This window comes from Salvelinus namaycush, chromosome 10 (genome assembly GCF_016432855.1).
Source record: "Salvelinus namaycush isolate Seneca chromosome 10, SaNama_1.0, whole genome shotgun sequence".
In the NCBI taxonomy this organism is placed as follows: Eukaryota; Metazoa; Chordata; class Actinopteri; order Salmoniformes; family Salmonidae; genus Salvelinus; species Salvelinus namaycush.
The window spans coordinates 18,665,437-18,725,522 of record NC_052316.1 but is presented as its reverse complement, the minus strand read 5'-3'; the positions used below and the strand labels follow the sequence as shown (position 1 = coordinate 18,725,522).

The 60,086-nt window shown below is 42.7% G+C and overlaps 2 protein-coding genes across 5 annotated transcripts; both read left to right on the top strand.

Annotated features, from left to right (window-relative positions):
- Positions 1-19,585: 19,585 nt before the first annotated feature.
- LOC120054796 (hepatoma-derived growth factor-related protein 2-like) lies at positions 19,586-27,372 on the top strand. Of its 2 annotated transcripts, none has more exons than XM_039002427.1 (16): positions 19,586-19,833; positions 20,551-20,627; positions 22,055-22,193; positions 22,454-22,624; positions 22,743-22,859; positions 22,948-23,025; positions 23,156-23,342; positions 23,434-23,518; positions 23,627-23,903; positions 23,989-24,125; positions 24,234-24,301; positions 24,461-24,531; positions 24,689-24,790; positions 25,658-25,814; positions 26,030-26,150; positions 26,317-27,372. In XM_039002427.1, the coding sequence occupies exons 1-16, from the start codon at positions 19,762-19,764 to the stop codon at positions 26,411-26,413; spliced, it is 1,956 nt and encodes a 651-aa protein (XP_038858355.1). In that variant the 5' UTR covers positions 19,586-19,761; the 3' UTR covers positions 26,414-27,372. The 2 variants fall into 2 exon arrangements, with proteins under 2 accessions (XP_038858355.1, XP_038858354.1); XM_039002426.1 differs by having other exon boundaries at positions 22,740-22,859.
- Positions 27,373-27,728: 356 nt separating this feature from the next.
- On the top strand, positions 27,729-59,696 carry LOC120054795 (AP-3 complex subunit delta-1-like). 3 transcript variants are annotated; one of them, XM_039002423.1, is made up of 33 exons: positions 27,729-28,044; positions 31,474-31,569; positions 31,840-31,920; positions 32,028-32,108; positions 32,259-32,366; positions 32,446-32,575; positions 32,812-32,951; positions 33,058-33,131; positions 33,263-33,312; positions 33,671-33,720; positions 34,091-34,139; positions 35,388-35,533; positions 40,131-40,279; positions 40,597-40,827; positions 40,974-41,208; positions 41,321-41,466; positions 41,772-41,925; positions 42,138-42,209; positions 42,415-42,490; positions 42,783-42,967; positions 44,087-44,160; positions 45,210-45,360; positions 45,470-45,595; positions 53,227-53,280; positions 54,264-54,374; positions 54,575-54,706; positions 54,972-55,019; positions 55,612-55,801; positions 55,912-56,000; positions 56,178-56,263; positions 56,432-56,553; positions 57,024-57,103; positions 57,246-59,696. In XM_039002423.1, the coding sequence occupies exons 1-33, from the start codon at positions 27,949-27,951 to the stop codon at positions 57,339-57,341; spliced, it is 3,708 nt and encodes a 1,235-aa protein (XP_038858351.1). In that variant the 5' UTR covers positions 27,729-27,948; the 3' UTR covers positions 57,342-59,696. The 3 variants fall into 3 exon arrangements, with proteins under 3 accessions (XP_038858351.1, XP_038858350.1, XP_038858353.1); XM_039002422.1 differs by having other exon boundaries at positions 42,768-42,967; XM_039002425.1 differs by lacking the exon at positions 53,227-53,280 and having other exon boundaries at positions 42,768-42,967.
- Positions 59,697-60,086: the final 390 nt, after the last annotated feature.

The window sequence follows — 60,086 nt, the reverse complement described above, 5'->3', positions numbered from 1 at the left end:
TATTGGAATGAGAAACTAATTAAAGATATACTGTATTTATGGCTAGAATTGCAACAGATCTGCCAGGGCAAACCCTAATTGCCGGTTGTGGAAAGGCAAAAACTTTGCAGGATCTCTACAGGCAGAAGAGCTAAATAAAAACATCAGATATCAGAATACAAATAACAACAAAGGATATTCAACATGGCAAGGAAGGTAAATAGAATTAGTGATCTTTGCCAAGTTGGTTTGGCGCTGGGCTGCCGTCAATGACTGATGCCTGTAGTGGGAGGCAGTTGCCTGTAGGAAGCCTTTCACCATGGGATCCCGATTGTGGAGCACAAAAAGGGAATGCCTGGGTGTGTCACAATCGGCACTGAAGAAGGGACACGGAAGGTCTCCACAGCACACGACAGCTGGGTTGGTACCGCACTGTTGACATCTGGGTGATGAGGTGATGAGATATGGTCTTGCCTCCCTCAGCCTTTCTGAAGACATTTGCTCTCTGGTAGTCCAGTCTGATGAGACTGTGAGTGGTGGTGTATGAGCACCCTAACCAACAATTATAATCTAAGTTTGACAAGACAATTTGTAAAGACAGTAAAAGTTATATAGTACATACCAACTGTCTTGGGAACATTGGTCCAGTCGGTGGTGTCACGATCGTCATAGTGAGGAGACCAAGGCGCAGCGGGATGTGAATACATTCTTCTTTAATAAAACGAAGAACACTTAAACAAACCCTCGTAGCGGGCCCCGGACTGGAGGGCGCCTCTGGAAGCTCCGGACTGGAGGGCGCCTCTGGAAGCTCCGGGCTGGAGGCCGTCCCTGGAGGCTCCGGGCTGGAGACCCCCGTTGGAGGCTTCGTGCCATGTCTCACCCCTGGAGGCTTCTTGCCATGGATCATCACTGGAGGCTTCGTGCCATGTCTCACCCCTGGAGGCTTCGTGCCATGGATCATCACTGGAGTGGAGAGACACACAGGAGGCCTGGCTCTGGGAGCAGGCACAGGACTCACCAGGCTGGGGAGACATGCAGGAAGCCTTGTCCTTGGCCGAGGCACCGGATACACTGGGTCGTGGAGGTGCACTGGAGGTCTCGAGCTAAGAGCCTGCACAACCCGTCCTGGCTGGATGGTGACTTTGGCCCTGCACGTGCGGGGCGCAGGCACAGGACGCACTGGGCTGTGCAGACGCACTGGAGACACAGTGCGCAGAGCCGGCGCAGGATATCCTGGGCCGTAGAGATGTACTGGAGGTCTGGAGAGCAGGGCTGGCACAATCCTTCCTGGCTGGATGCTCACCCTAGCCCTGCAGATGCGGGAGCTGGGATGTAGCGCACCGGGCTAAGAACGTGTACTGGAGACACCGTGCGCTCCACCGCATAACACGGTGCCTGACCAGTACGACGCCCGCCACGGTAAGCACGGGGAGTTGGCTCAGGTCTCCAACCTGACTCAGCCACACTCCCCGTGTGCCCCTCGGGCTTCCTTGCCAGCCGTGTTCACTCATAACGCCGGTTCCCTTTTCCTGCTGCCTCCGCTCTCCTGACTGCCTCCACCTGTTCCCATGGGAGGCGATCCCTTCCAGCCAGGATCTCCTCCCATGTGTAGGATCCCTTGCCGTCCAGGATGTCCTCCCATGTCCAGTCCTTTCTTCCACGCTGCTTGGTCCTTTGGTGGTGGGTAGTTCTGTCACGATCGTCGTAGTGAGGAGACCAAGGCGCAGCGTGATGTGAATACATTCTTCTTTAATAAAACGAAGAACACTTAAACAAACTAACAAAACGAACGTGACGCTATAATAACAGAGTGCTGACATGCAACTACACATAGACAACTACCCACAAAACCTAAATGGAAAATGACAACCTAAATAGGATCCCCAATCAGAGACAACGATAAACAGCTGCCTCTGATTGGGAACCAATTCAGGCCACCATAAACATACATTACCTAAACATACAAAATCCCCATAGATAAACAAAAACCCTAGACAAGACAAAAACACACATACCCACCCTCGTCACACCTTGACCTGACCAAAATAATACAGAAAATATAGAAAACTAAGGTCAGGGCGTGACAGGTGGTGGTATTGCAAGGATCTGTAATTAAAACAAGACAAACACGTTTTAATAGATGTTTCAGAATTTAACCACATTAAAAAGTCAAATTGATCCATTTTACTAGGTTGCATCCAGATTGCATCATAATTGGCTGAAAGTGAGTCTGTTCAAATGTACACTAGAGGACCAAAGTACTGCTAGCTCTCATTTTCTCTGTCTAATCAGGGAAATGAGATACAAGGTGTGTGGACTCTGGCCAATCAGTGAGCTTTACAGCCAGGCAGATTTAATAGCTGGACTAGGAGTTGTTCCTGGATCCAGCCTGTCTCTAAAGCCTTGCTCACAAAGCATACCTTAATGCTCAGTTTTGGTTTTCAAATTAATTTAGGGATACTGATTCTCCAAACAACAAGTTACAAGTGACCAAATCGGATTGGTGTGTGTTCAGAGAGCAGTCATTTGCTGACATGGCTATGATGGCTATGCTAGTTGTCATAGAAATGACAGGTGTGGTGCGCAGTGGTGTAGGCTGGTGGAGGTGCTTGTGGTTCCTATCACTCAGAAGTTATGCAGCAAGCTAAGGTGACAACAATTCCTGTAACGGACATTTCCCAGTTGCTTTGAATGTTCAAAAACATAGTGTAAGAACACTTTTAAAGCCTCAATGGATAAGATGATCCAACCTTCAAAACAAGTCCTTTTTGACTAGCCACAGCAGTCAACTAGCTCAGGGTTTCTCAGGGGCCCCCCTGGGTGCACGTTTTGTTTTTTGCCCTAGCACGACACAGCTGATTCAAATAACCAACTAATAATCAAACTTTGATTATTTGAATCAGCTGTGTAAGTAATGCTAGGTCAAAAAACTAAACGTGCACCCAGGGGAGGGAGGGAAACAATTAATAAGGATTGGACCCTTTTTTCCCCAATTTGCGCTTCAAATGACATACCCAAATCTAACTGCCTGTAGCAACAGCAGGGGTTCAAACTGTAGAACCCAGTTCCTACATTTGAACATAAACATGGATTTTATCAAACAAAACTATGCTACATTTTATCTCTGGGACCCTCAGGGTGATAAGTACATCATTTACCTTCAGAGGTGAATGTATCAAACCAGTTGCCATGATAAAAGTTTTGTTGTTGCGCACTCTCCTCAAACAATAGCATGATATTTTTTGACTGTAATAACTACTGTAAATTGGCCACTTCAGTTAGATTAACAATAATTTAAGCTTTCTGCCCATATAAGACATGTCTTTGTCGTGGAAAGTTGGCTGTGACTTACAACATCATTCTAGTCACATTAGCGTACGTTAGCAACAACCGTCCCGGTATAGGAACACCGATCCCATAGAGGATCACAAGCTAGTTAGCAACCACATGTTCTTGTCAACCTGTTAACAGAGTAGCTAGCAAGCAACAAGATATGCCAAATAACAGTATTAAAACCACTTCAAGGAAAATAAATCAGATTTGACTGTTCAGACACAAGTCGCATGGCCAGAAATTAGATTTGTTTTCAAGGCTTAAGTAAGGGGTTGAGGGTGGAAGTCCTGCATGTTTGTTTGGAGTAGATAGGATTATAGTATCATCACTGTAGGGATATCGATTTGGAAAGGTTGGCTGCTAATTCAGTAATAGGATAGGTCATGTACTGGAGCAAATTCCATTGTAAAACAAGACTGAGGGATAGGGCTGGTGATGAAATGTAACCCTGACAGTGCTCTAATGCTAGATTTACATTTAAGCCATTTAGCAGATTCTCTTATGTGGGACAACCACATATCACAGGCATAGAACGTAAATTTTTCCTCAGTAGCAACGGGGGGGGGGATAGCAACCTCTGTCCAGTGAATTCCACAAAGCACATTGCATGTATAGTAACAGACAGTTACATGACAGCATGGTCAAGCAAGTAATGTTTCCGACATTTTCGTACCACTAAACAACTATTGATTTACGCTTCGAACACACCGACTGCGTCTTTCATCACTGCTGCATTTGCATCACTGCTGCATAACATTTTACGCAGCTAGGCAACTATACTGATGCAGGTATCTTTTGCAGATGGTCGCATGCGGATGGACACATGGAGGAGAGAATCATTTTCGCAGTATTCTCAAAACCGTGTCTTTTTGACACAACTGCTGACAGCTACAGGGACATAAACACAAAAAATGCTGCTTGAAGACAACTGTCCACGATAGTAGGATTGCCAGGTCAGTTTAGTAGTGAGCTTGTGCTTGATGTGGCTAGTTAACGTTAGCTAGCTAGCTAACCTAGCTTGCTAACCTAGCCAATGAGGTGTGTGTGTGTGTGTGTGTGTGTGAAAGAAATAGTCATAAATTATGCTAGTTACTACCCCTGATAACTTTCCCAAATAATCATGTTTGAAAGAGTGTGAGTGTGTATGCTAGATAAATAGTAATAGAAATGGTAGATACTACTGTACCCCTGATCATTTGGTCAGATAACCGTGTGTGTGTGTACAGTATGTGACATGTTCATGATAGCTATCTAATAACTATAGTTATGCTAGTGTAAAGGATGGTTTTGTTCTCTTTTTAACAAAAATATATGCCTTATAGAAATAGGACATGTTAATCACAAAACATAGCGTGACTGCAGAAAAGCTGTTGTTAATCTAGGGTGTCGACTGTGCAAACCACAAGGTTGAGACAAGATGGAAAAATGCTGAATAACAAGAAAATAGGAAATGAGGAATGTGTAGCCACCGACAACTCAGCTCAAACTTCAAAACAAACACTTCCGGATATCTGGATCCTGTGTGCTGTGAGGCTGGGACCAGCCTGGGCACCACCGATAGGCTAGCAAGTTTAAACCACGCTAAGCCTCTACTGTGACAGGCCAACTCTAAAGTTGGAACTACCTCTGTCACAGTATAAAAGAAGATGTCTGTACTATTTCAGTCAGTTCTCTGCTTTACCCTGCGTGGTGATACAGTGAACCCGTATATACGAAAATTGCATTTACCATTTATTGCTTATGTTAAATAAAAATACTTAAAGTATATTCAGTGACTCTGAATCACATTTTATCCTGATACCAGATTCGATTGACGCAACCCTTTACACTAGGTAATGGTTTGACTTATCATGTCTATGTCGAAGAAGACTGTAGGAGGAAGTGGAGAGGACTCAGGGACAGGTATCAGAGAGAGAGAAGGGCAGAGAAAGAGAAGAAGTAGTCTGGGTCAGCAGCTTCAGGCCAGCAGCCTTGGCGCTTCTGCCACATTCTTTTCTGGATCCATTTATTGTGCCTATGGCAACGAGTGGCAATTTTACAGCCAGACCCTCTACTACGTCATCCACAAGTGTTGTCGCCACCGGTGCATCAAGACCCTCAACGTAATCTACAAGTGCGACCATCGCCTCCACCGGTGCAGCGAGACCCTCTACAACATCGACATCATCCACAAGTATGACCATCACCGATGCAGCCATGGAAGATGATGAAATGGAGGAAGCACCTCTGGATCTAGGACCACCTGAGATTATTATGAACCTCACGGAAGCGACCACTGAGGACATCGTTGAACAGGATGTGGCCGTGGAGACAAACAAGGAGAGAAACAGAGAGAAACAAAAAGAGGAGCAACGTCCCACCAGGCGTCATCGGAGGTACCAGCCCCCAGATCCACTCAACTCATTTCAGCAGAGGCTCCTCCAAGCCGTCGAGAGGGATGGTCGAGAGGGATGCAGCCCAACCTGATGCTCACAGGAAGGAGGATGAAGAGACCCTCTTTGCCATGAGCCTGGTGCCAACCCTGAAGAGGCTGCCTCAGCAAAGAAAAGCAGCAGTCAAGGATAAAATGTATCAGCTGCTTTTCGAAGCCGAGTTCAATGGTACGTTTGTTTTTCTCTCCACATCACAGGTAGTGTCATAAGTGTTGCGACAGTGAAGTAAAGTAGGTCATTTTTACAGTATAGTCATGTAGGATAATTGGTATTTCAGATCAAAGTATTAATGAGGCAAATGTATAGCTGTTTCTAGGTTAGAAAATATCCCAAAACAACAGTTTGCTGTCTAAATATTTGCCTGTCATATTCATCTTTTGATCTGAAATACAAATTCCATGAGTAAACAGCAAGTAATACCAACTTTACCGCACTGTTCCAATATTTATGCTTCTAACTACACTATACAAGCAGTATTTAGTTAACATAAATCTCACCTTTTATGGTGTTCTATTATGTTAAGCTTGTATGTGTTGTTTTTCTCTTTCCTTCCAGAGATGGAGTCCATTTAGCCGAGCAGCTCACAGGAAGGACAGGAAGAGGACAGGAAGGACAGGAAGAGGAGAGGAAGAGGACAGGAAGAGGAGTTGTCTGGTTGTTGTTTTGACCTCCCTCATTGTACCTTTCTTTTCACACACGTCAGTTCCCTTTAAATTCAGTCAATTCATAAAGTCATTTGTTTATAAAGTCTTAGGATACCATTCATTATTAGTGTTACATAGATTTCTGAATTGAAACTCATACACCGGAGAATTCACAGATGCTCTTGTTGGTCTCTTACGAGACTAAAGGTCAATATTTCTTTCATTTAAAACCACTTGAAAACCAGGGTGTTGAAACTGTTTGTGAAGTTATGTTCCATCGACTGGTCCATGACGTCCAGGGGCCATTTGTTTGTTTAGCTGTGTTACGGCTACCTATTATAAAAAAAAATTCAGGACAGAGACACACACACACCTCTCCTCTCTGTACCTCAGATCTCCAGTGCCCTGCCCTCTCTCTTTATGGCCATGTCTGAAGTTCCCCATACTACGTCTAGGCTTTATGAGTAGTCCTTGTATCTGTCTGCAGTTGTGCCAAAAATACATTCTCTTGTTGTTCTCTTACAGATTACAGGCTCCACATTCATTTAAAAATAAAATGTACACGCACACACACACCTGTCATGTTCTTTCCTGTATTTGAATACTTAATAAATTATAATGTTTTCATAGTCAGTTGTTTCAGTTGTTTATTAATATCTAATTTAGACTTAATCTGCTTATTTCTTCCCTACACATTTGCAGATCTAAGACAAGATGAAAGTAAAAACACATTCTCTTCCTAATTAGTTTTTTTTCCACCTGTATTTTGTCAGGCCAGTGAACATGGTGGTAAACTGTACTATTTGTATGGACCCTAGGTTACCCTTTCCCTTTGTTATAACCTTAATTAGTGCTCCTGCTCACCTGATGTACCATGCCAGGTGTGTATAATACTGACGTAAACGGAGTTAAGGAAGGGGTTAAGGTGTGGTCTTTACTCCCAAATGTCACTTAAATATAGCTTCCAAATGAAGAGAGACAATGATACATAAAGTAATCTGGGGAAAAAATGCAATTTTATGGACAACGGTGGATGGTTCTTAAAATAACCTTTGTGTTATGGGGCTCTTTAAAGAGCTGTTTCACTCCACGGCATACTGCTATGGGACTTCACCTGCTGACGATGAGAAGTAGGTGGTCAGCTTCTCCCTCACCTGGAGTGCCTGTCTGGGGGCGTTGTTGACACCTGCCCTGGTGACATCAGGTAGGTGACCATTTGGCGTGCCCATCTCCATCCGGAGCGGCTCCTGGAATGACCTCTGCAGGTAGTTGTGGAGAACACATGTGGCCTTCACGCAGGCATCGACATTTGAGGGGCTGAGACCAAGCACTCTCCGATACATTCTCCACCGGGCTGCCAGAATCCCAAAGGCGCATTGCCCTGGACAGTCATTTGTTAAAGATCCTTACAGGCTTTGGCAATGGCAGCTGGCGTCCAGCGCAGGGCCTCATGAGGTTGGGTCTTAAAGGGAAGGCCTCGTTGCCGATGAAGACGTGGGGAACAGGTCCCAGGTCTTCAGCCCCAGTGAGTGATGCAGGTGGTGGAATCTCCAGGGTGCCCTCCTGAAGTGCCTGGCCGAAGGCAGAGTCCCGGAGGGACCATCACTTCCCTTGCCGTAAGCACCAACATCGACAACACGGAAACAGTAGATGGCATCTACTACAGCCAAGAGTACAACTGAACATGTACCCTTGTAGCTGTAGAATTGTGAACCTGAGCATGGTGGATTACTACATGTTTCCCGTCAATGGAGCCAAGACAGTTGGGGAAATTCCACCTTTCCAGGAACTCGGCAGCAATGGCCCTCCAGTCTTCCTCCTTGGGGACAGGCATGTATTCACCAACCAGACAGTCCCAAATGGCTTGTGCCACAGAGGGAACAATGCCTGCCTGTCACGATCGTTATGAGACGAATGAGTGGACCAAGGCGCAGCGTGGAAAAAAAGACATCTTCTTTTAATGAAGAAAAAACAAACACTTATTAAATGAACAAAAACAAACGTGAAGCTAAAACGAACTAAGTGCACACATGCAACATAGAACATAGACAATAACCCACAATCACCTAAAGCCTATGGCTGCCTTAAATATGGCTCCCAATCAGAGACAACAATAAACAGCTGTCTCTGATTGAGAACCAAACCAGGCAACCATAGACTTTCCTAAACCTCTCTACTGAACACAATCCCATACACTATACACAAACCCCTAAACAATACACACACCCTAAACTAGACAAAACACACAAACATCCCATGTCACACCCTGACCTAACTAAACTAATAAAGAAAATCAATATAACAGAGGCCAGGGTGTGACACTGCCACCGTGGACCGTCCAACCCGGAAGCTGAATCCGATGGTCCTGTAGGAGTCCCCTGTCGCCAAGAATCTGAAATATAATTCAAAATAATGATCAATATTGTGTGTAACTTGAATTCCACCCACATATTATATCTACTGATATAGCTACCTCATTACTGTTTATTATGCTCTACTAATTATATTGTAATACTCCTCAACCATCATTAACAATGCCTTGAAACAGTACAATTCAGTCTATGACTATATCAATAAACTGTAGCCCAGGCCAACTCTACTCTTAGAAAGAATGGTACTATCTACTTAAAAGGGTTCTCCGGCTGTCCCCATAGGAGATCCCTTTTTGGTTCCAGGTAGTACCCCTATTGGGTTCCATGTATAACATTTTCCCCAAAGGGTTATACCTGGAACCAAAAATGGTTATCCTATGGGGAAAGCAGAAGGACACTTTCGGAACCTTTTTCTCTAAGAGTGTATGTGAGTCCAATAAGAATGTAATGAATGACTAACTGTCTTGAACAAAAATGGGTCCTAGAGAAGACTAGCCTACCTTCATCAGGGCAGAAGGCACCTTTCTTTTCATTTGGTAACATTGCATAATTAAAAAAGGATTATAAATCAACTTTGGGAAAAGTTATAGTCCTAATAAACATTCTGTAAAAGTACATCTGATGTCAAATAGGGACTATTAACTAGAGAGCCCTTTAGCTAGCTAGGTTGCACATAAAAACAATGTATCAAATATCAATCAATTATGGTATCAAAGGCTTTAAAAATGTACTAGAATGTAGCTTACCGGAGACAAATCGCCAGGCGTTCAACTGGGCTGATGGACTCCAGGTAGTTGGTATCCATCCGGGCGATCCTGGCTCCAACCATCTGCAGCAGGTGATCGAACTGGCTTCGGTTCAGACGAAAGTAACTTCGGAATTCCTCTCCAAACACTCGAAGCTCTTGAATGAGACTGTGGAACTCCCCTGCCTGCTTTCGGGACTCTAACCATCTCTGGACCCACACAGACCTGCGCTTTCGGCGGGGCTGGTCCCGGCCCAACAGCGCGATCAAGACCACCTTCCTCAACGTTGGTCTCATTGTTGAAAGAGCCTACTCTGCTATCTTGAGTATTTATTATTGCATTTCGCTCCACTGATTTTGAGGGAAATTATATTATAGGCTCTCACAATTAATTTGTGGATGTCATCGAATAAATAATATACTTGGCAAATAAATGAATAAAAAATGTAAATAAATTCTCCAGTCAAACTGTTTTTACTATGTAATCCCAAATTTTGTTTTACTGGATATGTGTGCAACAAACATTCACATTTTGCTACTTTCTGTCCACACAGAACGCACTGCAACTGCCTCTGCAACGCAATGCTGCAAGGCAAACGCAGGGTTACATTGGAAATGAACGTACTTCTGGTGAATCGAAACGTAAACACAGTCGGTGTGTTCGAAGCGTTAGAACCACAGAGAGTTACCGCAAGTCGCAAGAAAACATCATCATCAAATCATCTCTGCTTAGTCTAATACAGTGACAACTAAAGGATACCAAAAACAATTTAGTAAAATCAACGTAAGCTAAACATTATGTGGCTGTCCATGGTTCGGATTTCTGTGTGTGTGCGTTTGTGCAAGTAGAAAAACATGTTGACTCACCGTGCTTATAGAGAAACGTCAATACCATCCTCCTCTCTCTCATGTTGACGAAACGGTCTATCACTCGGTTATACAGTACACACTTTTATTTTTTGTTGTTCTAGATTACCTGGCTAAAATGCTTGCTCGCGAGTCTAACTTCCATTCATGGGCAACGTTGGCAAGTTAACATTACATTTCTACATCTAGCTACATATTGAACTTCCATCCTCTCAGACCAGTGGCACAACAATGTATGAATTAATGGTTGGATCAGAATTGCCATTATAATCCTTGGCCAGTATGGAGAATTAAGTTAAACCTCAAGTCCAAATCCCTATCTCCATCCATGGCTAATTTAGGAAAGGGACCATTTTAGCTCGCTGGCTAGCTAGCCACCGGAGGACAACAACACAATGATATGCAACATTTCAAGTTTTTCTGTCAATGAGATATGTTCTCAATGGGATTTGATGGGAGTGATGCCAAATCCATGATAGCTTCCCTTGGCACTTTTTTTTGGTACGCCAGGACCATTCACAGTTGAGCTCGCTCAGTTTAACTCAATGCTGATTGGCTAATCTTTTATACTTTTTTGTCAAGGGAGGCCAGATGCTTGCTGGCTTCCCTTGTCTTCAATGCTACGGGCGGCACCAATGTCAAACTCGTTTGGATCAGATGGCATCACATAGATGTTCTACACGTAGAGAGACAGAGGGGCGCTGTTTCGTTCGTTCAGATGATTTCTCCTGTGAGATACATTCAGCATCTTGCGAATTTAAAGAAAATTATGAAACACAGAGACGAAAGAAACATTTATTTGTTTTTTTATTTGTACATTTTTGGGGGAAGCCTGGCTTCCCTTGGCATCCATGAATACACACCACTGCATGATTGGATGGTCTCTTGGGTCTCCAATATTAGTGTAACATTTGCTATATGTAATTTCAGTTCAATTAAACAAATCAATATGTGTGTGTGTTTAGTACAGGGGTGAAAGTATAATTCATTTCTTCCTGGTACGTGACCAACATTTTTTATGTACCTAATCATAGAATTACATATAGAATCCCTATTAATTCAATAGGATCTCTGTGGCCCTAGTCGTAAATATTTGTCATTTAACTTTTACAATTTATTACATTTTATTGTGGCATAAACACAAGCAGTCATGTTTTCATATGTTGTCAAACAATCACTTCAATGGGCGGGGCTACCGGCGCACGTTCATCCACTCGCAGCATATCTCCAGCCTCCAAACTAGAGGTCGACCGATTATGATTTTTCAACGCCGATACCGATACCGATTATTGGAAGACCAAAAAAAGCCGATACCGATTAATCAGCCAATTTTTAAAATTTATTTGTAATAATGACAATTACAACAACACTGAATGAACACTTATTTTAACTTAATATAATACCTCAATAAAATCAATTTAGCCTCAAATAAATAATAAAACATGTTCAATTTGGTTTAAATAATGCAAAAACAAAGTGTTGGAGAAGAAAGTAAAAGTGCAATATGTGCCATGTAAGAAAGCTAACGTTTAAGTTCCTTGCTCAGAACATGAGAACATATGAAAGCTGGTGGTTCCTTTTAACATGAGTCTTCAATATTCCCAGGTAAGAAGTTTTAGGTTGTAGTTATTATAGGAATTCTAGGACTATTTCTCTCTATACGATTTGTATTTCATATACCTTTGACTATTGGATGTTCTTATAGGCACTTTAGTATTGCCAGTGTAACAGTATAGCTTCCGTCCCTCTCCTCGCTCCTACCTGGGCTCGAACAAGGAACACATCGACAACAGCCACCCTCGAAGCAGCGTTACCCATGCAGAGCAAGGGGAACAACTACTCCAAGTCTCAGAGCGAGTGACGTTTGAAACGCTATTAGCGCGCACCCCGCTAACTAGCTAGCCATTTCACATCGGTTACACCAGCCTAATCCCGGGAGTTGATAGGCTTGAAGTCATAAACAGCGCAATGAAGAGCTGCTGGCAAAACGCACGAAAGTGCTGTTTGAATGAATGCTTACGAGCCTGCTGGTGCCTACCATCACTCAGTCAGACTGCTCTATCAAATCATAGACTTAATTATAACATAACACACAGAAATACTAGCCTTAGGTCATTAATATGGTCGAATCCGGAAACTATCATCTCGAAAACAAAACGTTTATTCTTTCAGTGAAATACGGAACCGTTCCGTATTTTTTCTAATGGGTGGCATCCATAAGTCGAAATATTCCTGTTACATTGCACAAGCTTCAATGTTATGTCATAATTACGTAAAATTCTGGCAAATTAGTTTGCAATGAGCCAGGCGGCTCAAACTGTTGCATATACCCTGACTCTGCGTGCAATGAACGCAAGAGAAGTGACACAATTTCACCTGGTTAATATTGCCTGCTGACCTGGATTTCTTTTAGCTAAATATGCAGGTTTAAAAATATATACTTCTGTGTATTGATTTTAAGAAAGGCATTGATGTTTATGGTTAGGTACAGTCATGCAACGGTTGTGCTTTTTTCGCAAATGCGCTTTTGTTAAATCATCCCCCGTTTGGCGAAGTTGGCTGTCTTTGTTAGGAAGAAATAGTCTTCACACAGTTCGCAACAGGCCAGGCGGCCCAAACTGCTGCATATACCCTGACTCTGTTGCAAGAGAAGTGACACATTTTCCCTAGTTAAAAGAAATTCATGTTAGCAGGCAATATTAACTAAATATGCAAGTTTAAAAATATATACTTGTGTATTGATTTTAAGAAAGGCATTGATGTTTATGGTGAGGTACACGTTGGAGCAACGACAGTCCTTTTTCGCGAATGCGCAACACATCGATTATATGCAACGCAGGACACGCTAGATAAACTAGTAATATCATCACCCATGTGTAGTTAACTAGTGATTATGATTGATTGATTGATTGTTTTTTATAAGATAAGTTTAATGCTAGCTAGCAACTTACCTTGGCTTCTGACTGCATTCGCGTAACAGGCAGGCTCCTCGTGGAGTGCAATGTAAGGCAGGTGGTTAGAGCGTTGGACTAGTTAACAGTAAGGATGCAAGATTGAATCCCCGAGCTGACAAGGTAAAAATCTGTCGTTCTGCCCCTGAACAAGGCAGTTAACCCACCGTTCCTAGGCCGTCATTGAAAATAAGAATGTGTTCTTAACTGACTTGCCTAGTTAAATAAAGGTGTAAAAAAATAAAAACGGCCAAATCGGTGTCCAAAAATACCGATTTCCGATTGTTATGAAAACTTGAAATCGGCCCTAATTAATCGGCCATTCCGACTAATCGGTCGACCTCTACTCCAAACAGTGGTGGATGGAAAGAGACATCTGTTACACAAAACACAAAAAGTGTAATGATATTTGCCGATTGTCATTAGGTCAGAATGTACGGCCCAGTGTTGCCAACTAATTTTCAGGGGAAGTTGCTCGAGGCAGGTCAATTTGTTGCTAAAAGTTGGTAAATGAAGATGTGATGTCTCTACGTGATGACGCCATTACGTAATAACGTAAACCCGCGTCATTACGTAGAATACGTAATCATGCAATAATGTTACTCAAATTGACTGGCCATCTCTGCAAAAAATATGATTTGACATTTGTTAGTTTAGATTTGTTTGTTTATTATCACATTTTTATTTGTAAAAGTAATACAAAAACTACACATTTTATATGATCAGATATTTTTATTTTATTGAACAATTACACATGACACATTCTGAACAATTATAAACTCAGCAAAATAAGAAACGTTCCTTTTTCAGGACCCTGTCTTTCAAAGATAATTCGTAAAAATCCAAATAACTTCACAGATCTTCATTGTTAAGAGTTTCAATACTGATTCCCATGCTTGTTCAATGAACCATAAACAATTCATAAACATGCACCTGTGGAACGGTCATTAAGACACTAACAGCTTACAGACGGTAGGCAATTAAGGTCACAGTTATGAAAACTTAGGACACTAAAGAGGCCATTCTACTGACTCTGAAAGACACCAAAAGAAAGATGCCCAGGTTGCGTGAACGTGCCTTAGGCATGCTGCAAGGAGGCATGAGGACTGCAATGTCCGTACTGTAAGACGCCTAAGACAGCGCTACAGGGAGACAGGACAGACAGCTGATTGTTCCAACACTTGCACAGGATCAATACATCCGAACATCACACCTGCGGGACAGGTACAGGATGGCAACAACAACTGTACGAGTTACACCAGGAACTCACAATCCCTCCATCAGTGCTCAGACTGTACGCAATAGGCTGAGAGAGGCTGGACTGAGGGCTTGTAGGCCTGTTGTAAGGTAGGTCCTCACCAGACATCACCGGCAACAACGTTGTCTATGGGCTCAAACCCACTGTCGATGGACCAGACAGGATTGGCAAAAAGTGCTCTTCACTGACAAGTCGCGGTTTTGTCTCACCAGGGGTGATGGACGGATTCGCGTTTATCGTGGAAGGAATGAGCGTTACACCGATGCCTGTACTCTGGAGCGGGATCGATTTGGAGGTGGAGGGTCCATCATGATCTGGGGCGGTGTATCACAGCATCATCGGACTGAGCTTGTTGTCATTGCAGGCAATCTCAACGCTGTGTGTTACAGGGAAGACATCCTCCTCCCTCATGTGGTACCCTTCCTGCAGGCTCATCCTGACATGACCCTACAGCTTGACAATGCCACCAGCCATACTGCTCATTCTGTGCATGATTTCCTGCAAGACAGGAATGTCAGTGTTCTGCCATGGCCAGCGGAGAGCCCGGATCTCAATATCATTGAGCACGCCTGGGACCTGTTGGATCGGAGGGTGAGGGCTAGGGCCATTCCCCAAGAAATGTCTGGGAACTTGCAGGTGCCTTGGTGGAATAGTGGGGTAACATCTCACAGCAAGAACTGGCAAATCTGGTGCAGTCCATGAGGAGGAGATGCACTGCAGTACTTAATGCAGCTGGTGGCCACACCAGATAGTGACTGTGACTTTTGATTTTGTCCCCCCCTTTGTTCAGGGACACATTATTCCATTTCTGTTAGTCACATGTCTGTGGAACTTGTTTAGTTTATGTCTCAGTTGTTGAATCCTGTTATGTTCATACAAATATTTACACATGTTAAGTTTGCTGAAAATAAACGTAGTTGACAGTGAGAGGACATTTCTTTTTTGCTGAGTTTAGTTTTAAGCAGTGTATTGGTAGTCAGTTAATATGCTACCTAACTGATCAACAGTTCTAGGTACAAGCTAATAACAAGGCATATATGCTATCGTATTGAACAAGCAACTTAACTCAAATAATGATGTGTGCGCTAGGCATCTCTCTCAAGCTCACTCCAGGTTGTTGTGCTGCTTGGCTGGCTAGCTGCTCAATGTGTTCCTCCAGATATTGCCACTGTTCTCCCCTACACTGCAGTGCACACTGCCATCATCAGCTGTGTGACTCCGCCAGTTCCAGAAAGTCCACTCCTTGCATGCATACTGTAAATATCATGAATCATAGATTCAAGAAAATTCTCTTCATCTTCACTGTCCAACTGCATTGTCACGGAGCTGTAACCAGCAGAAGAGGATGGAGTGGCCTTAAAACTGTATGCTGCTGTGGTGCCAAACTGCTGCAGAACTTCACTCAGTTTATACTGGTAACAGGTATCACCAGCCAGCTTTAGTCCATACCGCACCAGGAGTATGGAGTTGAGAGTGTGCAGTGACATTCTATTTCTTAACTTTGACACACTCATTTGGCTGAACAGCTGTTCAACCTCCGCATTTGAGTGTGGCAAGGAGAGGGCAGTGAATGCAGCTTTGCACAGTTCTTCAAATGGATTTGACCCGGAAGAGTCCGTGTAGTTATTCACTTCACTCCAAAAGAGTGAAGTGAATAAAACAGATGGATGTTTCTCCATTGGGAAACAATTTTATCAACTGTTTGGGGCTGGTATCCCAGTAGCTCAGCTACTTTAATAATTTCAGTGGTGCCTTTATTGTGCTTTACCATTTCCTTAACACTGAACAAGGCCATGTTTCGCAAGGCGTCTAGGTTGTCTGGGAGCCTTGTTTGCAGCTCCTAATGTAGTTGATGCACTGTCTCCGAATGACCTTTTCGTCACCCGGTGCAAAACTGAGTTGGTACACCGTGCTCTCGAAAAGGTACCCAAGGTACGGTGATGTACTGAGATGTCCATCAATGGCATCCTTCAGGACATACATTTTTGCCATAGGGTTGACTACTCTGCTGCAAATTTATGTTAAGAGGTGTACCAGATTGTCCAAAAGCTTGACAGGATCTGTTTGCTCTCCCTCAAATGACTTCACTGCAATTTGTACGTCGGACAGGATTGATTTCAAGAATATCAGGTAGACGTAGATGATCTTGTCCATGTACATGGAGTGGAGCACATCTGCCATGTAGCAATTATCACTGCCGTTGGTCAACTCAAAGTGGAGTTTCAGTTCTTCCCACTGGCTCAATTTACGAGTTACCGCAGGCTCAATCGATAGCCAACATGTGGGACACACTTTGGTGATCTGCAGGAGTTTCTGGCCACAATTAATGGTGGCAAATACTGCTTTGTACGCCTCGCACCATTTTGGGGAAATCGAAAACCAGTTGTAGGTTTCTTTGATTAAGTACTCAACACTCCTAGGGATGCTTTCTTTGGATGTTGCACTGACAGCCAATTGTAAAGAATGGCACACACAGCAGATGAGTACCAAATTGGGCAATGCACATTCTTCCTTTAAAATCTTGTGCACCCCGTTGTGCACCCCAGTCATCACTGATGCATTATCTGGTTTCCGAGCTGGTCATGGGTGCACCTCAGCCCCGCTCAAGGTCCTAAACGATATCATAACCGCCATCGATAAAAGACAATACTGTACAGCCGTCTTCATCGACCTGGCCAAGGCTTTTGACTCTGTCAATCACAGCATTCTTATCGGCAGACTCAACAACCTTGGTTTCTCTAATGACTGCCTCGCCTGGTTCACCAACTACTTCTCGGATAGAGTTCAGTGTGTCAAATAGGAGGGCCTCTTGTTCGGACCTCTGGCAGTCTCTATGGGGGTGCCACAGGGTTCAATTCTCGGGCCGACTCTTTTCTCTGTATACATCAATGATGTCGCTCTTGCTGCTGGTGATTCTTTGATCCACCTCTACGCCGACGACACCATTCTGTATACTTCTGGCACTTCTTTGAACACTGTGTTAACAAACCTCCAGACGAGCTTCAATGCCATACAACTCTCCTTCCGTGGCCTCCAACTGCTCTTAAATGCAAGTAAAACTAAATGCATGCTCTTCAACCGATTGCTGCCCGCACCCGCCCGCCCGTCTAGCATCACTACCATGGACGGTTCTGATTTAGAATATGTGAACAACTACAAATACCTAGATGTCTGGCTACACTGTAAACTCTCCTTCCAGACTCACATTCAGCATCTCCAATCTAAAATTAAATCTAGAATCGGCTTCCTATTTCGCAAACAAAGCACCCTTCACTCATGCTGCCAAACATACCCTCGTAAAACTGACTATCCTACCAATCCTTGACTTCGGCAATGTCATTTACAAAATAGCCTCCAACACTCTACTCAGCAAACTGGATGTAGGCTATCACAGTGCCATCCATTTTGTCACCAAAGCCCCATATACTACCCAGCACTGCGATCTGTATGCTCTCGTTGGATGGCCCTCGCTTCATATTCGTCACCAAACCCACTGGCTCCAGGTCATCTATAAGTCTTTGCTAGGTAAAGCCCCACCTGGTCACCATAGCAGCACCCACCTGTAGCACGCGCTCCAGCAGGTATATTTCACTGGTCACCCCAAAGCCAACTCCGCCTTTGGCCGCCTTTCCTTCCAGTTCTCTGCTGCCAATGACTGGAACGAATAGCAAAAATCACTGAAGCTGGAGTCTTATATCTCCCTCACTAACTTCAAGCATCAGCTGTCAGACAAGCTTACCGATCACTGCACCTGTACACAGCCCATCTGTAAATAGCCCACCCAACTACCTTATCCCCATATTGTCATTTTTTTTGCTTCTTTGCACCCCAGTATTTCTACTTGCACATTCATCTTCTGCACATCTATCACTCCAGTGTTAATGCTAAATTGTAATTATTTCACCAATATGGCATATTTATTGCCTTACCTCTCTCATCTTACTACATTTGCACACACTGTATATAGATTTTTCTATTGTGTTGTTGACTGTACGTTTGTCTACCCCATGTGTAACTCTGTGTTGTTTGTGTCGCACTGCTTTGCTTTATCTTGGCCAGGTTGCAGTTGTAAATGAGAACTTGTTCTCAACTGGCCTACCTGGTTAAATAAAGGTGATTTTATTTTTATTTTTATCAGTGCCAATACCCTGAAGATGTTCTTTTTTAAGGTTACACTTCTCAAGAAACTCAATGACCGCCTTTGCTATTGATCTGGCATCGCCCCCCTCCAATTCAACCAGCCCGAGAAATGTGGACACAACGGTTATTTTCTTAGCACTGAAATACCGATTCACCACACCCAGGTATTTGGACACAACTGACATCAGTGGACTCATCCAAAAGGAGACTGAACTTCTCACCCCCCACATCTGATGTTACCCTTTGGAGAAAATAAGGAGCCAATACTCCCCTAATAATTTCTGTGCACTTGGTGCGGTGCATTTGGAAGTTTGTTGCTGCCACGGATTCTGAAAAGGCAGCTTTGCATGCCATACCTAAATGGTCGCATGCTAGCAGCGAACAATGCTCCGCAATGGCCATTGCCATAGTAGCTTCTGCGCTTTTGCAGTTATCCACTTTCTTAACGAAATGTGGTAATGTAGTCCAGCAGGGGGGAGATTTTCGGCAAAACACCTGAACGTACCCTCTTACTTTCACCCCCATATTTTTACTCTATGACTGCGGTCGATTACCTGTTATTTTTATTTGTCAAGACAACATTCATACTAAAAAACATAAAAGAATCACAAACAACAAGTTATATGTTGTGGAAGACAGATATTTATGAAATCAATGTTTTTACTTCTGCGCTAAAGCTTTTGATTTGATGTTACTATGCATTTTTTAATTAGTGGTCAGATTCAAATTAGGAAAACGATATCGAATTTACAGTGTACACATTGTAGAATATGATTGGTTTGAAGAATGGAGTGAAAAGAAATTAAACCAATTATAGTGGCCAGTAGGAGGGATTTCCGCTCCGATAATCAAAGTTAGCGGAAGCTATTCTTATGAAGCTAACCGCCTCAGCTCGCGCTATTGAGAAACTAGCTTTCTAGCTAGTAAACTTAATCGTTTTGCAGGTTTCGTGTCGACCTGAAAACGGTAAAGAAGCGACACATAAAGACACCCAGAGTTCGCTAAAGAAGAAAGAAAAGGCTGCACAGAAGAGCAGGACAATGCCGCACAATTTCCAACCCGGAGACCTGGTCTTCGCTAAAATGAAGGGGTACCCCCACTGGCCAGCCAGGGTAAGCTAGTAGCAGCCAGAGTGAAGGGGGGTAGGCGAAGGGGACGCTGGAGTTTCGCTGTGCATCCTTGTCAATGACTGACATAGCTAATATTATATAGCCAGCTAGCCTTGCCTCGTACTTGGAACTGTATAACAGTTTTTTTTTAATCCTAGCAATCTGTTTGTAAGATGTTTGCGGGACCATCTATGGAAAAGTATAACCAGACTACTTTGTGAATGGCGTTCATGTTTGTCTTTTGTGCACGTATTTTGTCCAACCAGGCATCGCTAAGTAGCTACAGTACCTGTACTTTACTTTTGGTGTGTGTTGATTGATTGAAGATGAAGCCTTCTTGATTTACAGCTTTTTAGACTTGCTGTCCTATAAAATAAGATCCGAGCTATAGTTAACTAACCAGATGAGTTTTAGGTACAGTGTAAACATATTTTATTTTCTGGAAATGCATGACTTTCATGTGACGTGTTCACTTGTCCCCAGGATGTTTTTGGCAGTGATTAGAACATTCTACAGATTCTTCCAATCAAGGTGTCTGTCTGGAGTGAGGGGTCCAGACAAGGCCAAAATATTAATTACCTACTTCCAGCCTTACTTTCATCAGTTGCCCAACCTGACTTAAGGATCAGACTACAAAGAGCAGTGAATATATTCTCTCCTGTACCTAATTTGGATATCTCTCACAATGTGTTTTTGGTTGTGTGGTTCTCATTCTCCTAGATTGAGGATGTGGCAGACGGAGCAGTAAAACCCCCTCCAAATAAAATCCCCATCTTCTTCTTTGGGACCCATGAAACGTAAGTGCTGTGTCTCTTTGATTTGCAATAGCAGGAATTTCTTTGGATGGACTTGGTATACTACATCATCATTAAGGTCCTTTTATTGCAGGGGTTCTCAAGATTTTTGTGATTGCAAATTCATTAGGGACCCCATCATAATCAGAACACCGCTCGAGTGAGATAAAATAGCATACAAGGAGTTGTACTAAGACTTTGGCAGTGCATTTTCCCCGCTATCCAGAACCCTTGCTCCGGCCAAACGCTACGCCACCCCCACAGACTAAGTATGTAGCGAACGACAGAGCAACAGAATAATTTAGTGTGAGTCGTCAGGCTAGCAGTGCATGGCCATACTAACCAAGTCTTGAGCCCTGGGAAGGAACATATTAAAGGCCCATCTCTTGGCATCAGAGAGAAGATTTTGCAGTTTTAAAGGTAATATCCTGCAGTTCTACACATTTTGTCATGGGGCAGAGATTTTTGTTGTTGTAGCTTTAAAGCTAATATTGTGCTTTTATACATGTTTTACCATGAGGCAGAGATAACTTTGCTGTTTGAAAGCTTACATTACAGTGCATTATGTAAAACATTTTTAAATTTTTTAAATTATATATTTATTTTAATTAATTAGGGGGGAATATAAGAAGTATTGAGTTGAAAAATGTACAACTAGGGGAGTACTGTGAATACCTTCCAGGCCCATGTTGCCCAGAGTTTAGAACATCAATTGTTGATTGATAACATTTTATTGTATTACACTTATTCCGTGAATCCCTTGGCCAACATTTGTTTAATCTGTTAGTAATATTCATAAAAATATATATTTTGAGATCTGGCCATGGTCCTCCTGCAGTATCTCGGGTCTGCGGGCCCCACTTTGAGAACCCCTGCTTTATTGGATCAGCAGTTAAAAAAAATTATTGAGACAGTGATGCAAACAGGAATGTTGTTGATTTGTATTTCTATTCCAGTTGGTTTTGTTTTTGTTGTCCCCAGCTACCTAATGTGTTGTATGTTGTTTTTAATTTAAGTATCATAACTCATATTTCTGTGGAGATATATCCTCCCTGTTTGTTGGTGCACTGTATCTTCTTTAACTTACTTTAACCTTTTGAAACTCATTCATGTGTTTTTCATTACTGGTTTATGTCTGAAGTGATCTAGGTCAATTGTGTGTTGAAGTTCATTCTTTCATTTTGATCATACAGCACTTGTTTTACAAGATGGCAGATAAACTATTCTTAAACCACCACTAGGTGGCAAAATATCCCTTTCAGTATTGTAGTTCATTACCAGTACATGGCATTTACATCATGCAGAAACCTGGTGTGTCAGTTACCCTGAAAGCAGGGAGTGTGGCTGTCTCAAGTATCATCTTTTTAATTCAGTGAATTAGAATTACAGTCTCGTATATAGCATTGTCTTAAATCATGCTCTCTCTTCAGAGCATTCCTTGCACCGAAGGACCTTTTTGCATATGACAAGTACAGCGAGCGCTATGGGAAACCTAATAAAAGGAAGGGCTTCAATGAGGGCTTGTGTGAAATCCAGAACAACCCTCACGCCTCATACAGTGCTCCTGCAGTAAGTACATCATATCCTCAGAAGTCCCTCTTGATACTGTTTCTGTAATACTGACCAACTACAACTGAGTGCTGTTATCCCTGGTTTATTATTATTTTTCTGTACACTTAGGATCCGTTTAGGTCAGAGACTCGTTGCCAAAGTTACCGTACTATACAGCTCCCTGTTGGTGGTATTATCTGTTTGGTCAGCATTCTATCACATCTGTGTTTATCAACAAACACTTACGTTGGGGCATTATCTCTTCATTCACTCCCCAGCCTGTCAGCTCGTCTGACAGTGAACCCAATGACGGTGCAGCAGGAAGTGAGGCAGAGGATGACGAGGAAGCAGTGGTGCCCAGGAAAGCATGTTCAGGAAGTGAAGTAAATTCTGACTCAGGAAGTGAGGATCAAGGAAGAGGGGTGAAGAGGAAGGCACCTGCTGCCAAGGTGGTTGCGAAATTATATTTTCTGTGTTTTTGGATGTTAATTCCAACCAGACAACTGCTGTTGCTTAGATGTGCATCTGTTATAATATTACATCTCTGTTCTATCTCTCATTCAGCAGCCCCCTGTGAAGAAGACCCGGGGTTCGTCCAGTGACCGGGATGGAGAGGAGAGTGGCTCACCCTCGGAACCAGACCCATCCCCTTCTGACTCGGACTCTGGGAAGAACAGTGACCAGGTCAGTTGACACATACAAACAGTATGTTATACACTAGCATGATAACTTGGTGTTAATTTGATGGTGTCTTGTTTGTTTTCCCCTGTAGGACTTCACCCCAGAGAAGAAGGCAGCAGCAGGCCGTGGCGGCGCCGGGAAGAAGGCTGGAGGTGGCAAAGGGAAGAAGGTGAGGAAAGGATGCCCTTCAGGTGTCAAACAGCCCTGGGTAGCTGAATAGATAAGCACCGTTTATGGTTTCGCAGTGATTACTGGCTCTCTCTCTCATTATGGTTTTCTCTCTTTCTGGGATGCTGTAGAAGGTGTTGTCGGACTCCGACTCCGACTCTGGGTCTCAGTCAGACAAGAAGAAAGGGGGCAGTGATTCAGAGGATCAGAAGCCACGGCCTGCTCTGTCTGGATCAGAATCCCAGTCTGGCTCCAAATCCGACTCTGACTCAGAGCCACAGCCACCTCCACGGAAGGCTCCTCAAGCGCGCAAGAAAGGTGAGGGCTATTATGTCTGGTATCCCAGACAGTGAATGATAACTGTATTTGTCACTGCATAACCCTCTTCTCTGCCATTTGTCTCACTCAGAGAAGCCTCCGCCAAAGCCTCGGGGTGGACGGAAACCCAAAGCTGCCCCGGTCAGAGCACCGGCGTCTTCCTCTGACAGTGATAGGTCAGCACGGCTCTAGTCTGTTCCACATTGGTTGTGCTCTCCGTTAATACATTATAAATGACTTTTGTCAATAAATAAGTACATTATGAATGGTCTCCTGTACTACAGCGACAGTGAGCCGGACCGAGTCAGCGACTGGAAAAAGAGAGATGAAGAGCGTAGGAAAGAGCTGGAGGAACGGCGGAAGAAGGAGCAGGCAGAGGAGATCCTCAAGTATCGGGAGAGGGAGAAGGAAGAAGATGAGCAGAGAAAGAAGGACAAGGAGAAAGGAAAGAGCAGTGGTGAAAACAGTTCAGATGAGGGTGTAGATCACCCACTGAAGAAGTCCAAGAAACCCCCACCGCCCCCCATCCCCGCCCCCTCCGACTCTGACTCTGGACCTGAGGTAACTAGCATGGAAGACTGTAAAGAGGGGACATTTGCTTGTTTTAGAATAGATTTGTTGAACATTGTGTTTTTCCCCCATTCAGGTGAAAGCATCTGCAAAGCGTTCAGACAACCAGAAGAAAGGGAGAACAAAGAAAGAGAGGGATCATGGTAAAGGCAAAAAGGAGAAAGATGTGAAGGAAAAGCGAACCCAGCGGTCAGAGGAGAGGCCCCGAGTGAGGTAAATTGCACATGGCTGAACAAGACAAAAGACCAGAGCACAGATCTCATTAGATGTTATCTTCCATTAAATATAAATGCACACAGGTCACTGAGCTCTCTCCCTCAGGTCCAAGCCTGACAAGCCCAAACGTAAACCAGAGAGACCTCCAGAGAGGAAAGCAGAGAAGAAAAAAGGTCAGAGCTCAATGTTACTCCCAGTCCACCAATCCACTGTGTCCATTTGGAAACCCTGCATATGGAAAACTAATTGTGACCAATGGTTGGTCAGATACAGTGCCAGGTAATATAAACTTTTCGTGTCCTCACTCCTTGTCTTTTTGTGTCTGTACACAGAGCCAACTCCAGACGAAAAGCTGCAGAAGCTCCACACTGACATCAAGTTTGCACTGAAAGTGGACAACCCAGTGAGTAACCATATAAGGGGCTCTCTTCATTGTCAACAGAGAAGTTATTGTCACATAGTTGGGATTTTACAAGCAGCATGAGGAACCACCTTTTTTATTTGACCAATTAGATGTTCCTTGCACATAGAATACTGCAATGGTGTTGTCTGTTCTGCAGGACATAGAGCGCTGTCTACAGGCCCTGGCAGAGCTGGAGGCTGTGCCGGTCACCAGCCACATCCTACAGAAGAACTCTGATGTTATTGCCACGCTTAAAAAGGTGCCTTTCCCTCTGAACCTCTTCATAAAAGTTAACCTTGTGTACTGAACAAAAATATAAATGCAACAATTTCAAAGATTTTACTGAGTTACAGTTCATATAAGGAAATCATTCAATTGAAAGGCCCTAATCTATGGATTTAATAGATCTATGGATCTATTAGGCCATAATTTGACCCTAATCATGTGGGAATACAGATATGCATCTGTTGGTCACAGACACTTTAAAAAAAGAAATGGGCCTCACAATCAGGATCTCGTCACGGTATCTCTGTGTATTCAAATTGCCATCGATAAAATGCAGTTGTGTTCGTTGTCCGTAGGTTATGCCTGCCCGTACCATCACCCCACTGCCGCCATGCGGCACTCTGTTCACAACATTGACATCACAACATTGACAGACCACATACACGTGGTCTGTGGTTGAGGCCGGTTGGACATACTCCCAAATTTTCTAAAACAATATTGATGGTGGCTTATGGTAGAGAAATTAACATTAAATTCTTTGGCAACAGTGCTGGTGGACTGGTGTTGTGACAACTGTGCATTTCAGTGGCCTTTTATCGTCCCCAGCACAAGTTGCACCTGTGTAATGATCATGCTGTTTAATCAGCTTCTTGATATGCCACACCTGTCAGGTGGATGGATTGTCTGGTTTAAGAATAAATACTCACTCACTAATAGGGATGTAAGCAAATTTCAGATCTTTCTGGAATCTTTTATTTCAGCTCATGAAATCTGGGACATACTTTACATGTTGCGTTTATATTTTTGTTCAGTATAGATCCTCTGTGTATATCTCATCCCCTGTTTTTGGCCCCTTTGAACTCCGCTGAAGTTGTTCTGATTGATGTTTGTGTTACTGTAGATCCGTCGATACAAAGCAAGCAGTGACGTAATGGAAAAGGCCAGCCAGGTCTACAACAAATTAAAGGGGCAGTTTGTGGTCAAGTCTGAAATGCCAAGTAAACACAAAGCTGAGGGAAAGGAGCAGGAAGAGAATGGGAAGGAGACACAAAACACAGGTAATTCTCTCAGCCCAAACTTGACTTATTTACTGTATTTACTGATGGACTTATTTACATTTTCTGTATTTTTCCTCCTATGGATATTACCCCTCTTAAAGGAGAAGTTCACTATGGCATTAATTCATAGACTTTATTTTTCAATGTGTGTAACAACGAAATTAAAGGTCCTTCATTTGTAGCCAATCAATTGATTTTGCATAACTTGTCATCAGATGTAATACCTGTGAATGGGGAATCAGAAGTCCAGAAAAAGGAATGCACTGAGTTGGAGGATACCCCAAAGTCACCGGTCCAGGAAGTGAATGATGAGCATGTGGCTTCAAGCCCCAACAGGTAAACGGCCTCCTCCTATGTCACATCTTTGTGTACTTCCTTTATTTCTGCTAATATTTGTTCAAAGTATCCATGGTAATATATTGCTCTACTCATTGGTACTTTGCTACCATCACAACGGTATATGTGGCTCTAGTTCTGAAGTCTTGTCTCTTCTCCATGGTAGGCGAAGTCCTGATAGTCCTGCTGAGCAGCAGACGCACACTGATGAAACACACCACGCTCTCTCTACAGAAACAGAACTGACAGCGATGGAGAGCTGAAGAACTCTGAAGAAAATGGAATACAACTGTTTACCACCGCTAAAAGGAAAGCTCACTAGTCTCGTGCCAGATACATGGTGCTCTGCATACCACTTTGATGTTCGCCATTGTATTTTTCAATTTTTATAGGACACCTTGGACAATCCCCAATTCCTCCCCCTCAAGCTACCATGCTTTTTTTTCTCCCACATGAACTATAACTTTGGTCTTTCATACTGTATTTATGAGAGATTCAATTTTTAGCACTTCTAACAGGAAATCGAAGGGGGAGAGGAGTCTTGTTCTGCTTTGAAGTAACTGTACTGTCACGTTAGTCAAGGCATCTGTTGGCTTTGCTTTGAGAATGATATTGAAGCCTACAGAACCTAGAAAAGGCTAATGTGTGGTGGATAAGTATGAGTCTGGTACTTTTTGTGAGTTTTTTTTTTTTTTTTTTTATCTGGTCAGTTCTTATTAATCCAGTCGCACCATATAAATATTAAGCCAGTGAATGGAACCACATCACATGTTTTCCAATTAAGTTCCACCTACTTTTAATTTTTATAACAAGTATGTTTTCTGATATTGCATCTGCTTTTGATTTACTGAATGCTGTGGAATTATTCATAGTCATCTGGTTTTTCCCTCAATACCATCTGCTTTCAATAATTAGCCTAATGAACGGGATAATACACATTGTGTACAGACTAAATGATATGATCCTGATCCAAGTTGTCCAGATCCCATGCAGCTGGAGCCCATTTGACGTTTGCTTGTCATACATGTGTTTTTAGTGCTATGTAAAATATTTTGTTTAATTTAGTTGAGTTAAATCAATATCTCAGCATTGTGGTCATAATCTGAACACTTCTGTCATTGAAGGCTTCAAGGAAGTCTCATATTCTCATAAATGTAGTTGGATTGGGGTGTAATAAATGTATACATACAAGTTGTAATTTACAACCTGTGTAACCAATCTAGTGAAGAGGAATTGCAGTGAATAATGTGGACCTATGCATGTGGTCAGCGGTGTAAAATTGTTTACAAATAACCCATTATACATTTATGCAAGTTAAATAGCAGATTATTTGCCATCCTTTTACATGAAAATGTTCATGCAGTCATTAATGCTCATTGGGTTGGCTGTGGCAAAGAAAGATCTACTGTGCACAATTTTGTAGACATGGTGATGAATTGCATTCTGTATAAAGAATACAACTTGAAAATGATCATGCATTAACATTGCAAACCGAGTACTAGGCATATATCTTTAATTGCATTTGATTATCATAATGAGAATCCCACATATTAATACAGTCAGCTGACGTTAGACGCCATTTTGTCAGCCATTTCCTATATGGATCCACTGCCAGTGTTTGCACAGTTATAGTACACCCCATCTAGCTTCTCCTTCTCTGCCCGGGATTAGTAAACAATTACGAATCCCGAAAAAACGGTATCCGGGTGGATGAGAGACTGTCTAGCGGGCCGGTTAGCATCCAAAAGACCTCTACCAGGCGCTTTGTCCCCGAGGACAGAAGCGACAAAAGTCAGCCATGGCTTTGAAGATTGTTAAAGGGAGCATCGATCGGATGTTCGATAAAAATCTTCAAGATTTAGTACGTGGAATTAGGAATCACAAGGAAGATGAGGTAAAACGATTAGCTGTGTTTTCGGAAATGTCTGATTACCACTGTCAGTAAGTCAATGTTTGTAACATATCTCATTGCTAAATATTCTGGTTAGCCAGCTACAATAGCTCACCTATTAGATAGCCATTCCAACCTTATGCTAGCTGTCTACCCGGTATGCTATCCACATAGCTAAATAACTAAGGCGTCTTGTCATGAAGTTAATCAGGACTGAGTAGGCAACCGAATATCAACTCTGGTAGCATTAGTTAACTCGGTAACTGTCAATGTGCCATTGCGCGATAATCGTAATTTGGCTAGCAAGCTAACATTAGCAGTTTATCGCCACTACATAGCTAGCTACTGATTTAGCAGATGGGTTTTATCCAAAGCGCACTTTATTTTGTTTCGTACTGGTCCTCTGTGGGACTCGAACCCACAACCCTGGCGTCGCAAGCACTTATTCTACAAACTGAGCCACACGGGACCCTTCAAATATTATGGTTCTTGCACGAAATACTACTTATAACCAGTTGTGAAACGCTACCTTTTTACTGCTCATGGCAACTGCTTTCAGGTGAAGCTAATTAGCTAGCAAGTGACAACTAAGAGGCTAACTAGCAGTAACGTTAGCTAAGTTTATCCACCTCAGCTGATGTGATCAGGATGATGCGTGTAATAATACTTTTCCTTCAGCACTATTTTTCTCTTATTTGCTAATTGACAGTAGCTAGATAAAAATTGTGAGTTCCCTTTGTGTATATTCATCTCATATTGCATTAATAAAAACAGTGACATGCAAACAAAGTCTAGACGATTTTGTAGGCCTCGCTCTACAGCGTCATGTCAGTGACAACGTTGCATAGGTAGACGAAAGGATGCTTCCTCCACAACTCTTCTGACTGGAAAAACAGAGGTCCTTTTATCCAAACTACTATACTTTCGCCACCTTTTTTAATTCATTTTGTTTGTACATTTGTGGGAAATAGGTGAAGTGACACCTCCGAAGAGTCAGACAGCAGATTACCGGATGCTAGGTTTATGCAAATTGTAGATTTCATAATCATGCTTTATTAATATGGCTGTAGACTATACTAGCTATGTATACTGTGTTAGCAACATCAGAGGACATCCAATGTGGTGTGGAAAAAAGTAGTATTAAGTATTGCCATAACAGGGAACAGCCTCATAACGTTTGATTATAGTTCCCTGTGATATGACAGCTTTTATGGTAGGAAATGCTCCTGTCTTCATGGGTGTCACACCAGTGTTTTCAGGATGATGCTGTGTTCTGCAAATTAGATCATCAAAGAATCAGCATCATCACAGAGGGTGACAGTGGGTTGGCCTATAGTCTGTCCAATAGAGGGCACTGTTTGAATGAGATATGGAGGTGGAAGTTGCTCCAGAATGAATTCCTTCGTTTTAAACCGATTTTAAGTTTAGGAAATTATGTCACTTAGTGGAGACCATTATGCTGTTAGGGTGGATGTATTGCTACCATTCAAAAAATTATGCCAGTCAGTAGCTAGGACATAGGGAGTCTCTTATTGCAGAACTTTCTTGAGCAGAAGAGTGAGCTGGACCAATGTTGAATTGGGAAACACTCAAACGGGACAGTTTTATCTCCATCTCTTCATTCAAAGACTCAATCATGGACACTCTTACTGACAGTTGTGGCTGCTTTGTGTGATGTATTGTTGTCTCTACCTTGCCCTTTGTGCTGTTGTCTGTGCCCAACAATGTTTGTATCCTGTTTTGTGCTGCTACCATGTTGGGCTGCTGCCATGTTGCTACCATGTTGTTGTGTTGCTACAATGCTGTGTTGTCATGTGTTGCTGCCATGCTATGTTGTCTTAGGTTTCTCTTTATGTAGTGTTGTTTCTCGTTGTGATGTGTGTTTTGTCCTGTCCTATATTTTTATTTAATTTATTTGTATATTTAATTCCAGCCCCCATCCCCGCAGGGGGCCTTTTTCCTTTTGGTAGGCCGTCATTGTAAATAAGAATTTGTTCTTAACTGACTTGCCTTGTTAAATAAAAAATGGATAGCTGCTGCTGGATTCCACAGAGCTATGGTGGCCACTGAAGAATCATTTGCCCAGTCAGTTATCTGGCAAAAGAAAGTAAATGTTTTGTCATGTGCTTTTTCATTGCTTAGCCAGACTGACAAAGCATGATATCTTTGACCACTGTACTAAACCAGGATCTTTTGATTCAGGTCCTAATGTGGTCCCCTTTGTGTAACTTAACCCTGCTTACTAAGTTAAGGTGTTGGTTACCCAGCCAACAGTGGACAGCTCACTGAAATATTAATGCCTTGTGTGTGTTCTCTCCAGACCTGGACTCTATTTGCTTTATGCATGTAGGGATATAATACAGCTACACCTATTATACTTAGGCACTCCCTCATTTAAAAGGGAAGCAAATCTAAAAAGGTGTTAAGGCACACAATGCAACTGATATTAAATTGTAGAAGACAATAATATGTAACACTAACAGGGATGTTATGGGCTCCTGAGTAGCGCAGCGGTCTAAGACACTGCATCTCATTGCTAGAGGTGTCACTACAGACCCTGGTTCGATTCCAGGCTGTATCACAACTGGCCGTGATTGGAAGTTCTATAGGGCGGCGCACAATTGGCCCAGCATTTGTTAGGGTTTGGCCGGGGTAGGCTGTCATTGTAAATACGAATTGGTTCTTATCTGACTTGCCTAGTTAAATAAAGGTAAAAATATATAATTATTATCCTGTCCCTGGAAGAAGAACAGTGTCTGAGAAGGTCCCTCCACTGTCTCCCTGTACCTCCTGGAGAACCTGCTGTGCTAGCACAATGTAGGCCTTGGCTGTAGAACAGCTATTTCAATAGGATCTGAATTGGTCGTTGAGTCAGAATGTGATAGGAGAGCACTCTGGTGATTTCAGGTGTCCATGCTCTGCAGCCTGGTTGCAAGTATAATGTGCAGAGTACAAACCCCCCCCCCCCTCTTCCCCCTGTCACTGTCTCATGACTGCAGACACATGACCAGCACACTTGTATTATAGAGCTCTCTGTGTGTGTGTGTTCCAAGGTTCTGTTGCACCAATGTTTTACTCTGCTCTATCAGAAAGTCTAACCAGGCTAAACAATCTCTGTGTAGCAGATAAATGTAGCATTAAACCTTGAATTAAAGGTTACTCACTACTTATTCTTTTAATTCCAAGTTCAGAATAAAACCCATTCAACCGTATACTGAAAACCCTAACAAGCCTAAAACATTTCTGATCAGAAGCTCTGTTTGATTATCCTTTTATTTTATAGATTTATAAAATTAATGACATTTCAAATGCCCTTACGATTTCTCCCCTTAGACTATTTGTAAACTGGTTAACTGAGGTCAACCAGGAGAGGAAAGTAAAGTATCATGTGGAGGTTGTCATTGCTCTGTCTGTTCCTCTGTCTCTTCTCAGGCTAAGTACATCTCCACCTGCATTGATGAGATCAAGCAGGAGCTCAAGCAGGACAACATTGCTGTCAAAGCCAATGCTGTGTGCAAACTCACCTACGTAAGACCACAGACCAGCACCCCTCACTAAAACTGCCGTTACTGAATTTGCCCTCACTGAAACTGCCCTCACAGTGAACAACACAGAGATGCGCAACCAAAAACACTAGCTATATATCCTTGGCCTACTATGCATACTTTTTCACTTGATAGCATGTACTTTGAATACTGCCGTACTCAGGAAAAGCTCTTTGATAATGGATTTAGCTCTCACTGTCCACAGGGACAGCATAGTGGATGTTCAATGCCCTCTCCCCTTGTGTGTTAACAGTTACAGATGCTGGGCTATGATGTCAGCTGGGCTGCATTCAACATCGTGGAAGTCATGAGTTCCTCCAAATTCACATACAAGGTGAAAAAGTGAAATAATGTGCTTTTATAATGTTGGTATTTGAGAATGTTCTAATCGAGATATAATTAGCCTTAGGTCAGAGGTTTAACATGTGCTCTCTCCTCCAGAGAATTGGTTACCTGGCTGCCTCCCAGTGCTTTCATGAGAGCACTGATGTCATCATGCTGACAACCAATCAGATCCGAAAGGTCAGTGTTGCTTTTTTCCCCTTACTTTTGGCCTGCTGGTCTCTGATTAAAGACCAGTTCTGATACCTGCTATTTCCTCCCCTCTCCTTCTATTTTTCTCTCCTCTTTCGCTTTCTCTCTTCCTCTTTTTCATATTTTTTTCTCTCTCAGGATCTGAGTAGTCCTAACCAGTACGACACTGGTGTGGCTCTCACTGGCCTCTCCTGCTTCGTGACCCCTGACCTGGCTCGGGACCTGGCCAATGACATCATGACTCTTGTGAGTCACATTCTCAAGTTCTTTCTACACATTTTTGTCTGTTTCATGCTTCTCTGACCTATCTCTGTTTGTGCTGCAGATGTCCCACACAAAGCCGTACATCAGGAAGAAGGCAGTCCTGATTATGTACAAGGTGTTCCTGAAGTACCCAGAGTCTCTGCGTCCTGCTTTCCCCAGGCTGAAGGAGAAACTGGAAGACCCTGACCCTGGTGAGATAGACTACCTAGTACCTACCTACTTCTCTGTTGGTTGGGGCCAGACAGATTTTTTTTTTATCACCTTGAATCATAAATTATGCAATAACTAAGGAATATAGTGTCTTAACTGGTGGAAGCTTTTTCAAATTATTTGAATGCATTTCACCTCATTCGTATCATAATGTCCTTCAGCATGGATTTTGTTGATCTCATCTCAACACTCCCTGTGTGATGCCTCTGTCCTGTAGGGGTCCAGTCAGCGGCTGTTAATGTCATCTGTGAGCTGGCCAGGAGAAATCCTAAGAACTACCTGTCTCTTGCCCCACTCTTCTTCAAGCTCATGACCTCCTCCACCAACAATTGGGTCCTCATCAAGATCATCAAGCTGGTGAGTGAACAGGGAGCTGTGGGAATGAATGTGTGTCAGTAACAAATTATTGCCAAGTATCACAACATGGAGAGGTGTTGCTCCATTAGTGTGTTATGTGTTTCAGTTTGGTGCCCTCACACCTCTGGAGCCTCGCTTGGGGAAGAAGCTGATTGAGCCCCTAACAAACCTCATCCACAGGTAAAACACACACACAGAGATCCAACCAATAGGTGTTTTGTTCAATCCCTATAACAAAATGTTGTCTGATGAAAATAATGACCTTCTGTTTATCCCTACTCCTTTTCTTACTCCTTCTTCCTCTCTCACAGTACCTCGGCTATGTCACTTCTATATGAATGTGTCAACACTGTAATAGCAGGTCAGTATTCGTCTTCTCACTTCTTCTTTTTGTAGGTACATTTTAGTCTGTGCCGGGTGTAGGCATCCCTCTTTGTGAAGCTTGCGTATTAACTGAAGATGTGGGCAAGCCCAGTTATTTCTGACTCGTAATAAAAACACAATATTCTCTGTGCTATGTTTATAATCTTCAGTGTGGGCAGTTGTTTTTTTTGTGTCTGTGATGTGCCACTGAGGAGGTTGTGTTGACTATGCGTTTTGTTTTATGTGAAGTTAAAAACATCACTGTGCTTTTAAGATTGCAGCTCGTGATAAGTTGTTTTTGACAAGTTTGTAGAGTTGTCACAGCAGGATCTGATTGTCGTTGTCCTCTGTTACAGTGTTGATTTCCCTGTCCTCTGGGATGCCAAATCACAGTGCTAGTATTCAGGTAAGTTTCAGCCGTCATGCCCACACTTTCTCTTCTAGCTAATGATGTTAACCCTTTCCACTCCAATTTTATGACGATGCATGTTTAAACCATGAATCTTTTTTAATTCTTTGTTTTTACCATACACAAGTCTTTTTCAAAAGATGAACAACAACAGATCAAACAGGCTAGTGCAACTGAATAAAATGTGTGATTTTATAGCTCCTAAAATGTCTAGATGCATGTATTTGATGTACAAAGACATCAGCTGGAATATACGGTCACTTTTTCCCCAAAACAGTTGCAGTGCCCAAATTATATTACTAACACTGGACCTGAATTGATTTTAATGGCACTTTCCCTTCCCTTCCTCCCTTCTCTCTATCCTTAGCTCTGTGTCCAGAAACTGCGAATCCTGATTGAAGACTCGGACCAGAACTGTGAGCCCTCTGTCAATGCCTGCAGTGTGTCATTCTCTCATTGTCTGTGTGTTTCTGAGTAGCCACCCATCTAGCTCCAACAACCTAGATCCCAAACTCTGGATAACTCGACATTTTGATCATGGTCCCACACAGGGGGCTGTTTTACATTTCACTGCACATAGTTGCAGTTGTGACTGTATCAAATGGTAGGGTTTTGTCTTCATCCATTTATACATCTCTACTTCATCAGGCTATTTAGTTTTTAAACTTTCAGTATATTTGATGTCATTCATAGGTCTAACAGGTTACGGCTAACAGTAAGTTAAACCATCTACGATCATTATGTTGATGCAGCTGGTGATTCGAGTTATCTGGGCCCCTTAGTAGGTTGTGTGTAGATTAGATATATACGTTGGCAGCTATGTCTTGTTTTTCATTTGAGTTCCCGACTGTTTCGCTAGTTAGGCTCATAACATCAACAGGCTCTAACCCCCCTTGCTCACATTTGACACCACTTTAGTCTCAAACATCATAGAGTTTACAGGGCTTCTCCTGACCTTTTCTGATGAAACCAAACCTGTATCTGCACAACAGCACTTCACCTCAAGGTCACATTCACACACATTGATCCATAAACCTGATATGCAGCTATCTGTGCCTGAGATATCAACAGCCCAGATAATAATTGGATGTTATAATATGCCTGATTCAGCAACAACAAAAATCTTATTGGATTATTTCACAATGGCTACATATACCTAGGACTCAAGTTGGTGGCAAAAAACGAAACGTCCATGTGTATATGTTGTCTCGTGTCTGTGTTCTCCATCGTTTTGTGTTTCTTTGTATTTTCCTTTTCTTTGTTTTAATATATGTGAAAATATCAGGTAGTCAGTCAGACAGCACGTTTTGTATACTATACTGTGTAGACAGTCATATTATATAAGAGAGGCATTTAGAATAGGGATAACGGCCTACAGTAATGTAATCAGTGAGGTTTCAGCGGCTGAGAGGGGATAGTGAAGACAGCCAAAGAGACCTAGATTGTTCAAGATATTTTGGGTGACCAATAGACCTCTTGTGCTCTAAGACAGGGCGGTAGGCTATAGCCATAAGGTAATGTCTACTGCGGAGTGTAAAGGCATGCTGTATGGCTCGTAGTACAGTCTCCATAGTGCACAGCCTCTAGTCTAGTGCATAGGGAAGTAGAGTAGAAGGCCCAGTGTATAGTGCCCTGGCCACTGAGTGTGTTGTCTTTGTCCATAGTGAAGTACCTGGGCCTGCTGGCCATGTCCAAGATACTGAAGACTCATCCCAAGTCTGTCCAGTCCCACAAGGACCTCATCCTGCAGTGTCTGGATGACAAGGACGAGTCCATCCGCCTGAGGGCTCTAGACCTGCTCTACGGCATGGTGCGGATAAGGGAAAGGGGGATACCTAGTCAGTTGTCCAACTGAATGTATTCAACTGAAATGTGTCTTCCGCATTTAACCCAACCCCTCTGAATCAGAGAGGTGCGGGGGGCCTTAATCGACATCCACGTCTTCGGCGCCTGGGGAACTGCCTTGCTCAGGGGCAGAACAACAGATTTTTACCCTGTCAGCTCTGGGAGTCGATCCAGCAACCTTCTGGTTACTGGCCCAATGCAATAATCACTAGGCTACCTGTCATAGCACATGGTGATTGAAAACACACTTACCCTAACCCCATGTCTTCACCACACCTATACCTAGCCTAGCGATTAGAGTGATGGGCCAGTAACCGAGAAGGTTGCTGGTTTGAATACCTGAGCTGACAAGTTGAAGAAATCTGTCGGTGCACTTGAGCAAGGCACTTAACCCTAATTTGCTCCACCTATTAAGACTGACCCTGTAAAACAACACATTTCACTGCACCTATCCGGACAATACAAAATTTTTCCATCTACTCATGGGGAAATGTCTTTAGCTCAATAACCTCCCTGATTCTATTGATAGCCTAATGCCTCCAGGGGGGTACACTACCTACCTGGTTTGAGGAGGTAACTTTGGACAACTCTGAGTTCACCTCGGGATAACCTCTAACATGAAATTGGCTCACCTTTTAGCCAGGTGAATTTATATGGCAACGAATGCTTCAGAACTAACCTGCGCCGGTGAAGGCTAACTCCATTTATCCTGAGTGAAGTCTGAGCTGTGAGTTGAGGACCAGTGAAATCAAATTCCCTCCCTCTCACAAATGTTTATTTATTTGAGGAAGAGACCGATTTTAAAATATAAAAAAAATACCTTTCACATGACATATTTGGTAATGACAGGATGTATTTGAAAGTAAACGCAGAGTAAAACTGATGTTCTAAATAATTTTATTGATAGGAGTGGGTAAGAAGGTGCTGTGTGCATAAGCACAAAGATGGCATTCACTATACGTAATAAAAGCAAGACAGAACTTCTAAAAGCTTATTTCACATCATAGCCTGCTGAATTTGCAAGATGGATTTTCTTTCATGTTGATTTGGTCAAAAATGTAAAAGTGGCACTGACTCGCCCATAGATTGACGTTTCAGCATTGTTCCAATGTGTGGAGTTTGGCGTGTGACGTGCACTCAGTTTCAAGCCTGCTAGAGTTAGCAGTTAACAGTTCACCAAACCCACAGTTCGGGACGTTTTGGGGTCAAGGTTAAATTAATTACATTTTAAATGCCATTCATTTTGTAAAGCATTCACAATGTTCCTGGCATTGTCTGTTGGGCCAGGATTATTATGTTGGGCCTCAAGTTTCCACTCTGATGCTGCGTATGTAACCATGTGGGTCGTGGGAATTGACCAGTTGTGAAGTCGTAAAAACCAATTGGATGCATTTATGTGATTTTTAACTTGTTGTGAAATTTTGAATAACTAATGGCCAGCAAGCTGCGTCAACCATAAACTAAAAGTACAGCTATCATGCTTGTCAGTGGTGGAAAAAGTACCCATTTGTCATACTTCAGTAAAAGTAAAGATACCTTAATAGAAAAGGACAAGTGAAAGTCACCCAGTAAAATCCTACTTAAGTAAAAGTATTAGATTTTAAATATAAAAATAATAATTTCACATTCCTTATATTAAGCAAACCAGATGGCACAATTTTTTAATTTACGGATAGCCAGGCGCATACTCCAAATGAAGCGTTTGTGTTTTGTGAGTCCGCCAGATCAGAGGCAGTAGGGACGACCAGGGATGTTCTTGTGATAAGTGTGTGAATTGGACCATTTTCCTGTCCTGCTAAGCATTTGAAATATAACGAGTAATTTTGCCTGTCAGGGAAAATGTATGGAGTAAAAAGGACATTTTCTTTAGGAATGTATTGGAGTAAAAGTTGTCAAATGTAAATAGTGAAGTACAGTTACCCCAAAAACTACTGAAGTACTTTACACCACTTATGCTTCAACTTATGACTCAAATTATAAAGTTAGCTTTTAAAAAATGTTTTGTTGCATTTTTAACTGGCCCAAAATTCTGTTATAGAGGCCATTTCCTTAGCAGTTAATGTCAGAGGTCACCATGTGGGAGAAGTAGGTGCTCAGGATGATAGATGAGTTTCCCACTAGTAATTGCCAGTTGGAGGGCCGTTCAAGTGGATTTTCCCCAGTTGTTGTATGTGGTAAATGTCCACTTCCATCTTGCTTATGAGCGCACCATGGCACTGCCTCCTTCAGTGCCAGATGTGCGCTTGTGACTCTCAAAGGGGGAGTATCTGTAGCACGGTACATCTCCCACTCCGGGTTAATGTGATGGGCGGTCACTGTTAAGTAAGCGCAACACAGGGTGCACTGGCCACTTAATTGAAAACTTTAACTTTGGCTTGCTTATATAGAGCGAGTACTACCTGTTTGCTGAAGTAGGTGCAAGAGGGAAGTTCGTAATGTGGCTCGAGCACTTTTCACGAGGTGCTGAAACCCCCTATTCTCAATCACTGAGAAGGGGTGCATATCCAACTGTAAAAAATCTAAACATAGCCTACCTAGCACGCTTGTAATTTCTTTAGCCCGGTCAGAATCAGCTGCCAAGTTCTGGTTTAATGCAGAGGGGCGACGATGTTTCTTTGAGTTTGTCTTGCTCCGGTATACCAGGGTGATGTCGGTATAAATGTGTCAAAATACAATACAAATACAATGTTTTCAGACCCCTTGACTTTTTCCACATTTTGTTATTTTACAGCCTTATTCTAAAATTGATTAAATCATTCCTCCCCTAAATCTGCCCACAATACCCCATAATGACAAAGAAAAACCAGGATTTTAGAAATTTGCAAATTTTATTAAAAATAAACTGATATTACATTTACATTAGAATTCAGACCTGTTACTCAGTACTTTGAAGCACCTTTGGCAGCAATTACAGCCCAGAGTCTTCTTGGGTGTGACGCTACAAGATTGGCACACCTGTATCTGGGGAGTTTCTCCCTTTTTTTTTTTCTCTGCAGATCCTCTCAAGCTGTGTCAGGTTGGATGGGGAGCGTCGCTGTACAACCATTTTCAGGTCTCCGGAGATGTTCGATCGGGTTCAAGTCCGGGCTCTGGCTGGGCCACTCGAGGACATTCAGAGACTTGTCCTGAAGCCACTCCTGTGTTGTCTTGGCTGTGTGCTTAGGGTCATTGTCCTGTTGGAAGGTGAACCTTCGCCCCAGTCTGAGGCCCTGATCGCTCTGGAGCAGGTTTTCATCAAGAATCTCTGTACTTTGTACTTTTCTCTGAGTCCATTATGTGCCTTTTGGCACATTCTTGGTCACCTCCCTGACCAAGGCCCTTCTCCCCCGATTGTTTAGTTTGGCCGGGCGGACAGCTCTAGGAAGAGTCTTGGTGGTTCCAAACTTCTTCCATTTAAGAATGATGGAGGCCACTGTGTTCTTGGGTACCTTCAATGCTGCAGACATTTTTTTTTTGTACACTTCCCCAGATCTGTGCCTCAGCACAATCCTGTCTCTGAGCTCTATGGACAATTCCTTCGACTTCATGGCTTGGTTTTTGCTCTGACATGCACTGCCAACTGTGGAACCTTATACAGACAGGTGTGTGCCTTTCCAAATCATGTCCAATCAATTGCATTTACCACAGGTGGACTCCAATCAAGTTGTAGAAACATCTCAAGGATGATCAATGGGAACAGAATGCACCTGAGCTCAATTTTGAGTCTCATAGCAAAGGTCTGAATACTTATGTAAATAAGGTATTTCTGTTTTTTATAAAACCTGTGTTCGCTTTGTCATTATGGGGTATTGTGTGTAGATGAGGATTTAGAATAAGGCTGTAACTTAACAATGTGGAAAAAGTAAAGGTGTCTGAATTCTTTCAGAATGCACTATATTTGAGGAGTCTGCAGACTGCTGCATAGGTGATTCTCGTTGAGCGTGGAGACATAATGGTAACGTTTTGTCCATAACTCTGTCCATCGCTGTTGTAATCTAATGTTCCCAAACTGGAGATTTTAAACAATGATTCCTCCTGCATCCTCGAAATCTGGTTTATCGACTCCCTACACTCGCCTATGCTATTATTTTTATTAAGTGAAGTTTTAATTATTACATTATTATTTGTACAGAACTCGTTTCTGGCTGCACCTCACAAAAGGACAATTTCAAATGCGCCAATTTAAGATTTTAATTATGATTACAACGTACGCATAGGCTCTAGTTGTTATAAGAGAATATCCTGAAATGTTTTTTCAGATTTAGTTGAGGCATAGGCCTACAACGCAGTAGGCATAGCTTATAGGCCTAGTGTTTATATATTTTTAGCCATTTTTTTAATTGTTTCGGATTCACATTGCAGACCGAATTGAAGTCCCTGGTACGAATGTGAACCGTTACACCCCTAGTTAGCGGCAGGCGGACGAGCAATATCCACCATTGTAGTACGGATGAACCCTGAGCTGGAATGTGAAGCTAGCTAATTTCAGAAACGCCTGGGTACATCTAGCTACGTACTGGTAACAGTACCGTTTCTGATTGCCCCATGCCTCTGTTTCTCATTGACTATTTGTGTCCTCCCAGGTGTCCAAGAAGAACTTGATGGAGATAGTGAAGAAGCTGATGTTGCACGTCGACAAGGCTGAGGGAACCACTTACCGAGATGAGCTGCTCACCAAGATCATCGACATCTGCAGTCAGAGCAATTACCAGTACATCACCAACTTTGAATGGTCAGTACAACTTACTGGAGGGGCCTATAATTGTCTCCGGTTCTTTACACACTTTTAAACTCATACTTTCTGTGATCATGAGTCTCTGTGTGTCAGGTAGCGTTGAAAGACTCAGTTAACGCTTTGCAGTAATGTGTCCTGCTGTATTGTACTCTATATGCTGATCGGCTCTTACCTATACGTATTTTTAAGTTATTTGTAAATAGTTCAAGGTTTTTGTCTTCTTTTTTGGAATTACCTGCCATTTAGGGGCCTACCTTCCACTCACCTGTCTCTGAAGTACATCCGTCTGACTCTGTCCTGTGTCCATCTCTCAGGTACATCAGTATCCTGGTGGAGCTGACCCGTCTGGAGGGCACGCGGCATGGCCACCTCATTGCCTCCCAGATGCTGGACGTGGCCATTCGGGTCAAGGCCATCCGAGCCTTTGCTGTGGCCCAGATGGCTACTCTACTGGACAACGCCCACCTGCTTACCGGCAACACACAGCGCAACGGCATCTGTGAGGTTCTCTATGCCGCCGCCTGGATCTGTGGAGAGTTCTCAGAGTATGTATTCATATCTATTCCTCTTCATATCTATTCCACACGCTTTCTAGCGAGACTGTTTTCCACTAACTAGCTAATATCAGGCCAGTTCAGCCCTATATCATTGGCTTATCCCTCATCCAGTACCATCCTCCATCTCCCCACAGACACCTGGAGGAACCCATGGCAACTCTGGAGGCCATGCTGCGGCCCAAGGTGGCCACCCTGCCGGGCCACATCCAGGCCGTGTACGTGCAGAACGCTGCCAAGCTGTTTGCCACGGTGTTGCGTGGCCAGGAGGGGGCACCAGCGGACAGCACGGTGGCCCAGGAGACCAGTCAGCTGCTCATTGACAGGCTGCCTCTGTTTGTCCAGAGTTCCAACCTGGAGGTGCAGGAGAGGGTGAGTCACACATCTAACCTCCGGGGGCTATTGGCCATTTGAAAGGCGAATACCTTTTTCACTATGCATCTCTCTTTGCCCCCCCCCCCCCTCATTCCTCTCCCCTCCCCAGGCTTCATGCATCCTGCAGCTGGTGAAGTACATCCAGAAGCTGCAGCAGAAGGATGTGGAGGTAGCTGAGGAGGTGACAGCTCTGTTTGCTGGGGAGCTCAACCCTGTGGCCCCCAAGGCACAGAAGAAAGTACCTGTTCCTGAAGGGTCAGTCTGCCTGCTGCTCTCTCTTACTCACAATGCTGTTAAATGAAGCTTATAGTGATGCACAACATAATACATATATTTTTTTATAGTACTACTTTATGCAGCACATTACACAATTTTAGATATTGCAAAGTAGCTTTGTTTTTTAGTCTGTCTTGCAGACTATTGAATGTCAGTCTGTCTGAGTCGTATATAAAGTGCATACACAACATCAACAGAGACTTACTGATTCCATTTAAGCACTAAACACATCCCTATTGGACAGTACAGCTGGTGAGAACGTGTTATCTTGGTTTTGTCCCCAGTCTGGACCTGGATGTGTGGATCAACGAGCCTCCGTCTGGGAGTGAGTCTGAAGATGAGGGCAGGAAGTCCAAGGGCAAGGCTGTGTTTGCCAAGGAGGAGTCCAGACACACCAAGCCACGCTACACTGAGGTGGACGAGAAGGAACTGGCCAAGGTAAGATGGCAATGTATAAGACAATCACTGCTGTAGACCTAGTGATATACAAGCTCCTCAGTTCTTTCATCAGTTGATCTGGTGTTAAATGTTTGCTGACCCTAAAACAATCAGACACCGAAGAGGTACACTGGTACACACCACTCAACCATAATATAAACACAATAGAGTTTTCATATGACTGACTTTATGCTGTTTCTCCCTCCCTCCAGAGGAGAGAAGTAAGGAAGGCAGAGCAGGCCAACAACCCATTCTACATCAAGGCCTCCCCCTCCTCTCAGAAGGTACGCAGAGCATCATTACCCAATTGGCAGCTAGTCTTGTGTGTTATCCTGACTCTTGCTGAAATGTAATTAATTACACATTTCAAACTACTCCCATCTAAATATGATCGTTTTAATGGACTAGGAGCCTTTGTTATGTTCTTCACATTCGTGTGTTATAGTTCCTGTGTGTAACACTCGTTTCTGTGTGTGTGTGTGTGTGCAGGTGTACCAGGATGGTGTTGGTGTGGAGCACATTCCAGTGGTGCAGATTGACCTCAGTGTGCCTCTTAAGGTCCCAGGTCAGTCTCCTCTGGCCACTAGATTATAAACTACTGATTTCAATGTACAATGTATCAGTGAGTGGTTTGCACACAGCACTCTGTATCAAAACCTAACCCATCTCCCTTTTTCTCTCTTCGCCTCTGTCATAACTTATCCCCTCTACTGTACCCCTCTCTCACCTCTCTCTGTCGTAACTTAACCCCTCTACTGTACTTCTCGCTCTGTAACATAACTTAACCCCTCTTTCTCCTTCCTTCGCGCTCTCTCTTTCTTTCTCCCTCCCGTTTGGTTTAGGGATGCCAATGTCAGATCAGTATGTGAAGCTGGAAGAGGAGCGTCGGGAGAAAAACAAGGCAGACAAGAAGAAGAAGGACAAGAAGAAGAGGGAGAAGGGCGAGAAGGGCCGCCGGAGGAGGGGGGACTCTGGCCCAGAGAGCGAGGAGGACATCACCCCCGCACACATGGTGGACATCGTCACTGAGGAGATGCCAGAGGTAGGGGTTTACACATGGTGTTCAGAGTAGAGGTCTTCACGGATCCAAAAGTTGACCTATTCCGAAATGGACATGGGACTTTCCCACCCGGACTCGAAATGCATCAATATTTATTTTTTTAAATATAGAGACCAGTTCCGTATAGATCTGGTCAGATCCAGACCTGGTCCGATCTGAGTGATGGAAGCAGCTGAAAATGTACTTTTTCCCCCCTAAGCGACTATTAACCAGAGCTGATAAAGCGCGAGAGGATTGGAGGTGCCGCTCTAGCAGGCGGCGGAGTGAGCGAGTGACACGGGGAGCAGGGAGGGAGAGAAGCCAACCAACAAGCTGACTCACTATAGTAGACTAATAGCTGCCATAGCTAGGTTATTTATCATCAAATATGATTACATAGCACCTGTCTTGACAGCATCAAACCGGGAGAAGCTAGTTATGCTAACTAACTTTAGCTAGCTAGGCTAACTGAGGCTGCAGTGCATGCACTTTCTCATTCTACAGTTACAAATACCAACAACTCCATTCAGAATATTAAGCATCAGCCTACCTGTTGGCTCTTGGTTGTTGTAGCCTATCCTTCTCCTTTTAATTCTATCTTCCATTCATTTGTTATCCTCTGACTTTTTCCACACGGGGGCTCTGACTGTAGCCTATTGCTGCTTTGACTTATGATTGGCCAGCAACAACAACAAGCTACACGCACCACACTCCACTCTCGTGAAAAGAAAGAGCAGCAGCATAAATTATTACATTTCTCTCTACTGCAGCAGTCACGTTCGGATCTGTATGGGCCCTTCTGAACACGTCAGTTAAAATTACACCTCCCCAAGAGCTGTGACAATCATATCAGATCTGACCCAGACCTGTGACATTATTTAGAATTCTGGATTGGGTCTCGGATATTCGGGTACAGGTGGATCCGTGAAGACCTCTAGTTCAGAACGTTTCATATAGGAATTTAAGGGGGAAAAAGAGAGCCCAAAACCTCATGAAAGTGGCTCAGGCCAAGAAGCCATAAAACATTTGTTATATTGAGTGGTAATTCACATTTTTAATTTCATATTAAATGCAAGGATGTTATTTTGCACTGTCACTAACTCAACTCTCTTCCTGTCTCAGAATGCCTTACCCAGTGATGACGACGACAAAGATCCCAACGACCCCCACAAAGCTCTGAACATCGACCTGGACAAGTGAGTTCACTCATCACTGACCTCTGTATTACAGCTGTCCACTAATGGATTAGTATGAAAGCGCAGGCTATATAAACAGGCTGTGCTATTATATACTCTGCGGGGGTGTATAATCTCTTCCTGGCACCAATGATGAGAGATTGGTGCTAGTGCTGCCCTGGCCAGGCCCTTCCCATCCACACACACTCTCTCTCACTGTGCTTTGCTCTGTGGTTCTCTCCCTCTGTCTCTCTCATGCACACACACCTCTCTGTCCCCTTGCCCGAGCAGTTTGCTGGCAGCATCTCGCAGGTGAGTACATTCTCAGTGTCAAGAGGCCACGTCTGGGCCTGCATACTAAACTGACTGATCTGCTGTCTGTCTCAGTCTCACGCCTGCCCCCTCCCACTAACATAGCATTGCTCTCTCTCTTCATCTGATTCTCTCGCTCTCCGTTTGGGCATGACGTGACTTTACAGTTTAAAGTTTGATCCCAGTGTTCAACTACTCGATTTTCTCCCTCTCAGCCCTACTCCATTTGAAACCTTCTACAAGCTCCCTTCAGAATATCAGCATTCCCTCCTTCCAAAACTGTTATTGTGGCAGGAGCTGAAGAAAAGCGCTCTTCTCACTAACTTAAACTCTCATCACATCAATCTGTTTTATAGATGGAGGTAATTGATTTCTCAGTGGAACTGCTGATTTTCTGAAGTCCTAACTCAATCGCCAGTACTACTCCTGGACGGCTACAGTGCTGCTCTTATTTTAATCCTCACCCTCATCCTCATCCTCCTTCATTGGTCTTCAACATAATGTTAATTGCTAATTATTTGATTAACCTGTTAATGGGAGTGTTCCTCCTGACCCCCCCCCTCTTTTGAAGGTTTGTGTTTGAGATGTCGTGCACCTGAGTGGAGGGCTTTGTCTCAACTAGCTTCCTTTCCTAAAAGGAGACAAGGAAAATAGGCTAGTTAACACTTGATGCAGCCAATGGCTGTGGTTTGACCAGAATCCTCATGCACACGCAGGGCTGTGGTTTTAAGTGTGTCTACTTCTCTTTGTGCTCTCAGGCCTCTGGCAGACAGCGAGAAGAAACTGCCAGTCAGGTCACACCGTCCCGACGAGGTCCTCAAGAGCCCCATGGAAGACAGGCAGGTGGTGGAGGTTGCACCAGAGCCCAAGAAAAAGACAGGAAAGGAGAAGAAGGAGAAGGACAGGAAGGTTTGGCTCCATCTTTATTTCTTAAGAATATTTTTCATATTTTTGACGTCTGTTTCCGTAGTATTTGAGACCTTATTGACTTGAGGATTGTGTTTTTTTGTAATTGTAGAAGAGTAAAGAGAAGAAGAAAAAACACAAACAAGAGGAGGATCTTATGGGTGCTGGGTCAGAGGAGCCTGTCCAACCAGAAGAGACCAAGGAGGTGGCAGCCCCGCCTCCTGCCTCTACACCAGAGGTATGACGTCACAAAGGGAGGGACTACCTTTTATACAGGGACTATATATATATATATATATATATTATATATGTGTATATATATATATATATATATGTATGTATGTATGTATATGTGTGTGTGTGTGTGTGTGTGTGTATATATGTGTATATATATATATATATATATATATATATATTATATATGTGTCTGTCTTCGGAAAGTATTCTGAATTTTTCCACATTTTGTTAGGTTACAGCCTTATTCTAAAATGGATTAAATATTTTTTTCCCCTCATCAATCTAGAAACAATACCCCAAAATGATAAAGCAAAAACAGGTTTTTAGAACTGTTGGCTAATTTATAAAATACAAAAAAATTGAAATATCACATTTACTTAAGTATTCAGACCCTTTACTCAGTACTTCGTGGATGCACCTTAGGCAGTGATTATAGCCTCGAGTCTTCTTGCGTATGACGCTACAAGCTTGGCATACCTGTATTTGGGGAGTTTCTCCCATTCTTCTGCAGATTCTCTCAAGCTGTGTCAGGTTGGATGGGGAGTGTCACTGTACAGCTATTTTCAGGTCTCTCCAGAGATGTTCGATCGGGTTCAAGTCCAGGCTCTGGCTAGGCCACTCAAGGACGTTCAGAGTCTTGTCCCGAAGCCACTGCTGCGTTGTCTTGGATGTGTGCTTAGGGTCGTTGTCCTGTTGGAAGGTGATCCTTCATCCCAGTCTGAGGTCCTGGGCGCTCTGGGAAAGGTTTTCATCAAGGATCTCTCTGTACTTTGCTCTGTTCAGCTTTCCCTAGATCCTGACTACTCTCCCATTCCCTGCCACTGAAAAACATCCCCACAGCATGATGCTGCCACCATGCTTCACCATAGGGATGGTGCCAGGTTTCCTCCAGACGTGACGCTTGGCATTCAGGCCAAAGAGTTCAATCTTGGTTTCATCAGACCAGAGAATCGTATTTCTCATGGTCTGAGAGTCTTTAGGTGCCTTTTGGCAAAATCCAATCGGGCTGTCATGCATTTCTCTGAGGAGACTGCTTCTGTCTGGCCACTCTACTATAAAGGCCTGATTGGTGGAGTGCTGCAGAGATGGGAGAACCTTCCAGAATGACAACCATCTCCACAGAGGAACTCTATAGCTCTGTCAGAGTGACTCCAATAAAGTTGTAGAAACATCTCAAGGATGATCAATGGAAACAGGATGCATCTGAGCTCAATTTCGAGTCTCATAGCAAAGGGTCTGAATACTTACAGTACCAGTCAAAAGTTTAGACACACTTACTCATTCAAGGGGTTTTCTTTATTTTGACAATTTTTTACCTTGTAGAATAATAGTGACGAGATCACAACTATGAAATAACACATATGGAATCATGTAGTAACCAAAAAAGTGTTAAAGAAATCTAAATATATTTTTTTATTTTCGAGATTATTCTAACCCTTTGCCCTGATGACAGTTTGCACACTATTGGCATTCTCTCAACCAGCTTCATGAAGTAGTCACCTGGAATGCATTTCAATTAACTTTTTAGGGATAGGGGGCAGCATTTTCACTTTTGGATGAATTGGTGGCCAAATTTAACGGTCTCCTACTCTGTCCCAGATGATAATGTATGCATATTATTATTACTATTGGATAGAAAACACTCAGAAGTTTCTAAAACTGTTTGAATTATGTCTGTGAGTATAACAGAACTCATATGGCAGGCAAACTTCCAAACAGGAAGTGAAAATTCTGAAAAGGGTCGATGTGAAAGTCATCGCCTATTCAAATCCCTGTAATTTATGGATCTGTTTGCACTTCATACGCCTTCCACTAGATGTCAGTAGAATGTGGAATGAAGCCTCTAGTGTGATGTGGGACCGGATGGGAGGGGAATGAGTCAGTGGTCTGGCAGAATGGTAGTTTCTAGTCACGCACGCTAGTCATGGAATGCAATGTGTGCCATTACTTTTACAGACATGAAGAAATGCTCCGGTTGGGACGTTATTAGATATATATGATAACAACATCCTGAAGATTGATTCTCAACTAAGTTTGACCAGTTTATTCGACTTGTAATATAACTTTTTGAAGTTTTCGTCCGACGTTTGCCTTCACATGCGCCAGTGTTTGGACACGTGTACTACACATGCTAGCTAAAGTTACTAATTTGACATAAGTGATGGACATTATCGGAAAAAAAAAAAGATTTATTGTGGAAATAGGATTGGCATTGCATTCTGATGAAGATAATCAAAGGTAAGGGAATATTTATGTTGTTGGAGTCAACAGAAATATTTAATATTTCTGTTGACTCCAACATGGCGGAGAAATTGTATTTATATTTGAGCGCCATCTCAGATTATTGCATGGTGTGCTTTTTACAAAAGTTAAAAAAAAATCTGACACAGCGGTTGCATTAAGAACCAGTGTATCTTTAATTATATGTAAAACATGTATCTTTCATCAGTTTATGATGAGTATTTCTGTTATATGACGTGGCTCTCTGTAATTACTCCGGATATTTTGGAGGCATTTCTGAACATGGCGCCAATGTAAACCGAGATTTGTGGATATAATTATGCACATTATCGAACAAAACATAAATGTATTGTGTAACATGATGTCATATGAGTGTCATCTGATGATGTTCAAAGGTTAGTGATTAATTCTATCTCTATTTCTGGGTTTTGTGAAAGCTATCTTTGGCTGGGAAAAATGGCTGTGTTTTTTGGATTTGGTGGTGATCTAACATAAATATATGTTGTGTTTTCACTGTAAAACATTTTAAAAATCGGACACGATGGGTAGATTAACAAGATGTTTATCTTTCATTTGCTGTATTAGACTTGTTAATGTGTGAAAGTTACATATTTCTAAAAAATATTTTTGAATTTCGCGCGCTGCCTTTTCAGCGGAATGTTACGGGGGGGGTTCTGCTAGCGGAACGCGTGTCCTAGAAAGGTTAACAGGTGTGCTTTGTTAAGTAGTGGAATTTTTTTCCTTCTTAATGTGTTTGAGCCAATCAGTTGTGTTGTGACAAGGTAGGGTTGGTATACAGAAGATAGCCCTATTTGGTCAAAGACCATGTCCATATTATGGCAAGAACAGCTCGAATAAGTAAAAGAGAAATGACAGCCCATCATTACTTTACGACATGAAAGTTACTCAATCTGGATTTTTGTGCAGTCGCAAAACACCAAGCGCTATGATGAAACTGGCTCTCATGAGGACTGCCACATAAAATGAAGACCCAGAGTTACCTCTGCTGCTGAGTACAAGTTCATTAGTTACCAGCCTCAGAAATTGCAGCCCAAATAAATGCTTCAGAGTTCAAGTAACAGACACATCTCCACATCAACTGTTCAGAGGAGACTGCGTGAATCAGGCTTTCATGGTCAAATTGCTGCAAAGAAACCACTACAAAAGGACACCAACAAGAAGAAGATACTTGCTTGGGCCAAGAAACACGAGCAATGGACATTAGACCTGTGGAAATCTGTCCACATTTTTGACAATTGGTTCCAACTGCCGTGTCTTTCAGACGCAGAGTAGGTGAACGGATGATCTCTGCTTGGGTGGTTCCCACTGTGAAGCATGGAGGAGGTGTGATGGTGTGGGGGTGCTTTGCTTGTGACACTGTCAGTGTTTAATTTAGAATTCAAGGCACACTTAACCAGCATGGCTTCCACAGAATTCTGCAACGCAATATGCCATCCCATCTGGTTTGGTGTTAGTGGGACTATCATTTGTTTTCCAACAGGACAATAACCCAACACCTCCAGGCTGTGTAAGGGCTATTTGATCAAGATGGAGAGTGATGGAGTGCTGTATCAGATGACCTGGCCTCCACAATCACCCGACCTCAACCCAATTGAGATGGTTGGATGAGTTGGACCGCAGAGTGAAGGAATAGCAGCCAACAAGTGCTCAGCATATGTGGGAACTCCATCAAGACTGTTGGAAAAGCATTCCAGGTGAAGCTGGTTGAGAGAATGCCAAGAGTGTGCAAAGCTGTCAAAGGCAAAGGGTGGCTACTTTGAAGAATCTCAAATATAAAATACATTTTGATTTGTTAACACTTTTTTTGGTTACTACATGATTCCATATGTGTTCATAGTTTATGTCTTCACTATTATTCTACAATGTAGAAAATAGTAAGGAACTGTAAGTATTCACACCTGAGTCAATAATTTGTAGAAACACATTTGGCAGCGATTTACAGCTTTTTGGCTTCAAGTCTCTAAACTTTGCACACCTGGACTGTGCAACATTTGCCCGTTTTTATTATTTTCTAAATTCCTTAAGCTTTGTCATTGGTTGTTGATCACTGCTAGACAACCATTTTTAGGTCTTTCCATAGTTTTTCAAGTAGATTTAAGTCAACTGTAACTCGGCCCCTCAGGAACCTATTCACTGTCTTCTTGGTAAGCAACTCCAGTGTAGATTTGGCCTTGTGTTTTAGGTTATTGTCCTGCTGAAGAGTGAATTCATCTCCCAGTGTCTGGTGGAAAGCAGATTGAACCAGGTTTTCCTCTAGGATTTTGGCTGTGCTTAGCTCCATTCCATTTAATTTATAGCCTGAAAAACCCACCAGTGCTTAACGATTACAAGCATACCCATAACAGGATGCAGCCACCATTATGCTTGAAAATATGGAGAGTGGTACTCAGTAATGTTTGGGGGCAAATTCAATACATAACACTTTGAATTCAGGACAAAAATGTCATTGCTTTGCCAATTTTTTTTGCAGTATTACTTTAGTACCTTGTTGCAAACAGGATAGTTGTCTTGGAATATTATTATTCTGTACAGGCTTCCTCCTTTTCACTCTTGTCAATTCAGTTAGTATTTTGTAGAGTAATTACAATGTTCCATCCTCCATCCTTTTTTCTTATCACAGCCATTAAACTTTAATTGCTTTAGATCCCTGATAGGTTTCATTCTCCCACAACTGAGTTAGGAAGGACACCTTTTATCTTTGTAGTGACTGGGTGTATTGATAAACCATCCAAAGTGTAATTAATAATTTCACCATACTCAAAGAGATATTCAATATCAGCTTATTTTTTATTTTATTTTTACCAATAGTTACCCTTCTTAGCGAGGCATTAGAAAACCTCCTTGGTCTTTGTGGGTGAATCTGTGTTTGGAATTCACTGCTTGAATGAGGGACCTTACAATGATCTGTATGTGTGGGGTACAGAGATGAGGTAGTCATTAAAAAAATCATGTTTGTATGTTAATCTACCTGCGGTGAAACCGCTCAACTTTTACATTGCGTTCAATCATCTAGCAGACCACAGAGCGACCCACAGGAGCAACCAGAGTCAAGTGCTGCGACCAAGGGCATGTCTATAGATCTACCACCAAGTCAAATCGGGGACCTGAACCAGCGACCTACTGGCCCAAACTCCCAACCATCCAAGACCCCCCCACCCCCCACCCTCAGTTCCCCGAGAGCTGCCCCTCAACCTCTCCCTCCACTCCGCACCCCCAAACCCTACGCCATTTTTTTAATACATTTGTTTATTTTGAAAAACATAATTCCACTTTGACATTTATGGGATATTGTGTGTAGCCAGTGACAAATCTATGTTTAATCGTTTTTAAATTCAGGCTGCAACTCACTGTGGAAAAAGTCTAGGTGTGAATACTTTCTGAAGGCACTGTTTACTTAATTGAACCTGCATTTAATTCTAATTTCAGGTCAAGGTTTTTCTGTAATACAATGAAGGCAGACTGTAGGTCAGATAGACCCTGGTCAACTGTGGGGGCAATAGCATACACAACAGTGTTAACAGCATACAAGTCCAGGTTAATTTGGCAATGTAAACAATAAAAAGTACAGGACCCAGAAATGACCCCTGCAGGACACCTTTCGTTATGCTCAGAAAATCTGATTTAACACCATGAGTAGATGCACATTGAGTTTTCTGTCCAAGTAATTTTGAAACCATTTACATTCAGCCTGGTGTAGGCCAATTTGAGGAAATCCTCTGAATTAGCAGTGAGTGATCAACAGGCCTTTGACAGATCAATGAAGAGGGCAGCACAATGTTCTTTTATCCATACGGTTAACCACATCATTTATAGCTAGGGATGCAGCAAAGATAGGTTTTAGACCAGGTCATAGCACTGACTGGTGTAAATTTAGGATACAGTTCAAAGATAAGATCTTAGCTGAGAATTAATAAAGTATTCTAATATTTTAGCTAGGCAAGAGTTTTTATAAATAGGGCGATTTTTTTTTTAAATTTTTTTTTATTCATATTTTATTCATTAAAAAAAATATGTGTGTATATATATATATATTATTTAGTTCATAATGGTCTCCACCTTTTTGTGAAGGGGGAGTACATGGACCGCCTTCCAAACATTGGGGATAGTGCCAGATATAGTCATTGGGTTAATGATTCCACAATCTGGGGGGCAGAGAGCTGCAGCAAAAATGCATATCAGCCCCAGTGGATTCCTATTTTATTTTTGTTACATCAATCTTAAGCATGGCATCTAGTACATCACAGATAGTAAATTGTTTAAATGAAAACAAAGATTCACTAGAAGTTGACAGTTAACTGTCGAGTCAGCTGGAGGCGGGCAGAGGGAAGAGCAGTTGATTGACAGACCAGGGTCAATTAAACCACAGTTTCTCTCAAATAAAAAGCCTGCTGAGATGATAAAAGCATCACTTATCCCATTCTTCTCCGTTAGGATACCAGAGTCAGACAGAACTTGCTAAGGCAGGGAAGAAGATGAATTTGTACGCTTCAGTGCATTTACTGTTTTCCAAAATGTAGAAGGATCCCCAGCAGTCAGAGATGGCGCTTAAAAAGTAGCTTGATTTATCTTTCTTAATCGAGATAGTACATCTGTTTCTCAGTTGTCTGAAAGATTGCCAGTCCACTAGTCAGTTTTCCTTGCTTTGGCCCAGGCAGGATTTCTCATCTGAATGAGCGCTGAAGGTCTAACCCTTGGTTTTCTCTTTGACTCTGAATTGTTTAAAAGGGGCGTGTTTATCAGCCAGAGGAATGAATATGGAGGATACATTTTCTAGAGCGAACTCTAAGAATACAGGAGGTAGGGGCTTAATCAGAGTAGAACATGTCATGTAAAAACCATTGAGGATAACTTTAGAATGAGTATTTTGCTGTCTGGTATCTCTAATACATACTATAGGACAATGATCACTGAGATCATATTCCACTAGACAAATATTTATGGGGGTTATTAGAAAGAATTAAATCAATCAATGAGGAGTTAATCAATGCACAATTATATTCTGTGTAGGGTATTTTGTCACTCCTGTAATTCATCTACATCTATTGTAACTCTGACACTAAATAATTTGCAGCTAAACTAAGAATTTGATTTTAATTAAAATAGTTCATATAATCTGTCACGCAAACAATTTTCTTTGATCATTTTCATTCATCAAACATTGTCACTGCTGCTTTCAAGCCCCCTCCCTTCCTATCAGCAATAAAGATTAAATCAAGTATCAGTATGAGTTCTTAGATTTCAGTGCTGCTAGTCTCTCTTTTGAAATACTTGATTTATTCATGAAAAGAACAGTGTAATCTCTGTATCCATTTTCATGAAGAGGTAGCACTAAAATGTTTAACCTCTCTGGCCCCTCCCTCCCTGTTCTAGGCTTCGGATCTGGATTTCTGGCTCTCAAATGCTCCAGTGCCCTCTAACCCTCAGGTTGAGTTCCTCTCTCTCTTAGTCATTCCTTGTTGTCATTTGTGTCATATCTAACAGCACCTCTCATGCGTGCTTCTTTCTTTCCTTCTTCCATTCACGCTTCTCTTCTTTCATGCTTACATTACTTCCTGTCTCTCACAGGGCACATAACCCTACTCGTTCTTGGGCTGTGGTTTTCTGTTCTTTGCAATTGTGTTGGTTGTTTTTGTTTTGCTCAGTGTGTGTCTGTTTCTCGTCAGTGGTGGGTTCACAGTTGTCAAGTTCAGGAGCCTCAGAGTGTCTGGAATCTTGCTGACAGTTCCTGTTGATCAAGTCAAACCACTGCAACAGTAGCACAGCTCTTTGTGTGAATGACTACATTATAGACAGTGTTTTTGACTACTGACTGAGTGTTTGTAACTACATACCCTGTGTGTTCAGACTACCTCTAGCCCAGAGCAGCTGTCAGACCAGGTCGGAGACTGCAGAGGACTGTACAGTATTCAGTTTGAGCTCAGACTAGGTCATAAAGTTACTTTAAGGTCTCTGTGACCCCACACTTTCTGTCCTCTGTTCTGCCCCTGCTGTATATGACTGTTTCAATCAGAATCTGATCATTGGCCTGTACATTTGTTTTGGGGCTCTGCATGTTGAGAAAAATGTATAATGAAAGCACTTTGTTTACATCACACCAACCATCTGCCCTCAGGAAATGGGCTGTAAGTCTATCAGTCACCCAAATGTGACTTCACACATCCTGTTTGAACCTGTTCTGTTTTTGTGTGTTTTGTCTAAGATCGTTCCACTAATACACAGATATTGACAATGGGTCCATTGGAACAATGTCAGCATTAAAGAACTTCTTAACAACAAGCAAATTACTACAACTAACCCAAGCTACTACTACCTGTACTTGTATATAATCAATAAATGACAATGTGTGTTGTATGTCAGTAATCCTCCTAAATGTATCAAACTAACTTTATTGGTGTGTGTGTTGACAGGCAGCAGCAGAAGCTCCCCCTGCCTCCACCCCTAGGATGGCATCTGGTATGGCTGCCGTGGCACCAGACTCTGAGCCTGAAGAGGCCAAAGACACTGAGCCGGAGGAGACTGTGAGTCACTCCACTCCACTGATGATGCCATAATCACGAGACAGAAATCTTAGCTGTTACTAAGGATTCTACATTAGACTACCACAACAAGATACTGCATTTTGACAGATCTTGTCTGAGCACTTCCCCATTGGACATTTTCACTCCCTCTTTCTGAATCGACTGCCCTTCACTTAAACCCCTGCTTGTTTCCCTCTCAGAAATCCTCCAAGCACAAGAAGAAGAAGAAGAAGCAGAAAAAGGAGAAGAAGAAGCACCACCATGATCATAGCGATGGGGCCGGAGACGAGTCTGTGCAGAACGGTACTGTGGAGGAGGAGGAGCCTCTTCCGGTCAGTAACCAATCACCGTTCACTCTGTCAATTATCTGACTAATCCCTGTCCGCTGGACGTTTAATTCCGAGATACTCTAATTTTCTTTGTTTGTTTGGTTTTGGTCTATTGACACACCCCCACCCTTTGATTGGCACAGTCAAGTGTGCGTTGTGTATACACTGCCTGTCTAATAGCATATACATAATCCACACGGCAGTCTGGTTTCCTTGTTTGCATATTGAGTGACGGGTGAGAACTGACCAGACGCCTCTCTTGTTACAGCCCATGTCCAATTACGCCCTGCTGGCTGAGAACTCCTACATCAAGATGGTGAGTGTGATTGAGAGAGAAGCTTGGCTGAACTAAAGATAAATACTATTGTATATTCTATGTGGATGGCTGATGATATGGGAACTGAGAAGGGTCATTTTAACATATAAATACTGTATGTGGATCTCTCTTTCTCAAGATGAAGCAGGATGCTGATAAGGTATTGGCTGAGGTTCTGTGAACTGCAGGCTATGGGTTTGACAGGAGAATCTTCTAGATGTGCTGTATGGTTGTGACTTAGACTGTGCCCCCTGGCTTAATCACCCTGTGATAACCAAGCTGTTATGCAGAGACATGCATATATGGGAAACCGTGAACATGTTATTCAGAACACCATAAGCCAGGGGCATCCTCTTGAGTGTGTGACGTTATGGTTCTTTACTATCAATGCTTCCAGATTGCTTATGAAAAATCACATGGGATTCATGTTGGGATTGTAATGGTTGAATCGATTTGCTGGTTTGCTGTGGTTTTGCATGCAAGTCAATCTGCCGGGCTCCTTCTGTGAACACTGCTGGCTACGGAGTGGATCGACCTCCGCTTTATCTCTCCCCTCATCCTTCTCTCTCTCTCCCTCGCTCCCCTCCTCCAGGTGTGTGACATCCAGGGGAATCTGCAGGATGGTAGCCAGGTGGTGGTCTCTGTCATCTTTGAGAATAAGTGCGACAGCTTTATCAAGTCCATGGAGTTCAACGTGCTGGACTCTCTCAACTCCAAGCTGCAGCGGCCTGATGGAGCTGGCCCACACGACGGCCTCACTGTGCCCTTCCAACTGCCCCCCGGTGAGGAGAGAGCGGGGATGGAGACTATTATTGAACTACATTCACTTCCAAATATAAAAATTCCTGTTTTGCAGCCAGACTAATGTTTGATCTCCTCTCTTGTTCCTCAGGTATCTCAAACGAGGCACGCTTCATCTTCTCAGTGCAGAACATCGTGATGCCCCAGAAACTGAAGGGAACCCTCACCTTCATAGTCAAGGTGAGTTAGTCTATCCCACCACAAAGTCCCTCACATCGCCCCTGCTAGCACTCTGTCTGTGAGTCTGTCTGCGACATTGACTCTGGATACAGTCTCCTTCCCTGCTCAAGGTTTGCTGACTTATTTCTCATCCGTAAAAGCGTATTATTGATCTTCTGCTGTTATGTTCTCTCACAGACTGATGATTCCTCCACTCACGAGAAACTGGACTTTAAACTGCACTTTACCTGCACCTCCTACCTGATCACCACTCCCTGCTACAGGTCAGTGCAACTAGCTGCCCTCAAAGAACCTCATTCTGCTGTTCAGTAATAATGAATGTTACCTAACTGTAGATTTGGAGCTATTGGCTTAGTGTGTTGTGCCCTGATCTGAACTCATGATTAAACTGCTATGCGATGTGTAGTGAATGTGATTGCTGCTGTTTGCAGTGATGCGTATTCTAAGCTGTTGGAGTCAGGGGACCTGAAGGGGTGCTCTCTGAAGCTGGAGGGAGTTAATCAGCCCTTCCACCATCTACTGGCCAGAATCTGCTTCCACCACCACTTCTCTGGTGGGTACACTGGGACTGGAGGAAACGGGTGGAAGGCAAAAGGGAGGGAGGGGGATAGGGACTGGGATACAGGGGAAAGGGTGAGGTATTCGGTAAAGGGACCCAACCATTTTTTGGGGTGTTTATTCTAGTTCGCCTTGTCCTCTTGAAAAAACAAACCTCTTTGAATAAGCATGTCCACTTTAAGATGATGATGATAAAGACCTTAGATGTTGAGATTGCATCTGTTCATAGATTAGTGTCGGGGTGGCAGGTAGCCTAGTGGTTAGAGTGTTGGTTCAGTAACCGAAAGGTTGCTGGATTGAATCCCCGAGCTGACGAGGTAAAAAAATCTGTCGTTCTGCCCCTGAACAAGGGTAGGCCGTCTGTGTAAATAAAAATTGGTTAAATAAAAGTGTCAGTAATTCAGTGTCTGCAAATGGACGGAATGGTATAAGAAGCTTACGGTTGTGTTCTTGTCACCTTACCAGTTGTGGAGAGGATCGATTCCTGTGCCTCCATGTACAGCAGGTCAATCCAGGGTCACCATATGTGTCTGCTGGTCAAAACTGTGAGTAGCTCTACTCCTCAGTCAGGTGTCCAAAGAGCCACATGTTGGATCCACATGTTCAGACGACTCAAATGAGATAGAAGGTAGTGAGTTGTTATTGTAACCTTTGCCCTCTGTCTGTCTTTGTCCCTGTCCATTTCAGGCTGATCAGACCGTGTCCATCGACGCTAAATGTGACGAGCCAGGGCTGCTTGGGAATGTGCTGGATGAGATCAAACTCACCTTTTTTCAGTGCTGATTGTGTCTGACAGCCACTTGGTGCCCCCCTACCCCCTGTTAAACCCCCTCGCTCGCTGAAACACACACTTGTATGATCACATTACAAACACTCCCAGTTTCACCCTATTTATTAATCTTCAGATTCACAACTCTCCTTTCTTCTCTCACTTCCCCACTCCACCCTGCACTCAGAATTGTTCTTTCCCCATCAGTATGCTCTATGCTCACTCCCTCTGTGCACTTTTTGTTCCTCTTCCTTGTTTCAAATCTCTTTTCCACTGTCAAAAAACTGGTTTCACCTGCTCCCCACTCCTACACCTCTGACTGAACTCGTGCCCATTCTCTCTCGCTCATCGGCATTACAGTCTGTGACGGTCATGTAATGTAATCTGACAACTGGACTTTTTTTGTTGGTTGAATTGTGTTTTTACTGTTTCAGGTTGTTTCTGTTTGTTGCTGTTTTTTGTTGATTTCTGACGTCTGTCTGCGCCCCCCTTGCTTTAAACATCAGTGTGTTACTAATACTCTCAATAGTCCTGGTAGCATGCGTGACTCCCTCTGACTGGCCCTAGATGGAAATATCATGTAAACTCCTCCCTTCATCCTGATCTGACCTCCTGCCTGAAGTAGACAGAACTCCTGAGATCCCCCCCCCCCCCCCCCCCACCCCGTGTCCCTGCTCCAACTGTGCAACTTCAGTTTGACCTGTGTCGCTGTCACATATCAATCCCTGTAAGAATTGAAAATGCCTGAGCTGGAAAGTTATACTAAGAGTGTGTTGGAATCATCTCAAAGCGTAGCCGTACTCTAAAATAATGTTTCTGCATCTGTCTTGCTCTGTCTGCTATTCTAGACATGGATAGAATGGTGTCTTTTTACAATTGTCTGATTTATTGCTTTGATTATGCTGTAATGTTTGACAGATATTTAACTGCTCATCTGCTGTGCTGTTCTAGACCTCTATCTCTCTTGCCTCAGGCATGTCTACCACAGTATCTGTAATGAGTGACTGAATAATATAGAACTTCTCATTGCTCTGCCTCTGTTTCTCTTTATTCACTTGTGACACATTTAAGTGAAGGCTAGCTATCACATATTGCAGCTAGAGCCTCTCACATAGCTTTGCTATAATAGCAGGCTTCAAATATCAATTTGTTGTAGGTCTCTCGTGTTGATCTACTTAGTTTGGGATCACCTATGGGAATGGAAGGCTATTGTAGTTGTCATACAGGCACATTTTATTCTGAGATATCAGTGGCACTTTGTTTTGTATTTTATTTTCAATCAGTATTAGTCAAGGTGGCTTCTTGTTTGCTACTCCCTCCTGTCTTGAGAAAGCAAAACATTCAGTCAGTCAATAAGACGTTTGTCTGTCAAATCATCTTAACCTCTTGCCCCTTGCCACTTTTACTCTTACACTACAATACATCATATGTGTCACTGATATACAGTCATAAACTGATCTTACTCCAGTGTTATTCTCTCAGAACTGCCTTGCCACGTCCTGTGCATTGACAATATGATGAACATTAATGTTCATAATTTTAAATGGCTTCTTCCTTTTCATGACTTGGTCAGAGGTTACAACTTTGCTCTGTAGTTACTCTCAACATGTCTCACTGCCTGGTCCAGCACAATGTAGTAGCAACTTTAAACTGATCCCATAGTTTTTTTGTTTGTATCCCGACTAACCCTCATTCCTGTCTTGCAAGCGTGGATGATGTTGGTCTCCTTTTGGACTATGGGACAGCCATTCCACGAGTGTCTTCTGTCCCATGTTGGTGTGAAGAACTGTTTTTCAGCGATGTTACCTACAGAATGTCCTTCCTAAAAAAATTATTTGATTGGCATTACAGAATGAAACAGTTACTTTTAAATAATACATTGTACTAATGTATAATTATGAACATTTCTTGTGTGGAGTATTTAATTAAAATGTGTATCTTGTATGAGTAGGAATGTATACTTTTTATTATTTTCCCTATCCAAGGACAAACTCGCACACAAACTCCCTCGTCATTACTTGATTGTATTTTTTTCTATTAGTTTTTTTTTTATTAAGTGAAAGTTGATTCTACTTTCTACAGAAAGTTCATTCTACAGTTTGATGGTATTGTAGTTTTATCTGTTTAAGTCTATACAATTTTTAAAAAATGATATCCTTGAATGTTTTCAATGATTTAACATTGGGGAAGGGGGTTCTATTTGGTGGCATGGCGCTGAGAGGAAGAGCGCTCCAATTCAGTAGAGAAGAAAGGTATTGTGATGCTATTCAGAAAAGATACCCACTTTGTCTTAATTATTTCTCTGGTAAATTGTGATTGTCATGCTGAGGTTGGCTTGTGACATTAAAATATACTCTCATTGCTCTTTGTTTGAAGGTCCTGTCCAACTCATTCATTCGCAATTCTCTAGCTGTAATATGTTTTAAGAGGACTACATAAGCAAGACAATATTAGTCGACTGACATATCAACATTCCCTTTAAAGAACGGATAAGTCTACCCAAATTGAAATAAAGGCTGAGCTGCTTTCACATCTTTTATCTTTCCTTTATTGACTGATTCATTATAATTCCTGTTTTGTATTTGTATATTCTGTGAAATTGCATGTACTTTTCTTTGTGTGCAAGTCCGATGAAATTATCAATGTAGCTTATGTATACTGAACAAAAATATAAATGTAACAATTAGAACGATTTTACGAGTTACAGTTCATAGAAGGAAATTGGTCAATTGAAATAAATTGATTAGGCCCTAAACTAT

What these genes read in the sequence shown, in the direction of transcription:
- LOC120054796 (XM_039002426.1), top strand. Translation starts at nt 19,762, where the DNA reads ATGCCGCACAATTTCCAACCCGGAGACCTGGTCTTCGCTAAAATGAAG. An exon ending in CTGGGAAGAACAGTGACCAG is followed by an intron (nt 22,860 to 22,947) that starts GTCAGTTGACAC and finishes TTTCCCCTGTAG; the next exon opens with GACTTCACCCCAGAGAAGAA. An exon ending in GAGGAGAGGCCCCGAGTGAG is followed by an intron (nt 24,126 to 24,233) that starts GTAAATTGCACA and finishes TCTCTCCCTCAG; the next exon opens with GTCCAAGCCTGACAAGCCCA.
- LOC120054795 (XM_039002422.1), top strand. Translation starts at nt 27,949, where the DNA reads ATGGCTTTGAAGATTGTTAAAGGGAGCATCGATCGGATGTTCGATAAA. An exon ending in TGTCAACACTGTAATAGCAG is followed by an intron (nt 33,313 to 33,670) that starts GTCAGTATTCGT and finishes CCTCTGTTACAG; the next exon opens with TGTTGATTTCCCTGTCCTCT. An exon ending in TGTGTCTGCTGGTCAAAACT is followed by an intron (nt 57,104 to 57,245) that starts GTGAGTAGCTCT and finishes TGTCCATTTCAG; the next exon opens with GCTGATCAGACCGTGTCCAT.